The following is a 66,428-nucleotide window of genomic DNA, read 5'->3' on the forward strand; positions in this document are numbered from 1 at the left end:
TTACAATATTCAAGATAACGCTTATATCTAATATATTGAATCTTTATATTTATGTTAAACAAAATACTTTGATAAGATCGATTAACGTATCAAGAGTGTTTAGAAGGGGGGGTTGAATAAACATTCACAGTTAAAACTGGTCTTTTCTAATTTTGAGTTCAGTTTGGTGACAAACTGATTCTCGGAATCTTGTTGGTCAATGACAATCAGTTAAACTAAAGTAGTTGCGGAAAATAACTGGCTGAAAGATAGAATACGAAATTGAAATAAAGTAGGCAAGGGTTGTTTCTGGATGTTCGGAGAATTTAATTACTCCTACGTCACCCCTTCTATCTCAAGGATATGATATCCACTAAAAGACTTTGATCAAATACAAAAATTGTACTGACTCACTTCAGTTTGGACTTATCACTGTCAAAGACTGAAACTCTTAGTATTACAGAATGTTCTCAGTGCGTAACTGATCTTAGTACTATCGAATTTCAACGATTATTACAACTTGCTAGTGAGCTCAAATTGTAGCCTTAACTGCTACGAATATATCAAATAAGAGTGAGCTGAGATTTTGACAGAGTGACAGCAAGCTTTTGAATAGTGTTCGCTCCTTTTTTTTCTTTCAGCTGTTCTTCTGTCATATTTATAAGCTTCCTTTCTCCAACGGTAACTTGAGATGAATTTGAATCTTTGTATCCGTTGATTTCTACTTGATTATTCCTTGGACATTGTTTGCTTCATTTATTGTGATGCGGCGTCTTAATTGCTTTCGCCGAAATGCGTTTTTCTAAGCTGTATTGATTGAAGTGCGGCGTTGCAATCTTCTATGTCTCTTGACGGTTGATTGTTCTTTCCCGAGATATGTTCAGTTGAAGGGTGCTTAGCATACGGCTGAATATATCAACTGATCAGTTTCCAACTGATCAGTCAGTTAATCAGTTTCCAACTGATCAGTCAGTTGATTTCAGTTATTAAGTCTAGTTGCTGAGTTCAGTTTACTCGATCAGTTGGTTCGTATTTTCAGTTGATTCATATTTTGTCAAACGCCGGAATTTAGTTTCCAACAATTTCCCCCTTTATGGTGTTTGACAAAACTAAGTAAATAATAACTGAACATCTGAGCTCATTGTAGATAAAATAAGAGATTGAATTTCTTGAACTGAAAGAGATCTTGATTTAATAACAGCTGAATCTAATAATCTGATTAACTGCTTCTGCTGTTTTTCAAGATGCTCTTTAATATTTATTTTCTTCCCCCTTTTTGTCGAACAGATCCATCTTCTCAGATAATTTTCGAACGTCAGTGGAAAGAATTTTGACATCTGCGGAGATACTTGAGACATCAGTTTGTAAACAAGTCTGCAGCAATTCCATTTTTTTAGAAACAGAAGTTTCCAATCGCTCAACTCGTTGACTGATTATATCCTGAGTTGTATAGAGACTTTGAGCTAGACCTCTGTTATTCTTCATCTCAAGTACAGTAATGCCCGAGATTTTATACCGTGTTAAATTACGATTATTGATTTTTAATCGAGATAATTACGAAAGGGCTAACCGAGACACGAAATGAGATTGCGTGTGAAAATAGATGTGCGAGGACAGTAGCATCGGCGCATATGCGCGACCGGGATGCGCGCACATGCGCCAAACAGGCAGAAGACCTCGCGCATCACGCATATGCGCGGAAGATGTCGCGCATATGCGCGAAGCCTATGCGAGGAACTCCAGAGAGTCTCGCGCATATGCGCGGAGATGAGTCGCGCATATGCGCGAGGCGATGTGCAAGATACGCGCGGAGACCGAGTGTCTCGCGCATATGCGCCGATTGGGGTCGCGCATATGCGCGAGACGTGTGCTACAAACATTGAGCCACTCGTCCTTATGCATGTTACGTGTATATATATATATACATGCAACGCTTTCCTCAGAGGAAAGAAAGGAAACGAGAGCTTCCGGGGGAATTACGTTCAATTCGATTTGCGATCAATCCGTCTGTCCAAATTTGAATCCGATTACGGCACCGTGTTCCTAGCAACGACAGCTACAACAGAACGTAAGTTTTGTTACGTTTTGTTAAGATTTGAAATCATGCTATGTCCAGAATCAGATACGATTCATATATAGTGTTCTTGACATAGTAGACATCATAGAATCGAAGTCAGATTAAGAAACAGATTGATTATGGAATTTTTATGAATTTCAAAGTTAAATTGACTGAGATGTGATGTCAGATTCGTACGGTGGTTGATTGTAAATGATTGGAATTGGTATAGACTGATATAGTATTATCAGTATCGCAAGATTGTACTGTTGTACCGTCAGAATTTGATAAAATAGAGATGTTGTGATTTGATTAGAATATTGATACAGAATATTGATATTGTCATTGCCAGATTGAACATTGACAGGCTTTGAGTCGAGACTTCGATTGTATCAGAGCGACAGCAAGAAAGATATAAATAAATGTTGATTCGGGATTGCACAACTCGAGTTAGGTTTGACTTGAGTTTCCCAAAATCACATACTTTATTTTATTGCATTGATATTTGCAGATTATCAGATTGATATGTTTAGTCTATTGAATTATAGCAGAGCCAGAGTTTGAGTCTAGGGCAGATCAGCCTAGCTAGGGCAGAACCGCCGAGTCTTTGTCAGAACCGCGTAGACTCTAGACTTACGGTGTATCGATGAGCTTAGATGTAGATCGACGTCTATTGTAGACATTCGATACAGCATACCAAAGTCTAAATTAGATCGGGATCCCTAGGTTAGAAATAAGTTGAGATAAGATAATAAGTCATTGACTTAAATACAGATTCGTATTGGTTCATGTAATCAGATTGGATACATGTTTTAATGATTGTTTATGCTTTTATATATGTTTTATATGATTGCATTGATACATTGTTTATACTGGGATATTTATATCTCACCGGAGTTATCCGGCTGTTGTCTTGTCTGTATGTGTGCATGGCAACAGGTAGGGACAGGTTCAGGGTCACAAAGGTGAAGAAAGATCGAGTTAGAGTGGAGACTACGGACTTGGACTAGAGTTAGGTTTTAAACACTTGTTATATAGTTGTTAAACCTTAGTTGAGACTGATTGTATATAGTGCAAGATTTGTACTTTTAATACTGACGTGTATGTTAAGATGTATGCCATTACGTTCCGCATTTTAAAAAAAAAAATTAGACCATGTTTATTATAATTGATTAATTAGTCCCAATGACGATTGATAAGATGATTAGCGTCCGGGTCCCCACAACAGGTGGTATCAGAGCGATAGATCCTTTAGATTGAGATAGAAGAGGCTAGTGAGCGGGGTAGATTGAGGTTTTCTTTCCTGCTTTTGAATGCTAGCATGTCTTACTGCTTTAATACATGTTACTTGCTTATCTGATTTGATATAGTAATATGTTTTATTGAGAATGGATCAGCACCGATTCTAGATCAGCAGTAAGATGATCAGAGGAGGACTGAAGTTGGTTGTTGTATTTGAGTTACTAATTCTGTTGATAACCAGATATGCCTCCTAGACGAATTCCATAACAGGGAAGTACATCAAATCCTCCAATGGATGTAACACCGACTCCAATGGAAACGTTACTGAAACGATTTCAGTCATTTCGTCCGCCAACTTTTAAAGGAACAGAGAACGCTGTGGAATGCGAGAGTTGGCTTGATGATATTGAAATGCTTTTTGACTCATTAGAATATACAGATGAGAGGCGAGTTCGATTAATTGGACACCAGTTACACGATGTTGCTAAGGAATGGTGGATTACTAGAAAGAGAGCCATGGAGCATAGAGGTACGACTATTACCTGGAATATATTTAGAACTGAATTTTACCAACGATTCTTTCCAGTGTCGTACAGAAAGGACAAAGGGGCAGAGTTTGCTAATCTAAGGCAGGGACAGATGAACATAGAAGAATACGTGTCCAAGTTCTCCATCTTGTTGAAATTTGCTCCACATGTGGCTGACAGCGAGGAAGCTACTGCTGATCAGTTCATCAATGGCTTGAACCCAGAAATTTTCACATTGGTGAACACAGGGCGACCGAATAACTTTACTGACGCCCTGAACAGAGCTAAGGGAGCAGAAGCCGGTCTGATGAGACAGAAAGGGGCTTCCTTTGTGCCTCCAGCACCGAGACCACAGCAACCACCTCCCAGATTCGAGGGTGGCAGCAGCAGTGGAGGGAAGAAAGAATTTTTGAAAGCCAGGGGAAAGCAATTCAAGAAATCTGGCAGCAGTTCTTCCAGCTCCGGTGGTTCCAGACAGAGCCAGAGTTATACTGGAGTTTATTGTAAGACTTGTGGAGGAAGACATGCAACTGAGCAATGCCAGGGAGTAACTGGTAGTTGCAACATCTGTAAACAGCCGGGACACTTTGCTAAAGTGTGTCCACAGAGAGGGTCCCAAAGATCTCAGGGAGCCGAGTCATCGGGATCAGCAGCACAGACTGAGAGACGATCAGCTGTTGTTCATACATTTCAGCCAGCGCCAGCTCAGTCACAGCAGAGGCCAGGAGGTAGCCAGAGTGGTAGCCAGCATCCTAGACAGAAGGCCAGACTATTCGCTTTGACCGAGGAGCAGGCCCAGGAAGCACCAGATGACGTTGTGGCAGGTAACTGTTCTTTATGTGGTTACCCTACTTATGTATTAATGATACCGGTGCTTCACATACATTTATTTCTGAACGATTTGCGTTGAGTCATGCATTGCCTGTAGAGTCTTTAGCTAATGTAGTGTCTGTCTCTTGTCCTTTAGGGACATGTTTGATATCCGTAAATTCTGTAAAACATTGTGTACTACAGTATGACGGGCATGAGATTGAATTAGATTGCATCGTACTTGGGTTGTCAGATTTTGATTGTATTATCGGTATTGATATGTTGACCAAGTACAGAGCGACTGTGGATTGTTTCCACAAGTTAGTGAGATTCAGACCAGACATGGCTGAAGAGTGGAAATTTTACGGTAAGGGTTCTAGATCGAGAATTCCTTTAATATCCGTATTATCTATGACTCAATTATTACAGAAAGGAGCAGAGGGATTCCTTGTCTATTCAGTAGATGTAATGAAGTCGAGTCCATCATTGGCAGATCTGCGTGTAGTACGTGAGTTTGCTGACGTTTTTCCAGATGAGATCCCGGGATTACCTCCAGTTAGAGAGATAGACTTCAACATTAAATTGATGCCAGGTACAGTGCCAATTTCTAGAGCCCCGTACAGAATGGCACAAATTGAATTGAAAGAATTAAAAGATCAGCTGGAAGATTTACTGGCCAAGGGGTACATCAGACCGAGTGTTTCTCCTTGGGGTGCTCCAGTATTGTTTGTAAGAAAGAAAGACGGTTCAATGAGACTTTGTATCGATTACCGGCAACTGAACAAGGCAACGGTAAAGAATAAATATCCATTGCCTCGTATTGATGACTTATTTGATCAGTTGCAAGGTTATTCGGTATATTCCAAAATCGATTTGAGATCTGGATATCATCAGCTGAGAGTCAGAGATTCTGATATCTCCAAGACAGCATTCAGGACAAGGTATGGACACTATGAATTTATTGTCATGCCGTTTGGTCTGACGAATGCTCCAGCTGTATTTATGGGATTAATGAACCGTGTCTTTCAGAGATATCTCGATGATTTTGTGATTATTTTCATCGATGATATTTTGATCTATTCAAAGAATATGAGTGAGCATGCTGAGCATCTAAGAACTGTGTTGCGAATTTTAAGGGCTGAGAAATTATATGCTAAACTGTCGAAATGCGAGTTTTGGTTGAGACAGGTAGTATTTCTGGGGCATATTATATCCGGAGATGGGATATCTGTGGATCCCAGTAAGGTTGAAGCCGTGATTTCTTGGCCAAGACCGACGTCAGTGCCCGAAATTCGCAGTTTTATGGGTTTAGCGGGATATTACCGTCGTTTTATTAAAGATTTCTCAAGTATTGCTAAACCAATTACTCAGCTGACTCAGAAGAATGCTCCATTTGTTTGGTCTGAAGAATGCGAGACCAGTTTTCTGGAGTTGAAAAAGAGATTGACAAGTGCTCCGGTGTTGACTATCCCATCCGGTACTGGTGATTTTGTGGTTTATTGCGACGCCTCTCACAGAGGGTTGGGATGTGTTCTGATGCAGCGAGGGCATGTTATTGCTTATGCCTCAAGACAACTTAAACCACATGAGACTCGTTATCCAATCCATGATCTTGAATTGGCAGCCATTGTCTTTGCATTAAAGATATGGCGACACTATCTTTACGGTGAAAAATTTGAGATATATTCTGATCATAAGAGTTTGAAATATCTGTTTTCACAGTCTGAATTGAATATGAGGCAACGAAGATGGCTTGATTTGCTTAAAGATTTTGATTGTGAAATCAAATACTATCCAGGAAAGTCTAATGCAGCAGCTGATGCACTAAGTCGAAAGGTATGTTCTTTATCCTTGTCGACGATCGGTGTTTCAAATTTGATAGAAGACTGCTGTTTGTCTGGATTAGCATTTGAAACAAATTATAGATCGTTGAGACTTTATACGGTGCAAGTAGAACCAGAGCTGATTATGAGAATTAAAGCGGCTCAGAAAATTGATCAGAATGTACAGAGATCAATAGTGATGGTCAGAACAGGGCATAGATCGGAATATCAGGTACGTGATAACGTCTTGTATGTAAATAATCGTTTGGTTGTGCCGAATGTTTCAGATTTGAGACGACAGATATTGTCAGAAGCACACAACAGTCGATTCAGTATTCATCCTGGTGGCAGAAAGATGTATAATGATTTGAAAAGACAGTTCTGGTGGAAACAAATGAAGACTGACATTGCCGAATTTGTTTCCATATGTCTGAATTGCCAGCAGGTGAAAGCAGAAAGAAAGAAACCAGGAGGTTTATTACAGAGTTTGTCCATTCCTGAATGGAAATGGGATCACATTTCCATGGATTTTGTAACGCAGTTACCGCGTTCCTCCCGAGGTTGTGATGCGATTTGGGTCGTGATTGACAGATTGACCAAATCCGCATGTTTTATTCCGTACAAGATGATGTACAGATTTGACCAGATGGCAGAGATTTATGTCAGAGAAGTGATCAGATTGCACGGAGTGCCGAAGTCAATTGTATCAGACCGTGATCCTCGATTTACTTCGCACTTCTGGCAGAGTTTGCAGCAGGCTCTCGGTACGAAGTTACATCTGAGTACCGCATATCATCCACAGACCGACGGACAGTCAGAGCGGACTATCCAGACACTGGAGGATATGCTGAGAGCAGTAGTGCTTGATTTTAGCACTAATTGGCAAGATGCATTGCCACTTTGTGAGTTTTCGTACAACAACAGCTATCAGACGAGTATTGAGATGGCACCATTTGAAGCGTTGTACGGAAAGAAGTGTCGATCCCCTCTCTATTGGGATGATATCTCTGAAGTGCCTGAGATTGGACCTGATATGATCAGAGATATGACTGAAAAAGTGAAGCTAATTCAAAAGAAAATGAAGGCGGCACAAGACAGACAGGCCAAATATGCCAATGTTCGACGTAGACCGTTGGTATTTGAGGCAGGAGACCGAGAATTTTTAAAGATTTCACCTTTCAGAGGAGTTGTCAGATTTGGCAAGAAAGGGAAACTGTCTCCACGATATATTGGGCCTTATGAGATTCTCGAAAAGATAGGAGATCGTTCATATCGACTCGCGTTACCGCCTTCATTATCCGGGATACATGATGTCTTTCATGTATCGTTATTAAGGAAATACCTTCCTGATGCTTCACATGCTATTCAGCCAGACGAGGCCGAAATGGATGAGACGTTGAGCTATATTGAAAAACCGATTCAGATTATTGATCGTAAAGAAAAACAGCTCAGAACGAAGACCATTCCACTTGTGAAAGTTCAATGGACTCGTCATGGCACTGAAGAAGCAACCTGGGAGACTGAATCAGATATGAGACAAGAATTCCCTGAGTTGTTTCGATAATGTAAACTTTTTAGATCGTTTCTGTATATACTCCCTATCGATATAATTGAATGCCTGTGATTTCGAGGACGAAATCGTATCTTAGGGGGGGAGAAATGTAATGCCCGAGATTTTATACCGTGTTAAATTACGATTATTGATTTTTAATCGAGATAATTATGAAAGGGCTAACCGAGACACGAAATGAGATTGTGTGTGAAAATAGATGTGCGAGGACAGTAGCATCGGCGCATATGCACGACCGGGATGCGCGCACATGCGCCAAACAGGCAGAAGACCTCTAGCATATGCGCGGAAGATGTCGCGCATATGCGCGAAGCCTATGCGAGGAACTCCAAAGAGTCTCGCGCATATGCGCGGAGATGAGTCGCGCATATGCGCGAGGCGATGTGCAAGATACGCGCGGAGACCGAGTGTCTCGCGCATATGCGCCGATTGGGGTCGCGCATATGCGCGAGACGTGTGCTACAAACATTGAGCCACTCGTCCTTACGCATGTTACGTGTATATATATATATATATACATGCAACGCTTTCCTCAGAGGAAAGAAAGGAAACGAGAGCTTCCGGGGGAATTACGTTCAATTCGATTTGCGATCAATCCGTCTGTCCAAATTTGAATCCAATTACGGCACCATGTTCCTAGCAACGACAGCTACAACAGGACGTAAGTTTTGTTACGTTTTGTTAAGATTTGAAATCATGCTATGTCCAGAATCAGATACGATTCATATATAGTGTTCTTGACATAGTAGACATCATAGAATCGAAGTCAGATTAAGAAACAGATTGATTATGAAATTGTTATGAATTTCAAAGTTAAATTGACTGAGATGTGATGTCAGATTCGTACGGTGGTTGATTGTAAATGATTGGAATTGGTATAGACTGATATAGTATTATCAGTATCGCAAGATTGTACTGTTGTACAGTCAGAATTTGATAAAACAGAGATGTTGTGATTTGATTAGAATATTGATACAGAATATTGATATTGTCATTGCCAGATTGAACATTGACAGGCTTTGAGTCGAGACTTCGATTGTATCAGAGCGACAGCAAGAAAGATATAAATAAATGTTGATTCGGGATTGCACAACTCGAGTTAGGTTTGACTTGAGTTTCCCAAAATCACATACTTTATTTTATTGCATTGATATTTGCAGATTATCAGATTGATATGTTTAGTCTATTGAATTATAGCAGAGCCAGAGTTTGAGTCTAGGGCAGATCAGCCTAGCTAGGGCAGAACCGCCGAGTCTTTGTCAGAACCGCGTAGACTCTAGACTTACGGTGTATCGATGAGCTTAGATGTAGATCGACGTCTATTGTAGACATTCGATACAGCATACCAAAGTCTAAATTAGATCGGGATCCCTAGGTTAGAAATAAGTTGAGATAAGATAATAAGTCATTGACTTAAATACAGATTCGTATTGGTTCATATAATCAGATTGGATACATGTTTTAATGATTGTTTATGCTTTTATATATGTTTTATATGATTGCATTGATACATTGTTTATACTGGGATATTTATATCTCACCGGAGTTATCCGGCTGTTGTCTTGTCTGTATGTGTGCATGGCAACAGGTGGGACAGGTTGTTCAGGGTCACAGAGGTGAAGAAAGATCGAGTTAGAGTGGAGACTACGGACTTGGACTAGAGTTAGGGTTTAAACACTTGTTATATAGTTGTTAAACCTTAGTTGAGACTGATTGTATATAGTGCAAGATTTGTACTTTTAATACTGACGTGTATGTTAAGATGTATGCCATTACGTTCCGCATTTAAAAAAAAAAATTAGACCCTGTTTATTATAATTGATTAATTAGTCCCAATGACGATTGATAAGATGATTAGCGTCCGGGTCCCCACAAGTACAGTTCGGGTAAGAGACTCCATGTTTGCTTGAATGGCTTTCAGTTTTGCAGAGTCATATTCAATTGAAGAATCCAATTTGACAGTGTGAGAGAATTGTGTAGATTGAATTTTCTTGATTTCAGTAATCATCTGCTGCATATTGTGCTGCATATTCTGGATTTCTTCAAGAACAAGATCCATTTCTGTGGATTGAAGAGGAGGTGACTGATTAGATGTTCTTGGTTCATGTGAGACTTGATCAAAGACCACCATGGTCCTATCAGATAATATCGTTTCAGAGACAGTCTGTGCTGGAACATTTGTTTCAGTTACTGCTACTTGGACTGGAGGAGATGAAGATTGATGTTGATCAACAATTGGGCTTTTCTGCTGAATAAGATTTTCAGTGAAATGGTCATGAACTGCCTCCATATTTTCAGCAATCTGTTGATTTGGTGATTGAGTAGGCACCACTGTTTGCTCCTTTAGTTCAGAAACAGCAGGCTGAACTGGTGCTTCTGTTGAGATAGAAACCTCTTGAGTGATTTGATCAGTTGAGTGATCAACTTCTTCAAAAATGGGTTCATTATTAATAGATTCTGTCACTACTGCTTGAATAATTTCATCAATGTTGGCAAAATTCAACTCAGCTTCAGAGTACAGCTGATGTTCCACAGCAGATGATTGTGGCACATCCTGAATTGGTTCTTCAGTTGTAACAATCGTTTGTTCTGAGGATGGCTCTTTCTGCTGAGAGGAGGGGTCTTCTTCTTCTTCTTCAGAGGCTTCCTCAGGAAGAACTAACTCCTGATCCATTTCCCACATTTTTATCTGAGCTTGCAAGCTAGTAAGATCTGTATCTAGCTGAGTGATCACAGCTCGATCATTATAGGCAGTTGGATTGGTGGGAATGTAGTTTGCCTTTAATTTCTCAAGCAGTTGAGATAGCTTCTTAGCTCGAATTTGATCAAAAAAATAGGTTTTTCTTTCCAAATCCTGAACAATTGTGGCAGCTTTGACCATCTTGAGGACAATTGCTTCCAGTTTGATAAAGTTGTTCAGCTGGGATTTCTTTTTTAGCTGCTTAGCAAAAATTTGAGTTCTGTAGGCTGTCCAGTCATCGTAGATTTTAAGTTTTGATGCTGCAAAATTATTAACATGTTCCCAAACAAGGTCAATTTGAGTTTGAATTGAATTGGATGGCCTGGGCCCTTCAATCAATTTGCCTTTTCCTTTTTCAGTACTGAGGATGTGTGGAATTTCCAATCCAGTACGAGTAGTATCCACCAATTCTATAATCTTTATACCTTTGGGTTTGGCAGGTTCTAGAACGGTAGGACGATTGATGTGGATTAGAGGAGCTTTGATTCTAACTGTTTCCTTTGTTGCACCAGCTGAGATTTCTGGTGGAATAATCTTCAGAGGAACTGCTTTGATAGGCTGTTGGGCATCTGAAGATATCAGTCTTTCAGTAGAAATTGATTCTACTGTGGTTGGTAATTTTGTCCTTTGTGTTCTTGGTTTCTTGGCAATTTTGGGAGAGGGCGTCTTCTCAGAATCGGATTCACTAATAATCAGTTTTCTTTTAACTGTCTTCAGTTGAGCCAATGTCTTCCTTGTTTAACTGATTTGGGAGCAGCCTGTTGTGTCCCAATCTCCTTCTTGATCTTCACGAACTGATCAGGAGAGATATCTAGTTTAGTCTTGGTTGGCAGAATATTCTTCCCATTGAAAATTTTGAATTTAGATAATCGCTCCGAATCATCAGCCACCAACCCTTTGACTTTCATCAAATAGCTTAGCGGCACTGCAAATCCTTTGGGTTGCTTGGTGGAGGAAAACATGTTCTTCAAGATACTAAAAATAAGTTGCTTCCAGTTGAATTTTCTTTCAGCCATAATGATCGTAATAGCTTGAAACTTCTCCAAAGTCAGGGCAGCATACGATCCTGCCTTTGCCAATAGCCCTTTGGCTACGATATCAGCCAGCAACTGAACCTCATGCTTCAGTTCCTTCTTAGGATCGGAAACTTTGATTTTCCGTCCATCAGCAGAGAGTGCAGTTTGCATTTCTTCAATATCTGATGCTTTAACATCAGCAAGGTGTACTAATCCATCAGAGGGTAATGAAAAGATTTCTCCGAAAGAATCTTCAGAAATGGTCACCGACTGACCATTAATAGTGGCAATGATGTTTCCATCAGAGTTGATATATCCATTTGAGTAGAGGTCTTGGAGTTCTTTTGGGTAAATCTTCTGCGAGTATTGTCCCAAAAACATTCTGAGACCAGCAGATTCAATCTTCAGAAAGACGTTTTTAATTTCAGCTTCGTGAACTGATAAAACTGAGTCAAAATCAATGGCCATAGCGTTCAACATGTGAGCTGGGATTTGATTCGCCATTGATGAGAGTAAGAAAACCTGAAATTTTGCGAAATACAAGCTCTGAGTGTATGAGCTTGCTCTGAGAGATGATGTACGCGTAAGAAAGAAAGCTGAATTGAAGCGGGAAATTATTTATATGTATGTGACTGTTTAAATTCTGGACACGTGTCAGTCCATCAAAATTTTGAATAAAAACGTGTGTACGTGTGCTATAAGCGTGTGTACAATTTAAGCGATTCAAATGCTTCCACGTTTTTCAAAATGAGACTCATCATTAAATAATAGACAGTCACGTCACTTGATTTGGAATATAATATGTTTTAATTAGTTAACTTATATGAGAAGATTAGTGAAATACCCAACTGAACGATCAGTTGTAAGACTGTGTCCTTTCAGTTGAGAGTTTACTAACATTTGTCTTCTCAGTTAACCTCTTAAAACCATTATTCCCCCTTAATTAGTGCATAAAATAATTAAAGCGAATAAATTTAAAGGTCAAAAAGATTATCGTTTGCTGAAACGTTGACGACCCTTCAGCTTCCTTGATAATCTGCTATAAATAGAAGTAACACGGTTAGTTTCAGTCATATTGGTGAAAATATTCAAGACGACAGAATGGCAGATGCGAGTAGCTCGAGTGCTTCGCAATTTTCTCTGGAAGTTAGGAAGGCTGTTATAGAAGACGAAGTCTTCTACAAGAGTCTTCCCTACTGGGAAAAGTTACAGGAGCTTGCGTTCCTATATAATTCTGGAGAGGCTACCACTCCCGAACTGATGGCAGAGTTAAGAGAAGTGCGGGAGCACTTGAATATAGCTGTGTGGGTGGATATCTTCACAGATGGTCATATCTATCAGCTGATGCTTCGAAAGGAGCTGAAGATCCTTAGGCGCATAGCTGGTTCTCACAGCTTTTCCAAGACATCTACTGGACCATTATCTGCTTGGTTGAAGATGTGGATAATTGTTGTAGAAGAGAAATATAATGATGTAATCCAAGCAAATATTTATGGTTGAATGAAACATTTATTTTGGCTTAACTTTGTTTTTCTTTTTTCTGCAAATAATAAGTTTCATTAGTTATTATATATGAATTACGATCATAAACAGATGAACTGATGACTGGTTAAGCGTTAAGTAATAAATGTCAAACTGATATCAGTTGATAATGAACAACTGATAGTTAAGAAGCCTCGGTAAATGAGAAAGGCGCTTCGGTTGATTTGAGTCTCTTCAGTTTCTTCAACATTTAAATTTCATCTGTCTATAAATAAGATGATAGAATGTGAGACAATAACAGTTCAATATGTCGGATTCAAGTAACTCTGATGCATGCAGTAGTTCGCATATTCAAGTTAATGAGCAATTAAGTCCTTATTTAGAAGAATTAAAGAAGACAATGGAAGAATATATCTTGATGAAAGTGATGTCAACATGGTTCAAGATTCATGATTTGCAGAGGGTAAGTAGTAGTGGTGCTGTTCCTACTCGTGCTCAAGCAGCAACAACAAGAAAATACATTGATCATTTTGAAGTTAGGCATGTTACAGATCTGATTGATGACAAATGTCTGTTAGAAGCAATTTTATGGAAGGAATGGCATGTGGTTGAGAAGATTTCTACAACTAGGTCATTTTCTAGAATCCAAATTTATGAGTTGAATGATTGGATTAGAGAATGGCAGGATTCAGTTGGTTCTATGATATCTTCTGTAAACTGGGATCGATGGTATTCTAAATAAAGTATTATTTTCAATTTGTTGTGTTCTTATTTTCTGCAGATAATTCTATTAGTAAAGCAACATTAGTAATAATTTTAAGACAGATCAATTAAACCAAGAATATTGCGAAAGTAAGAAAACTTAGTCTCGGGTAATGGTTTGGTGAAGATGTCAGCTGCTTGTTGCTCAGTTGATATATACTCCAGTCTAATGTCCTTCTTCAAAGCATGATCTCTAATGAAGTGGTGTCTGACATCTATATGCTTTGTCCTTGAGTGAAGAACTGGATTATAGGTGATGGCAATTGTACTCGTATTGTCACAAAATATGGGCGAATTATTTGTAATTACTCCATAATCTCTCAGTTGTTGCTAGATCCAGATCAGTTGTGCACAGCAACTACCAGCAGCAAGGTATTCTGCTTCAATTGTTGAGGTAGCTATAGATGTCTGCTTCTTGCTGAACCAAGAGATCAGCATGTCTCCTAGAAACTGACAAGATCCACTTGTACTTTTACGATCAAGCTTACATCCTGCATAATCTGCATCTGAATATCCAACTAAATTGAAAGTAGAGTCTTTAGAATACCATAACCCAACATTTTGTGTACCCTTAAGATATTTCAAGATTCTTTTAGTAGCTGAGAAATGTGATTGCTTAGGATTCGCTTGAAATCTAGCACACATACACACAGCAAATACAATATCAGAGCGACTGGCAGTTAGATATAACAATGACCCTATTAAACCTCGATATAATGTCGCCTCAACTGATATTCCCCCTTGATCAGTGTCCCAATTTTACTGATGAGCTCATGGGAGTATTCGCAGCTGAACATGATTCCATGCCAAATTTCTTCAGCAGCTCCTTTGTATATTTAGTCTGACTGATGAATGTACCAGTTTCCAGTTGCTTCACTTGTAGTCCAAAAAAGAATGTCAGTTCACCCATCATGCTCATTTCAAACTTATCCTGCATTAGCTTAGCAAATTTCTCGCATAATTTGGGGTTAGTTGACCCAAATATGATATCATCAACATAAATTTGAACTAATAAAATGTGATCATTCTTAGTAAATTTGAACAAGGTCTTATCAACTGATCCAACAGAAAAATCATGATCAGTTAGGAATTTTGAAAGAGTTTCGTACCAAGCTCTGGGAGCTTGTTTAAGACCATATAAGGCTTTGTTCAAATGATATACATGATCAGGAAAGTTGTGATTTACAAAACCTGGGGGTTGTTCAACATGTACTTCCTCTTGTAGTTGACCATTTAGGAATGCACTTTTGACATCCATTAGATAGACTTTGAAGTTCTTGTATGATGCATAAGCAAGAAACATTCTGATTGCTTCCAGTCTTGCAACTGGAGCATATGTCTCATCATAGTCAATTTCTTCCTCTTGCTTATATCCTTGTGCTACTAGTCTCGCTTTATTGCGCACAACTGAACCATCCTCGTTCAGTTTATTCCTGTACACCTATTTTGTACCTATAACAGTTTTTGAAACTGTTCTTGGAACTAAGTTCCAGACATTGTTATGAGTGAACTGATTTAGCTCTTCTTGCATTGCATTTACCCAGTTAGGATCAGCAAGAGCTTCATCAGTTTTCTTTGGTTCTAGTTGTGAGACAAAAGCTAAATAGATAAATAAATTTAGCATTTAATTGCGAGTTCTTACTGGATCAGATGGATTTCCTATTACCAGCTCAGGTGGATGTGATTTTCTCCATCTGTACTCAGTATTTGTTGTATCAGCAATTTCTTCAGTTGGTAACTGAACACAGTTTTCAGTCTCAGTTGGTGCTTCGTCAACTGGTATTTGAATGTTATCATTATACTCTCTCAACTGATCATTAGGAATGGCTTCTGGTTCAGCTGATTGATCTGACACTTCTGGTTCGGGTGTTTGGAGATTGTTTTGATTAATATGATTGTCTTTTTCATCATCATCCTCCAAACTGATATCTGTAAATTGATCAACTAGCTCAACTTGATCAGTTGGCTTATTAGTTAGTTCAGTTTCATCGAAATCAACATGAGCAGATTCTTCAACATTTAGGGTTTTCTTGTTGAAGACTCTATAAGCTATACTAACTGATTAGTATCCAAGAAATATTCCCTCTGCAGATTTAGCATCAAACGCTTTTAAATAATTTTTACCATTATCAAGGATAAAACATCTGCAGCCGAATATTTTGAAATAAGTCATTATACTTTTTCTTCCATGCTAGATCTCATATGGTGTTTTCATATGATTCTTATTAATCATTGATCTGTTCTGAGTATAACACGCAGTGTTTACTGCCTCTGCCCAAAACCTTTGAGAAATACCAGAATCAGCAAGCATTGTTATAGCAGCTTCTTTAAGGGTCCGATTTCTTCTCTCAGCTACACCATTTTGCTGAGGAGTTCTGACTGCTGAGAGCTCATGCTTAATTCCAGCATTCTCTAAAAAATTTGAAAGAGTTTGATTGATGAATTCAGTTCCTCGATCTGATCTGATTCGATCAATTCCAACTGATTTTTCATTTAAAAGTCTTTTGAAGAGCTTTATCAGTTGTGAAGCAGTATGGTCTTTAGATTTGAGAAAAATAACCCAAGTAAATCTCGAAAAATCATTTACGACTACCAAGGTGTATTTCATTCCCCATAACCTCATGACTGGTATAGGACCAAAGAGATCCATGTGCAACAGTTCTAAGCATCGGGATGAAGATTTACAACCCTTGTTTTAAAAGAAGATCGTACTTGTTTACCATACTGACATGCTGAGCAAAGTTTTTCTTTTGAAAATTCTATTTTGGGCAAACCAGTTACAAGATCATGTTTACTCAGATAGGCAATGGATTTAAAATTTAGATGACTTAGTCTCTTGTGCCACAACCAGTTTTTAGATGATTTGGAAGCAATAAAACAAACTGGTGTATAAGTTTGATCATTCCAACTGACTTTATATGTGTTTCCACAACGTTTGCCAGTTAGTATGATTTCATCAGTTGAAGTTTTAACTGAACATGAGTTTTTGTCAAAATGTACTGAGAATCCACTGTCGCATAACTGACTGATGCTGATCAAGTTATACTTCAGGTTTTCTACTAATAGAACATCTTTAAAAGTAAAGTTACCATGGATAAGCTTACCCTTAACCACAGTTCTACCTTTGGAATTGTCCCCAAAACTGATATTTGGACCACTGTATTTGATCGGTTGAGATAGCACACTTGCATCTCCTATCATATGTCGCGAACATCCATTGTCCAAATACCATATTGAGTTCTTGTTTGTACCTGTTACCTGCAGTCACACACATAATATAATTTGGTACCCATATCTATTTGGGTCCTGAACTGATTAGTCCTTTAGGAACCCATACTTGGATTAGTCTAACAGACTTTCCAGTAGCTGTATTCCAAATGGTCTTTCTCGGCTTTTGTGTGCTTGTGTAGTGTACGGATGATACAATATGTGTTTTAGCTTTATTCAACTGATTGTTCAGTCTATATCTCTTCTGAACTGGCTTGCAGTTATAGTAATTGGAATAGTCATTCGAATAGTTTTTGAAAAATATCTTTGATGACTGACTTTGTGAATCAGTTGAGAATTTTTGACTATAACCAATCCCATATCTTCTAGTCTTATTCATATTCTCAATAGGTTGCTCAATCAATTTACTGGGCTCAATTTGTTCCTGTACCACTGCTGATTTGACAAAGTGAATGTATTTCCCTTTGTCTATTGTTAGCTTTGGTTGAGTATCATTTGGATACGTTTCTCCTTGAGTGTTGAACCCTAAACCAGTTTTATCAGAAACTGATTTTTGTGAATTTTGCATCTCACTTAGTGTAGTTGATGACTTGTTCCAAGACTGAATGAGCTCAATCTGTTTTGAGTTTTCAAGCATCAACTTCTGGATTAATGACTGATTTTTATTTCTCTCTGCTTTTAACTCAGCAATCTCCCTTTTTAGACTCAACCCATCAACTGATTCATCAGTTTTGGTTTTATTGTCTGTGGGATCAGTTTGCTTTGCTTTGATTTTTTCAAATGATGATGCAAGTTTTTGATACTCATTTACCATGTCATGTAGTGTTAGAATGAGTTCTTCTCGTGTAAAATCAGTTGAACTGAAATCAAATACATGTTGGCTAGATGACTCTTCTTCTGCATCATTAGCCATCAAACACTTGACTTCCTCATCATCACTGGAGCTGTATGAGCTTTCTGGTTCTGACTCCTCACTGTCAGTTTCTGCCCATTTAGATTTGTTTTCTTCAGCTAAGAGTACCTCATGTTTCTTTCTGAAGACCTTCTTATCTTCCTTGGCTCTTCTTTTGCGTTCATATGATTTTTTTCTTCTGTCAGTTGAGCCTTGACTGTCCTTCTTGGGTTTAGGACAATTAGCAATGAAGTGACCTGATTTGACACAGTTATAGTAGGCATTTGGTTCATCTTTGGAATTGTTCCTTTGGTATGGCTTCTAGAAGTTCCCTTGATTCTTTCTCATGAACCTTCCGAATTTTTTGATGAATAATGACATAGCATCATTACTCAACTCATCAGCAGATTTTTCGACTCAACTGATTTGTTCAGTTCTGACAGCAGCTAGAGCAGTTGTGGCTGCAGAGGTAGATGGTTCTCCTTCTCTAGTCTGCAGCTCAAACTCATAAGCCTGTAAATCAGCAAACAAATCATGAAGTTCAATATGATTCAGATCTTTGGACTCCCTCATTGCCATGGTCTTGACATCCCATTCCTTGGGAAGACCTCTCATTACTTTTAGTGCAATTTCTTTATTGGTATACACTTTTCCAAGTGCATTTAACTCATTGATGATACTGTTCACTCTTTCATCATATTCGTGCATTGATTCTCCTGCTTTCATTTTGATGTTATCAAACTTTTGAACAGCAACAGAAAGTTTATTTTCTTTGGTTTGATCATTTCCTTCACACGGCTGGATCAGCTTTTCCCAAATTTTTTTGGCTGTTTTACACATCTTTATTTTGCTGAAAGCTACTTTGTCCAGCGTTTTGTACAGAATGTCTTTAGCCACATTGTCAAGATTTTCTTTTCTTTAGTCTTCAGTTTTCCATTCATCTCTGGGCTTTTCTATTCTTTGTGGTGTCCCTTCTGTTATGGCAACTGCTGTATTTGCTTTTAGAACCTTCATGGGTCCATCAGTTATGACATACCACATGTCATCATCTTGTGCAGCCAAATGAGTCTGCATTCTGATTTTCCAATCAACAAATTCTTCTCTGGAGAACATGGGAATTTTGTTGAATGAAGTCATGCTGGCAAGTTTATAGATCAAAAGTATTCAAGAACAAGATTCAACTGCTCTGATACCACTTGATAGGATCGATTAACATATCAAGAGTGTTTAGAAGGGGGGGTTGAATAAACACTCACAGTTAAAACTGGTCTTTTCTAATTTTGAGTTCAGTTTGGTGACAAACTGATTCTCGGAATCTTGTTGGTCAATGACAATCAGTTAAACTAAAGTAGTTGCGGAAAATAACTGACTGAAAGATAGAATACGAAACTGAAATAAAGTAGGCAAGGGTTGTTTCTGGATGTTCGGAGAATTTAATTACTCCTACGTCACCCCTTCTATCTCAAGGATAGGATATCCACTAAAAGACTTTGATCAAATACAAGAATTGTACTGACCCACTTCAGTTTGGACTTATCACTGTCAAATACTGAAACTCTTAGTATTACAGAATGTTCTCAGTGCGTAACTGATCTTAGCACTATCGAATTTCAACGATTATTACAACTTGCTAGTGAGCTCAAATTGTAGCCTTAACTGCTACGAATATATCAAGTAAGAGTGAGATGAGATTTTGACAGAGTGACAGCAAGCTTTTGAATAGTGTTCGCTCTTTTTTTTCTTTCAGCTGTTCTTCTGTCATATTTATAAGCTTCTTTTCTCCAACGGTAACTTGAGATGAATTTGAATCTTTGTATCCGTTGATTTCTACTTGATTATTCCTTGGACATTGTTTGCTTCATTTATTGTGATGCGGCGTCTTAATTGCTTTCACCGAAATGCGTTTTTCTAAGCTGTATTGATTGAAGTGCGGCGTTGCAATCTTCTACGTCTCTTGACGGTTGATTGTTCTTTCCCGAGATATGTTCAGTTGAAGGGTGCTTAGCATACGGCTGAATATATCAACTGATCAGTTTCCAACTGATCAGTCAGTTGATTTCAGTTATTAAGTCCAGTTGCTGAGTTCAGTTTACTCGATCAGTTGGTTCGTATTTTCAGTTGATTCATATTTTGTCAAACGTCGGAATTTAGTTTCCAACATACTTTGTCACAGAAGTGATTAGAATACGTTTTATGAGAATTTTGGTTGTGATGGCATCTGGTGTGAAAGACAATTAAAAGATTCAGCCTGGAGCAATTATGCATTCAATTGTCTTTTAGGAACATAATTATTTTATTTTATTAAAAAATGGGTTGTTTTGGATATTTTATTATTTGGGTTTTCCAAAAAGATCCTTGTATAATTTTATTTTATTATTTTTCTAAAAAAATATCCTTGTATAAATAGGTGGCCAGCCAAAGAAAATATAGTATGATTGGGGGTATGGGTCCCATAAAGGACAGAATGCACATGCGTACGCACATACTCTCACATCACAAAAATTTATTCAACTTGTCTCCTTCATTTGACGACGCTCGAATCCAATTATCTATAATTTTCCAATTTATTTTGTAATAATTATAATCATGTTAGTCAAATTGCTTGATATAGAAAGTCCTATTTGTTCATTTTGAGCTGGCTGTCCCTTCCACTTGCATCCGTTATTTGTTTGTGTAATTTTTCTCCTTAATTGCCACTCACCTCCCTTTTTCTTCTGTGCAGTTCAAGGTCTTTGAATGAATAGAGGACTTGAAAAAGAGAGTCGGACATGAAGAGGCTTGTAAGTATGTTCGTTGATTCTTTTTTCGGTAATTGATGAATGTAGCTGCTTTACTTTCCTGATTATGGTTTTTTTCGCTTTATGTGATCGTGTGTGTACGAATGGATGTTCTTCCTTTCTGGGTTTCTGTTATCGTGCTATTTGCTTTATCTTTGACCCTTGCTGTGTTTTTTATATATGGTCTTTCTTCGAGTTTAGTGACTGTAGATGGAAGTGGCTTTTTATTTGGGTCAGTTTTGGTCAATTTAATTAGATCTTCGCAGTTTTTGAGTCGGATGCCAGTTTATATGTCTACATCGGCTGTAAGAGACGCTTGATTCTTGTATACTGGATCTGAAAATAATTATTCTCGTGTTCTAATTTGAGGGTATTGATAGTTATTTAGATAAAAAAATTTGAGCCGTTTCTGGGTTCTTACTTCTGACCTAGTATTTGTTTCCATTGGATCCTATATTATGCATTTTCTAAGAATTTTTTTGTTGGTTACTGCCCCCTTAAGACAAGTTGCATTTTTTGGTTTCCTTTCTGAACATGTCCATTTATGTCGGTACTTGAGCAAATACACTTGTTCAATAAGTTATGGAAGCCCTTAAATTTGATGTTCTTCAGGGTAATGTACAATGTAATGTTATTACTCATTTCATCTCAGGCAGTACTTCTTTTGCTCCTGGTATCGAGTTATGCTGTAGAGTACAATGGAGAATGTGAGACTGCCTGGCCATTAACTCCCAGACCTCACAGTGTTTCTGTTTCCGAATTTGGGGCAGTTGGAGATGGGCGAACTTTAAACACTTTAGCATTTCAGAATGCCATTTTCTATCTCAAGTCCTTTGTGGACAAGGGTGGTGCGCAGCTATATGTTCCGGAAGGCAGGTGGCTTATCGGATGCATCAATCTTACTAGCCATCTTACCCTATTCCTTGAAAAAGATGCCATCATTCTTGGTGCTCAGGTTAACACTATAATATTAAATTTTTAAAAAAAACTAATTTCTTTTATTTGGAGAGAACAAGTTTTCAGAATCTATCAGAATGTGAATTGTTCTACACTGAAGTCTTTATCTTTAAATGTTGTTTATGCAGGATTACAGTCAGTGGGGTGTCGTTGGACCACTGCCTTCTTATGGTGGAGGCCTCGAGGTACCTGGTAGGTATCGCAGCTTGATCACTGGGCAGAATTTAACTGATGTGGTTATAACAGGTTATGCTTTTTGGCCTGAATTTCCCAGTTCAATATCGTATATTGTTAATTACCATGACAGTATTCTGATTCTGATGTGATCTATTTGTGTATTGTACCATCTTTACAGGCAATAATGGAACTATTGATGGTCAGGGTTTTGTTTGGTGGGAACAAGTGAAAGAACGTTCCTCAAATCACAGTCGACCACATTTAATAGAATTAATTGGCTCCACCAATGTTTTTATATCCAACTTAACCTTCTTGAATGCACCTGCTTCAAACATACACCCAGCTTATTGCAGGTAGATTGCTTAATTTTTGTACCTGAACCATTTGTTTATTATATATATATATATATATATATATTACATTAAGCATATGACCTCTCGATTTTTTTATTCTAAAGTCTGTTTTTTCTGTTCTGTTTCTTTTATGAAGCTACTTGCGAGTCCAGAACATAACCATATATTCTCCACCTGACTCTCCATATACTAGCGGAATAGTTCCAGGTTCGTCGATATCCAGACCCTTTTAGTAAATCATGCGCATTAACTGGTTCAGGGTTTGATGTAAAATAGTGTTACTTCAGATTCTTCCAAGCATATTTGCATTGAGAACTGCAACATTAGCATGGGATATGATGCAATTGCTCTTAAAAGTGGTTGGGATGAGTATGGCATTGCATATGGCAAACCAACCACCAAAGTTCACATTCGAGAGGTTCACCTGACAGCTTCTTCGGGATCGGGAATAGCATTTGGCAGTGAAATGTCTGGTGGCATTTCGAATATTCTAGTCGAGCACATTCATATACTTGATTCATTATCCGGCATTCAGCTAAAGACAGCGAGAGGAAGGGGTGGCTATATCAAAAACATAAAAATATCAGATGTTTTCATGGAAAATTTGAAGGAAGGAATCGAAGCTACAGGTCATTATGATTCTCATCCAGATAAAAATTTTGATCCGGATGCTCTTCCAGTGGTTAGTGAAATCTCAGTTAAGGACGTAGTTGGCGTAAATGTTACTACAGTCGGTAATTTTTCAGGAATTGATGAATTTCCTTTCACTTGTATATGTCTGTCAAATGTTTCATTTTCATTCACTTCCGATGATCCATCTTTACGGTGGTTGTGCTCCAATGTCATTGGTTCATCTATTAATGTATCACCTGAACCTTGTTCTGAACTCCAAAGCCCGTTTTCCAATTCATCCTCAGATTGTTTCTTCTTGCACTCATATCTGACTAGTCAAGTTGCAGACTTGTAACAGGACCTGTCGAATCATAAACTATTCATTTGTTAATCTGTAATTAGACAACACTTCTGCCAGCTATGCCGTATTATCTTCTGAGAATAAGCAAGACGGCCAAAAACCAAGAAGGTCAGATCAGATTCTATTCTATGTACAGAGTCGGTTTCTTCATTCATGTGTAAGAAAAGTTTTGGTAGAATATAACGACTCAGTTACATGTGCTTCACTTGTTCTGTGTTTATTAGTTATTACATTTACATTGTAAATTCTTGAACTGAAGAGTGCTTCAAGATTGATTGATTCTTAATTGTGATGAAAAAGGGATTATGTGTTGTTGGAATTTGCATTAAACTGTAAGCTTTCATTTTATTATTCCGTTTTGAATCTGTTTCTTCGAGTTGGCATCACTTATTTGTCTTACTAATATTCCAAATGCTGTACTAAAACATTGCATGCCGTCCACCACAAAATGAGGGAATAACTAGGTGATTGATAATAAAGGACCCCATTCAATATTTTAAACTGGTGATGATTGATTAGTTGTTTTTTTTTTTAAATTAAGCGCATAAATTTCACTAACTTTGGTAATCTCTGAATGCTGCTAATTAGTCGTTTCTGCAGAATTCAGTGGCCGACCATAGGAAACATTCATTTTTTGTGATGTAAAGATTTGTGCGTTCCGCAGAAACAGAGAATGTCCTAAAAAGTAGAATGATTGATTCTTTTCCTTGCACCCAAATGCCATCAACCTGGATTGTTGCTGAGTTTTTGAAATATCTTCTCTGTGGGATATTGATCAGGTGTCGTCGTTGGTATGTTCTAAAGTTTTTTCATGTGCTGTATTCGTGTCAAGTTTTAAAAAATCAAAAGACAACTTAAAATCAAAGTTTATTTTGTCGTCACTTTAAATTTAATTCCATTAATGGTGAGCACAAATTGTCTTCGGAGTCCATTGCATAAAGTGTCATCCCTCAGTATGTATTGGAAAGTGAAATCCCACTCAAAGCTAATTTTTTTAGTAGAAGATATGGCGAAAACAAACAAGCACTAGGCATCTTGGTTGTGCATTACTTGTTTATAAAACATATAAGATGGAAAAAGTAAACAAAATCATGAACATAATATATAGCTGGTGACTTTATTGATGCGTGGTCATGGATGTAAGCACGAGTGGGAAATTTTAGGCGTTTATGAATGACAGAGCATGATATAATAAAACAGTAAGGACAAAAAATGCAAGAAAAATTAATGAGGTTTCCAAGAGAAAAGAGTGCAGAATTGTCTTGCTTTATTGCATGTCATCTAAACTCCATACTTCACAAGACAGAAGTAAAATTCACAGCCTTTTCTCAAGTAGCAAAAGTAAAAACTGGCACACTTTCTTGAAATCCAGTAATTAAATAAGAAGCATCGCCTATGTTCACAAAAAAAAAGAAAAAAATCATCAAAAGTAAACGACCACATTATACAAGGATAGTGAGCAAATGAAATAATTGCTGTGGTATATGCACAAAAAAATGACGCAATAAAGAAAAATATGTAGAAATCAATAAGAAACTATAAGTATACTTCACAGTGAAGTAAAAGTAAAAAAATGAAAGATTGGAGGTAAGACAGAAGAAAGACCAGCAGTGACTCTTTACTTTCTAATTCCTGTCTTACGGTGTGTTTCAAGAGTCTGCCTTCCATTCCTGGGAAGATAATGGCCTTGACCAGCTCCATTAACAGTTTTTCTAGATGGTGATGGGCCTGATTTTGGTATCATGGTCCTGAGAGTCAAGAAAATGAAAATCATCACAATTTTTTTTGTTAAAATCAGTTCTTAACAGAGAACGGTGGATAAGTATCAAGTATGCGAGATGTCAATATGATTATCATTACCTGATTTCTGGATTTATGACTTGTTTTTTATCAGGTTTCTGAACTCTTGAATCAATGCCATTACTGAAGTTACCAAGTTTAGAATGATTGAACTGCCAGAGAAAATCTGGCTCAGATGAGTCACTTGTTGCAGCGTCAACCTCTTCCAAATCATTGGCAGTACTGACAACACACTGGTTTTTGGAAGAGGATAGATCAAGTTGTTTCCCAGGGTAATATTTGGAAGAATCTGATATATATTTCTGATACAAGACATCAGACATGTTGGCACTGTTAGCTTCCAAACGCCCAATCGTGTCCTCAGCTCCATTATTAGGATCTAGCCTGTTTACCATGAGTTTGTCCACCCACTCGCCAGATCCCAATTCTCTATCATCCTCCCCATTGTTTTGGTGAGGGATGCAGATTGGAGGCCAGGGAGGGGAATTTCCGAGTAGTTCATCTAGGTCCATGCTTTGCCTTTTTTGCCTCGGTGCAGAATTGCCCTGGGCCTGTCCATTCTGCAGATTTTGATTGTTAAAACCAGAATAACTTATTTTTGAAAAAGAGTATTCTTCAAAATGCATTCTCTGAGCGCCAGATGCTCTATTAGCATTTCATGGAGATTTTTTCTGTTAGTACCAACCTTGAGATTGTAAAAGTGAGAATACTAACAAAATTTTATTCGTTTAGTTACCTCCATATTGCCCACATCTTCCATTGGTCTCCGAAGGCCATTTGGCGACTGCATGCTAACAAAGTTAGGTTGAAAGGATGATGGCTGCATGCCACATGGAATGCCAGGTAGCTTTTGCTGCATTGAAAATGGTTCTCCTTCTTTCCTTGCCAAGGCAACTTTCAAACTGGAAATCTATCACAATAATATTGTTTGAGAAAACTCAAGAAGCTAACACAAGGGAAAGAATGCAGATAATTAGAGTAACAACCTGTTCCTTTAACTCTTTAACATCTGCAGAATTTTTATTCACTCTAGCGGCACCAAGCTCAACAGTGGCAACACGCTCGGCAAATTTAAGTGTACTAACGGTCTCTCCGACAGCATCAGGTTCAGGACTTACGTGAACAAACATTAGAGTCTTTGCTTGCCCTCCTATATATAGAATGATGATATTAACCGAAGAGGAGAAAAGTGAAAAATTGTAAGATTGATGGGTTTATACTTAGTACTTACCAAGTGAATCTTGGAGCAATTGAGTGAGTTTGCTGTTTCTATAGGGGACATGCACATTCTTCTGGGCAAGAGAGGAAATCACATCACCTAACGCAGAAAGAGATTTATTAATATGTTGTGCCTCCTTGAGTCTATCGCCGGTTACTTCAGATTTATCAACTCTCTCGCTGCCAGCCAAATCAACTAGATGCATGCAACCGCGCAGAATAGTTCCAGAAGTCAAATCTTTTCCTTGAACATGAACCGTTAAACAGCTGCAATAGTATAATGTTAGATTAAAACTCACTTCAATAACATAATTTAGGTTTCAATTAGTCACCTGTGAGAACGACTGCTACGGTCGTTGAGTGCAGTTGCACCAACTGCACGATTTCTTTGTCCAATGGTCATCAGATCAATAACATCAAATTTTGATGAGACACGAACTAAGCTGGCATCTGGCACACTAAGTCCAGTCTGAGAATTGTTACGAATTTCTAATGTATGCTTAGTTGAGGAATCCTTTTATAGTGAGGTTGAGAAAGTCTCTCAAGATAAAACTTCTGAAAGTGTACATCACCACCACAATATTGAAACTCTAGTCCATGACTTTCTTGCATTAAATAAAGTTTAAAAATTCTTTCAATCACAATATCAAATAAAAGGTTTGAAAAGGATATCTTTTGCTTAGGCTTTCGGTAAGTAGATCTCTAACTTGCTCATTGTATATCTCAATCATCTGAACAGACACGTCATAACAGAAAGTATCCTTTCTTTGTTCTGCGAGTAGGAACAAATCATTTAAAGCCCTGTAATTCACTCCTTGACTATGCTCTGTGAGATCCTTAGGTCCACTCTGTTAAAATATAAGAAATAGTCATTAGTATTGAATTTTGAGCAAAAACAGGCTGCAGCAACTCATTATTTTAACAAATAAGTAGCTTTCATCTCTTACCATAGTATATGTTTTTCCAGACCCAGTTTGTCCATAGGCGAAAATGCAAACATTGTAACCATCAAGTACTGATCTTATTAGTTGTTGTGTGTCTGAAAAAACTTCCTCTGTAAAACAGAAAGAAAATTGTGATGATGTTCATTAGTTCTTAAAATGGCACTTAAATCAAGTGTTACAATAAACCGACTTGCGAACCTTGAGTCGCAGATGGACCAAATACTTTGTTAAAGTGGAAAGATTTTCGCCCTTTCCCATTCTTTGCTAAAGTGTTCACTGTAATACTTCCTTCTTCAATTTGTTCCACACTACTCAACGAGTTGAATTGGCCCGGCAAAAAAGGTCTCACACGACAATATACTCTAATACTTCCTGATAGATTTTGAATTTTCAACATTAGCATACAGATAAATTCAGAAGGACAAGACTTGGACAAAATCACTATACCCTTTAGATCCTGGACTTGATTATAGAGCTTCCGGTTTTCCTCAACTACTCTATGATAACCAGAAGCAGCTTGAGCTAACCCATTAATATGGAATCCTTTAAATCAAATGTAAACACCGATTAAGACTGAGATCACACAAAATGAAAAATCTCAGAAAAGATAAATAAACCTCCTCTGTTCTCTCATCCTTATATTCTCCCAAAAAAATATAAACAAATCAAGGAATTCCAAATTCTCACCAAGATTTTGCATTTCTTCATGGAATTTCATTTGCATAAACTGCATACCAGCTTTTGTAGCAGAAAGATTTTGCCTTAGCATCTAGAGAGAGAGAAAATGAACATGACAAGCTCTTATATTGGAAAAAAAGATAAGCAGACGATAATAAGAGGTATGTCAACTTCCATAATTCTTTACCTTAACGTCTTTTTGCTGCTGGTCAACAATCACTTTCTGCTTTGCAAATTTACTTTCAGATTCCTCATCATGAATTTTGTTCATTTGTATCATAGCGTCTTTCTTTAGTGATGTTGGTATCTTCTGTTCCATCTTTTGATTTAAATAGTACAAAAGTTGTATCAGTAGAGCAAAAATACAAGAAAACTTTTATGGGAGAAAGGATAACAAATTACCTTCATACTGGACGGAATACTTTTTAGTAAAGATTTATCGCCATATGAAATATTGGAGTCTTTGAGGTTAACCTTCTTCTAGTAGAAACAAGAGAGAGAGAGAGAGAGAGAGAGAGAGAGAGAATAAGATCCTCTAAGGCAATATCTGGGTGTTTCAAGATGCACCAATTTCAAATGAATTATCAGAAATGTGAATAAATATTTATATAGTAAATTAAGTGTAAGTCATAACAATGTGTAAGTGACTAAGGCACCATAAAGAAAATAAGCCTATACCAATTCGACTTGTCCTGCAATATGATCCTCAAACTCCTCCACAACCTTACTTAATATGGATTCAACTAGCTGCAAATAGATAAGGTACTAATAAAATTACAAATGATAGCCACTATATCTCAAAATCCAAAAATAAAAAATAAAATAGGAATTAAAAATTATATAAACAAGTAATCGCAAATAACAGGATAATTTTTCCAATTACATAAAACACGAGAAACCAAACATGATGACCGAAAGTGTCCAACTTTTTGGAACCTCAAAATGGAAATACAATTTTAGGAAGTGGAATATATTACAGTTCACCATAAACTTGCATATTCACTCACATTTGGAACTTCTTCAGGCTTCTTATCCAATAAAATTGCTCGAACGAGAAGTCCCAAGGAAGAACTAGGCTGTAAGTTAAAAACAGAGAAAACAAGAAAATCAAGTTTATTTACTCGGAATAAAATGTCCTCTTCAAAAACAGTGTACTTACCATTTTATTTAATTCTGCATCACTACACACGCCATTCAAGGATTTCTCATTTGCGGACATGCACCTTGATAGAGAGCTTGTGAATGGCTCAGAGTTTTTGCGAACAAGTTGCTTTCCAGATGCAGTGGATTTAACATTTCCACCAAACTTCCAAACACCATTTCCTCCTGTCCGTTTCCATTCACTATAGGACTTCAGTGCCAACACACAGTTCACGATTCTTGACGATTTTCCGCCCTGAAAATTCCGAAAAATCTCATATTCTCAATATCACATCTTCTGAATTATTAATTCTATCTTACTAACTCAAATTCGAATTTGTTAGCAGGTTATTATGGACACATGATCCTTGCTTCTTCTAGTTCAATAAGGAAGTAACTGCTGTCCCTTTTCCTTTATATTTGTTAGAAATTCAACTCTAGCATCCAAAGTTACCTGCTCAAGATCAGAGGCCTCAAAAGTAGGCATCCCCATCTCTTGCACAGCTACAAGAAAGTTCCTTAAGTTTTCAAAATACTGGTAAGCAGACAATGCAGCACCATCTGGTATAAGAGCAGAGTCACATGGACTTTCAACAACCTGTAATTAAATTATCAAGATTGATTCTTTATGATAATTAAAGGATGCTGTAATGCATATGAAGAGGGGTGTGATATGGTGATATGTATATACACACACACATATATAAACGTGTATATGTGTGCGTGCATGGAAAGCTAATTGTAATGACCTTTTGCACTGCTCCAGGCTGAATTTTATTTAGTGCTGTGCAGAGAAGTATTCCACTTCTTAAACCAAGCCTAAATTCTTCTTCTGAAGGTTCCGAGGGTAAATCTTTTGCACCCACTACTCCAACCACTTTTCGTAGCCATGCAGCTGCTTCATATCTTCTTATTGCTGCACAGACAGAGATTTATTACCTAAGGTTGATCCATTATTAAACAAAACAAAAAAAAAAAACATTGATGTGATAATTATCTTTAAATATTTAAACTTTATAATGGAAGACACTGAGAAGTCAGGTTTACTCTACAAATCACCATTCGAGACAAACGAATCTAAAGATTATACAAATTATCGTACTTTCACAAAACGGGGAAAGAAAAAAGAACAGTCCAAGGCACAATCACAAATTTACTCCGTGTTCAGACGACATAGCATGTAACATTTTGGATTTGATCCAGAAACAGAAAATTAAACTTCATCAAGGTCTCAAGTTCACGCAAATTACAGATGCTACATGATTTCCTGTCAAAAAAGCAGAATTTCACCAGAAAAATAATTGGAAAGAAACAACAAAATCCCCCCAAAAAATTGAAAAGTTACCAGCTTCTTCTGCTCTGCGAGCATCCAAATCGAGACCACGAGATCGGTTTCCATGCTGTTGCAGAACATCTTCCACTACTGACGCCACAGAGAAAGAGAATGCACCTTCAGTCGAGGCCGCCATCCCACCAAATTGAATTATATTCCTCGAATGCCAACTTGATAAATTCTTCAACAATTTTAGTAACCAAAAAAGGAGGGGTTAATGGATATTGAAGCAACTTTTTTCTCCCTCTACAGCGAGGAGTTTTTGGCCATGGCTTCTTCGCCTTTTTCCTCTCTCTACAAACTGGAAAAGGCTGAGTAGTGTTGAGTGTATGCCACTGCTACTTTTTCAAATATGTCTTCCTTCGCGTAAAGCCACCACGGGCCTTGATCCGAACCTCCTGCTTCGGTGGGGACTTTTTCTCTCTTTTTTTTGTACTGATTTGGAAAATTACTATAATTGTAGTTTTTATGACTAATACTTCCCATTCTTCAACATTTTGAAACGGATATCTTATTCGACTGTCCGTCTCACAAGAAACTTTTTTACAATCCTTAGTAATACTTTTGATCTCTAAGTTTTATTTAAAAAAAAAACAAGACAAAAACTTGTGTGAGACGGTCTCACGGTTTGTATTTTGTGAGAAAGATCTCTTATTTGGATCATCCATGAAAAAATATTACTGTTTATGCTAACAGTATTATTTTTTTTATTGTGAATATCGGTAGGGTTGATGCGTCTCACAGATAAAGATCCGTGAGACCGTTTCACAAGAGACCTACTCAAACAACAATTAATCCTATATTTTATCGTTGATTTCTAATTAATCCTATATTTTATCGTCGATTTTTAAATAAGTTCGTGACATGAATCAATTTATGGAATATAATTTAACATTCTCCAGATTCATAACTAAAAATAAGTGTATTGATATAATTAAGTATTAATAATATGGAATTAAAAATATATAAATATTTTTTCTCATTACAATTAGATTCTTTTTTGTTTGGTATTACGTATATCTATGTTAATGTACGTAATCTTGTGTACGAGTAAATATAGTATATATCATATATAGTAAGAAAATTAATGCAAAAAGTATAGTTAAAGGATTATATTCTGTAAGCTTTCAATTTCTATTCTAAAAATAGTTAAATTCTTTATTTTAAATAGTTTTAAAATTTTTATACACGTGCATAAATATTTTTGAAAAATAATAAAATTTAATACATAAAAAATTATATTTATGAACATATTTTGATAATTTTTCCAAAAAATGTATTTCATAAGCTTATATATATATATTTTTTCTACTATGTTGAATAATATAAGAAAATAATATATTCATATTGTAAATAAGAGTTTATTTGTCGTCTTTATCTTTGCAATAATATTTTTTTATTTCAAATTTTTTTAAGCCAATCAAGGGGAAGGTATGTTACACAATCATGTCCCTTTGTACTTATGGTTTTATATTGAAATATTTAAGGACCTAAATAGATATTTTATTTGTAGCCACTTTTTTAAAAAAAAAAAAAGTGAATGGGAAACTAATATATATAATTACAATTTGATGTTTTTACTTGTGTTATCTTACTAATTTAAACTCTATGATATGCTTATATTTCAGGGATTCTTTGTGATACTCGTCTCGATAACTTAGAAATCATTTCGAGTTTAAATATTAGGTCAGTTTTTCTAGATTCCAATAATAATCGACAAAAAAGGTATGATTTGTATTGAATTGATTTTTCAGTTATGACCAATATATGTAGAGTGGGTCTCTTGTGAGGTCTCACAAATCTTTATCTGTGAAACGGGTCAACTCTACTGATATTCACAATTAAAAAGTAATACTCTTAGCATAAAAAAGTAATATTTTTTCATGAATGACTCAAATAAAAGATCCGTCTCACAAAATACGACATGTGAGACATCTCACACAAATTTTTGCAATATATGTATGGACATGTCGAGGAATCAAATCCAATTCAATGAAGAAAAACATTCGCTTCGAGTTAAAAAGGAAGGGAAAAAACACTTAATAATTACTACTGATGTATGTGTAATCACGGAATTTCAGACTAGCTTACATAAATCATTAACAAATTACGATTTAATTAAGTTAAACATACATACTAAAATGGCTTACAATAATATTTGGATTTTTTCTCATTCAAGATAGACCACAATTACTACGTAATAATTGTGAAATATAATTTTTTGTCATTAAAACAATTAATTAGCCGGAATATATAATATACTATATTGCCTGATGGAGCAATTGCCAACTTAGCTGTCAGAAACAACCTTTTTTGATCTATTTTTTAAACATTAATTCACGGATTTTATTTATTTTTTCTCAAAAATTACAATTATTTTTTTTTAAAAAAAAAGTGAAGGAATTGCAGGCAGCAAGTCCTTTTCAAATGATGGGTTCCATAAAATTAAAAAAAAAAAAAAAAAAAAAAAAAAAAAAAGAACACAAAGTCTCAATTTTTGTTTCATTTTACTTTCTTAGAATCAAAGTATTACTATTCTGGGTAAAGTTCAACTTAACCGCTAAGGGGTAAATGTTGGTGTCAATTTATTAATATGGCCCCCAGCCTGCCATAAATATTAATTGAATTGAATAGAGAAGAGGACACAACGAACCACCAAAATTAAAAAAAAAAAATCAAAGGGTATTCTCGTCCAAGGATTTTCAACCAACGTTCAAAATTTTCAAATATGTGGTTCGGCCCCGAAGCTCAGGTCAGTTGGTATGCTCTGCACTTTGGACCTTCTTTTGTTTTTGTTATATCCAGATGCTGTGATAGTATTAGTTAGTTACCGAATGAATGTTGCATGTATCGAATATATGTTTATTTGTGGTTTGAAAATATATAATTTGGGTTTCAAATTACTCTTGTTTATAGCCAATCCAACAAATTTAAAGATGTTGAACACTGCTAATTGGACGATGATCCAAACATAAACTTCATGGGATGCTATCCTCTTATAAAATTTTATACTTGTAATGATGTATGGTAGGAATGGAACAGGTTCCCCCTGGCCTACTCGCACATCATGAAAGCAGCATTCGCCTTCTCTTATTCTTATATATATATATATATATATATATAATGAATGATCTTTAGGGGGGCTTTAACTTTTACAGCCCATCAAACTATGATGGACACAAACGAATCATTTAATTATACCTTAATTTGCTGCTAAACTATCTTTATGTCTTCTTATCCATCCATCCCACTTGGTCTTTCTTTTTTTCATTTAGTGCTCCGAATTAATTCGTTGGATCCCCTATAATACTCCAATACATACATCTTTTACAATAGAGGTGTCGCAAAACACTGAAACTTTTGTGCAAAGACCCGGAGTCGTAGGGTTGTCCCTTTCCTTACAAATGCACAAGTGTGGGATAAGTTTCCAGGTTCTTCTCAACCTAACGCACTGAATATCTTTTTTCAGTAAAGAGGGACCAGTTGAAAAATAATCTTAATCAAAACTATTCTTCACGCTCTTCATAACTTTTTCTTTGATCCATAATTATATTTGATGTGCAATACAACTAGATTGACATTACAATTTATAAAGATTTATTGATGAAGGGACATATAATTGTTTATTCAAGGGATTCAAAAATTAATTTAGCCGAAAGAGCGACACAAGAAATGTTATTTTATAGTATGTCATGAACACCATTATTCTAAACTTTCAGATATTATTATTATGCAAAATAGACCAACAAAAAATGACTGTAAATGGCATAACATGGAATCATTTACCAAGTCTGTCGACAAATTAAAAGAAATCTTAACTCTCATATCATTGAAGTCCAAATATTTGCTCTCAGAACTGTTGGAATATAGAATCAATCAAGAAAAAAGCTTATAACTTACGAGCTAAAACGACGGTCGTCGTTAATGCTTGAATTCAACTTGGAGACCTGTGATTTCGCAATGATTGATGGTCTGGAGGGAATACATCAACAAGGAAGCGGTGAATCATTTCAAAACTGGTGAAGGTGATTACAGCTGCTGGTGTGGTTCTGAGGAGGTTGGTAGCACAACCTCGATAAAAACCAGGTATTCCATCTTGCTGGAAGACTTTCTTAATGCAGTCAACAACACCAGAATACCGCTTTTCAGAGTGGTGCCCTTGCTCCTGAAGCCTCGATCGCACGACCTGCATTCAGTAGAGATGGTTCATTTCAGGAATTTCTTCAAGATTCAAAGATGTGCCAGTTAATTCTCATAAAGTTGAAAGCAAATATTTGATCCACACCTCATGTGGATACGTCAAGGTGGAAGCGAATATTTTAGAAACTGATGAAGCCACTGCGACGTTGCTTGCGCCAAGTTTATCCATCGTCGTGTTATCTACCATCATCAGAATAAATTAACGAATAGAAATATGAACAGGGCGTTTTGAAGAGAGAATTTGGGACTCTTAAGTACCACGATCAGCCAAGTAATATTTTATCTTCTCATATGTTGGAAATTGAATTGCAACATGACTAATACCAGCCAAAGCCGGCACAAGGCCACTGCACACCAAACGTTCACGACATTATGAAGTGAATTATATTTGGTAAATTAATAAAACAGAATCATCCATGAGATTCTGTGAAATGATTAACTAACCTGTATAATCCTCGAATACCCTCTTCATGTGCAATTCTTCTCAAGGCAGACAGCGTGCTCCTATATAGCACCACACCTCCTCTCATTTCTTGTGTCTGCAGAAGCGAAATTAGTAATGATTAAACCCAATCTAGTTGTGATATAGACATTGACGCTATTGACACCAAAGAGCTGTATTTTTTACTTAGGAGGATAGTGTTAACAATGTTTGAAGTTTGAACCTATAACAGTCTTGGATTTTAATTCATCATTAGATAAGTTTCAGTAAAAAACTAGTAAAGAATTCAAATGTAAATTACCACACAAAAGAATTACAAAATTCATTGGAATGGATTTTTTAAATTCAATAAATTCTCATGTTTATAAATTTAAAAGAAACAAATTAAATTGAACTAACCAATTCAAATTCCAATAAGTTCCGCAAAGGAGGCCATCACTATGGCCACAATGCCGAACCGAACATTTCATATTTCATTCACCAATTCTAATTCCAACATACTTCATACACGTACACAACATGTTTCTATATAAAACAGGAGCTCGATGGTCATTCAATAAAACAAAACATAAAATAAGTCTCTATAATTTCCTTGGTTCAGGCCAGAAGGCACAATTGGGTCAGCTTAGTTCCACATGCTAACCATATTACAAGCAAATATTCCACATCAAAAAGGATGGGATGTCACAAATAGCATACCTGAAATCTTGTCTTAACAACCCAGAGAGGATTTGTTGCAATTGTAGTCACAGCTCCAGCACCAGAAGCAGCCAACATATTAGCACCAACTGAGAGATGATGATTTACATCTATAATTCCAGAAACATATAGTTAAGGTACACCGAACACTTAACAACACCACACAAGGAGAAAAAAAATTGATATCCATTATAGAAGTAGCATGATATAAAATAAAAATCAATGATGAACTCACCATCAGAACCAAGAAAACTTTTTAGTTGCTCATAAATTGCGAAGTACACCTGGGAGAAATCAACGGAAACGCCATTTATAATTATTATTGATCACCTTCTTGGACAGGAGAGATATTTACTGCCTAATTTTACAAAGAACCATGCTAACAGCAACCATAGTAAAAAACAGAACAAAAATTAATGACTTACTGCCCAATTTGGCAGCAATGCAAGCACCGTGGGAGAGAGTCCACGGTACATACCACGAAAGCCCTCCTTTTGAAATATTTGTTCCAAACTTCCAACTATAAGACTACCTGGCCGATAATAAACAACAATCACCATCATTAAATCTCCTGTGAAACTATTCTTAAAGACAGACTCAACCAGTCTCAAAAGAAAGCATGAAATAAATAAGAAGACAAACATTCCTGGCGACCAAAACTAAAAACTAGACGGAAGAGTACTCACACTTAATATTATCAAGTACTTGATATTCTCAAGCTTAAAATAACAATATTATAAGCATATTCAAATCAAAATTTCAGGTCAGATCCAAAAGTCAATATTTACAAAAGAAAATAAAAAAATTAACAATAATTTTTCTAACCTTTGACATTAGCATTAGAAAGCTGCGGCAGTCCATGGACCTGAAACCTAGTCTTGATAACATCTAAAGGACACACAAAAGTAGCTGCAATCACTCCTGCACCATTATTGAACTCAATCTCATCAGATTATCGCCAATTACTTCATTGTGTCACTTTTATTATAAAAAGTAAAAGAGATGTTAGACACAAGGTTGTAAATGGCGGGAGGATGTGGCCGGGCGGTCAGTGACCGCCTACCGCCTAGGCGGTGCCTAGGTGGTTGCAGTAATGTTTTTTTATAGATAATCATACATAATCATGCAATATAGATAATCATAGATCGTCATTTTTTTATGTAAAATGTGCAATTAAATAATGTTTAAGCACAAAGAAGCTTCATACAATATAATATCATCTAGATAGTATGTAATTAATAAAGATTCATCATCATGTTAATGCTATTATGCTAACAACGTAATATAATTATTTTTACCAAAAAAACTAAGTTTAAATTTCAAAGTTTCAATCAATTATCCATCATTAGAACAAATAGTAGACTAAACATAACTAATTTTCCTAATCATCTACATATGCACCATCTATTACATTCATGATCCTCTCATCATCGGACTTAAAATTGTTGATTAGGTTTTTAAAATTGTTGACTACAACTTAAAAATCTTGACTACACACATGCTCGCCGCCTCGCCCTGACTCGACCCGCCTCCCCAATGCCATATAGCTTGGGCCGTCTATAACACCCGCCTCATACATAGGCGGTGCGGTCGAGGGCCGCCTACGTAACGTAAAAACATGGCACACCTACAAGTTTTCCCTACTGGGAAATCGAAGATTGGCAAAAAGAAATACACAGAATTCGATAAAATTAATATCAGGAAAATATGTGGCAGCAAGTTGAAACTTATGAAGTTCGTATTAAAAAAAGCTCTTTTTAAAAAAAAAAAAAAACTTTTACCAAGCACATGCACACTGTTGGAAGTTGAAGAGGGATAAATTAAAAAAGAAGGTACTTGAAGAAACTTTACCAGCTGCAGCACCGGCACCAGCATTGCAAAGAAGGCCCTTGGGACTAGGGCCGTGAGCATGTATGGCCATGGGGAAATCTAGAGTAATCAGAAAATTTTAAAACAGTAAAAGCAAAATCAACTCCTTGATTGGCGGCGATGTCGGGGTCCTCTCTTAAGAGAACGATCGGCGAGGACACCCGTAGCATGGCCAATCAGTACAACTCAAATAGATCAAATCAACCGACCCCTTTCTCGACGGTGAAAACAACTCTTCTTCACAAAAAAATTCAACCCCACCCCCAATAGCTCAACAAAAATCTAGGGTTTATTGACGGAAAAAATCAATAGAAGGACCAAGCAAGATGTTGTTGAACATGAAATGTTAGGGTTATCGATCCCCCTCCCTCCTTTGGGGATTGGATCAAGCGTCAGAATCAGAATCAGGAAGAAGATGAGACGGAACCGTGTGAAGATAAAATACGAAGAAAGGATAAAAATTATTTACGATGGATTCGGTCATTCGCTACACTGTCACTTCAAACTTCAAACTCTTATTAAATATCCATCCATCGTTTTGTCTGTTTTACATCAATCAATAATAAAAATATGTGCCAAATCAAAATCAAAATCAAAATCAAAATCTCTCTCCATCCAAGGTTGTAGTTTGATCATTATTTCAATTATAGAATAAAGTTGATATTGTATTGATATAATCATAATTCTTCATGGAACATTTTTTTTTTCAAAGATATAATTTAATTTGAGTAGATGTTTTATCACACCATCTTACATATTTTTTATTCGTAATACATGTTTACTTTTTTCATATTAAAAAACATAATATTTTTGACATAAAAATTAATATTTTTTTATGAATAACTCAAATATAATATTCGTCTCACAAATCACTTGAATTTTGTGTTTAATTTAATTTTACTTGGTTACAAACTGAAAAATAACAAGCACGAATTTCATAGTCCAAAAAAAAAATAATTTGACTCACCGATAAGTATAAGTTTGTTTCTAGGACTTCAATTCTTGCACATTATGCATGTGTACTTCTATAAGAAGAATAAAAAACATGTATTTAAAATTTGACGAGGATGGCATAAAGTCAGAACAAACCAAAGGTCTCCAAACGTGATTACATGGTTGATTCTTTCGTATTAAACATCAATACATCGATGCACGCATTGTGTGCTTGTATAATATTTTTTATAATTTTTTTGATTTATATTTAAATGAGGATAGTAAAGAAAGTGGAAAGAAAACTTCCGTAATGGAAAGATGAAATGCTTTCCTTATGTATTAAATTAATATGGCCCTACACTATTTATATACAACTGTTAAGTGTAAATAAAAGAACACAGAGTAAGAGTTTGTTACACTAAATTCTATCCAAAGATGATTCTAGAAATACTACACATGTGTGAGTTCACATGTGTTGCTGATGTAGGCCACCTTTGCTGATGTGGGTCTTTATTACTTAACTTCCCCCCGCAACGTCAGCGTGGGATTGAGTAAAACGCTGAGCTTGTTACGAAAGCGAGTAAAGGAGACGGCTGAGAGAGGCTTTGTAAGAACATCAGCGATTTGATCACACGAGGGAACATATCGAACTGTCATTTGATTGGAAATAACCTTTTCTCTTAGAAAGAAGTCAAGCTCAAAGTGTTTAGTTCTAGAATGCAATACCGGATTTGCACTGAGAGCTATAGTACTGAGATTGTCACACCAAATAACTTGGATGTTAGTTGAACCAATGTGAAGTTCTCACAGAATTGATTTAAGCCAAAGGAGTTCAGCTGTTGCATTGGCTAAGCTTCGGTACTCAGCTTCCGTACTCGAGCGAGAAACAACAGTTTGCTTTTTAGAATGCCATGAGATAGGAGAGTTGCCAAGAAACCAACAAAAACCAGAAGTAGAACGCCTATCATCAATGTCATTTCCCCAATCGGCATCAGAATATCCTGTCAATGTAAGCCTAGAGTTGGCAGTGAGATGAAGTCCATAATGCAGTGTGCCCATTGAGATAACGAAGTATTCTTTTGACAGCCACCCAGTGCAAGTGAAGTGGATGATGCATAAACTGACTCACTTTATTCACACTATAAGCGATATCCGGTCTTGTGAATGTTAAGTATTGAAGTGCACCAACAGTGTTGCGATAAAGAGTGACATCTTCAAAAGGATCGCCTTCTCGAGTTGATAGTTTGAGAGAAGAAATCATAGGAGTAGGAAGGGACTTGGCCTTGTCCATCTTAGTCTTCGAAAGTAGATCTTGAATATACTTTGCTTGCGAAAGAAACAAAGTATCCCGAGTAGGCCGAGAGACTTCTATACCAAGAAAATATGAGAGATCACCAAGGTGTTTTAATGAGAACTCAGAGTTCAGGTGATGAATAAGGGCTTGAATCTCTGTAGCATTGCTTCCTGTTATGACAATGTCATCCACGTAAACCAAAATATAAATAGTTGAGTGTGAGTGAAATCGAACAAATAAAGAAGATTCAGCCTTGGAAGCATGAAAACCAATGTGTTGTAGAGTGGTTTTGAGTCTGTCAAACCAGGCACGAGGTGTTTGTTTTAACCCATAGATGGCCTTATGCAATCTGCAAACTAGCATGGTACTTCCCTGTCGTTGTTCAAAACCAGGGGGTTGCTGCATATGAATGGTTTCATGAAGGTTACCATGAAGAAACGCATTATTGACATCCAATTGTTGGATGATCCAGCCTTTTGTTAAAGAAATTGTGAGGACCAATCGAATTGTAGTTGGTTTTACAACATGACTGAAAGTGTCAGAGTAATCTAGGCCAGCAGTTTGAGAGTATCCCTTAGCAACAAGACGGGCTTTGTAGCGAGCTATGGAGCCATCTGGATGTTTCTTGAGCTTGTACACCCATTTGCAGCCAATAATGGGAGTGTTCAATGGAGGAGAGACCAAAGACCAGGTGTTGTTTTTGAGTAAAGCATGATACTCATCTTTCATTGCCCGTTTCCACTCATTATGAAGCAAAGCATCTTGAAATTTAGTGGGTTCAGTAGTAGGAAGATGAAGAGCATGGTATAGCTTGGGTTTAAAAACTCCAGCCTTGGATCGAGTGACCATAGAGTGAGTATTCTCTGGTATATGATCTGATGTACTACCTGCGTCACATATAGGAGCAGAGACAGATGGAGAAGAAGATAAAGAAGGAAGGGAAACATGAGTATCTGGCAAAGTAGTGACTATAGGATGGGACGGACTGGACTCAAGCGGAGTTGGCATATGAGGAGCAAGAAAAGGAATATGAGGAGGGAAAAGAGAAGAGGGAGGTGTACTGATAGATGCAGAGGATGTAGCTAACGGACGGTGAGAAAAAGGAAATGAGTTTTCATCAAACTTAACATGTCTGGAGATATAAAGACAGCCATCTTCGCTGAGGCATTTATATCCTTTATGTTTCGTGCTGTAGCCAAGGAATGTACATGCCTTGGAGCGAAAGGCTAGCTTGTGAGAATTATATACGCGGAGATAAGGAAAACATAGGCAACCAAAGACACGGAGAAAAGAATAATCAGGAGTAAGTTGAAATAACCTTTGAAGAGGGATTTGTTTATGCAGAATGGAGGTAGGCAGCCTATTAATTAAGTAAACGGCTGTGGAGAAGGCATCATCCCAGTAAGTAAGAGGTATCTGTGCATGAGCAAGTAAAGAAAGACCAGTGTCGACAATGTTCCTATGTTTTCGTTCCACAACTCCATTTTGTTGGGAAGTATATGGACATGTTACACGATGTTCGATTCCAAATTTTTGAAAGAAAGGAACCAATGATCAATATTCCCCACCCCAATCTGTTTGAAGAGCTTTGATCTTGTGGTTGCATTGCAACTCAACATTAGTTTTTAAACCTTTGAAAGATCTGAAAAACCTCGGATTTGTGTTTAAGAAAGAAAATTCAGGTATATCTACTAAATACATCAACAAAACTAACATAATATCGAAACCCATTATTGGAAATATCGTGAGCTGGACCTCAAACATCAGAGAAGACAAGTTCAAGTGGTTTAGAGTAGACTGTGTGAGATTTTGGAAATGGCAACTTATGATTCTTTCCCAACTCACAGGCAGAGCAAAGAGCAATATTGTCATTTCTTTGAAAAGAGACATTACAATTGGTTAAAACTTGCTCAACAGTAGGAAACATGGGATGACCTAGCCTATAAAGCTAATGTGGATGATGCCACTTGAGGAGGATGATGTGCCGACTGCACTTGATTTAAAGGAGAAATGAGATTGAGGCAGGATGCTTGTGGGGATGTAGAACGATCAAGTTTGCCAAGATGAAATCTGTATAGTCCTTCATGTAGGGTGCCTTTGAGAAGCTGAACCTTGGTTGCTAGATCCTTCACAACACAGAATTGTGGGTGAAATTCAAAGAAGACATTGTTGTCTTGAGCAAATTTGCTTACACTAACAAGGTTTTCGGTGAGATGAGGAACACAAAGCAAATTATTAAGATGATATGTGCGAGAGTTGTTATGTGAGGAAGAGTGAAAACGTGATGCTTCTATATGTGAAATAGTTAAACCAGATCCATTACCCATATAAACTTTACCTTCGCCTGTGAACTCAGATCCAATAGTGAGATTACCAAGATCATTTGTGACATGATGAGATGCTCCAGATTCAGGGAACAACCAATCTTCATTGAGCATATCTGGTTGCTTCATGACTACTGCAGCAGAAGGAGGACCTCGATTGAGTTGGGTAGCAGGTTGGAAGGGAGGACCTGAGTTTCTGTGTTGTGGAACAAAGTCTTTATCAAAACGATAATAGCATTTTTCAGCAACATGTCTAGAGTACCCACAGATTTGACATGTTGGGCGATTGTTGTTGTTGTTCCAGCTTTTTCTTCCACCTCTAAAGAAGCGACCACGTCCACGTCCACGAGGAGTGAAACTTTGAGTTGGAGTATCACGGCCCTTTGATTGAGAAAAAGTGGTAGCATTGATGTTAGGAGTGCTTCCATCAGTGTTGGTTGTGTAAGACTCAATTCGTGCCTCATGTGCCATTAGTAAAGCACTAACGTCTGCGGTTGAAAGGGCATCAACTCTGGAGGTAATATGTACCACAACAACTTCATTTTCCACTCCAACTCCTCCCAAGATGTATAACACATGATCATCATCAGAAATGGAATGACCACACACAGCTAGTAAATCAACATAGCCTTTCATTTTGCTAAGGAAGTCTTTCATGCTAAGACTTCCCTTCTTCAGTGTTTGTAATTGCAACTTGTACTGCATTACACGAGCCTTGGATCTGGTGGCAAAGAGATGTGTGATTCGCGACCAGAGTTGAGCTGTGGTTGTACAACCGATCATCTGGGCTTGAATACCTTCGGCCATTGAACCAAGTAAAAAGGAGAATAGAAGCTGGTCTTGCCGACACCACAAGATGTAGAGTGGATTAATTGTTTAAGCCATATCCTCTGTAATCAAAAATTTTTGCGGAGAGGGTGTTTCTTCTGTAAGCAAATATTCCAGACCCAGACCATTAATTCCCGAAGAAATTTGAAGCTGCCAAAGAAAAATATTATCATCACCAAGTTTTACGTGGGTGATCTGATTTGCTGGGTTAACGAGCACAAGATTGGAGGTGGTGCCCAAATTGTTATGGGAGATGTTGCTGGAATTATTTAGTGAGGTAGCTTCCGCCATTTTTGGTAGCTCTGATACCAAGTAAGGAAAGTGGAAAGAAAACTTCCGTAATGGAAAGATGAAATGCTTTCCTTATGTATTAAATTAATATGGCCCTACACTATTTATATACAACTGTTAAGGGTAAATAAAAGAATACAGAGTAAGAGTTTGTTACACTAAATTCTATCCAAAGATGATTCTAGAAATACTACACATGTGTGAGTTCACATGTGTTGCTGATGTAGGCCACCTTTGCTGATGTGGGTCTTTATTACTTAGCTATGATCAAAATATAATTATAAGAAATAATGAGGGACTAAAAATAAATTGAAAAATAAAAAAATGACCTCAATAAGAATTGAATCTATAACCTAAATCCCAAAAAACAATGACTTCTATCCGCTGAACTATATATAACTTGCATTAAATTTTTAACATTTTATTAATATATATAATTATTAAAACAGACCATGACTACCAAAGTTAGTTATTTTACGTGTCTCAAATTTAATAAGATAATAATATAGATAGTATAGATAACATGATATTTAATTGTTTGGTTAGATTAGACAGATCATACCAGCAAAAAGCAATCATTATTTTTAACATCATTCTCCGTACATTTATCTGAAAGAAAATTAATCAAAAGATTTGAAGAGTGAATAATGAACGATGTTATCAATCAATCATCAATCAATTATATAAAAAAGATAATATATTAGTCGATTATTTATTGTGTGCGCTGAGCATGTATGATACATCATCTATTGGACTTACATTCGTCTATCCCATCGAGTCCCATTGACACATAGACGCATGAAAAATCAGATGTTGTTCATACTAAACTCTAATCAGATGTTAAGACAAGTCTTAGTAACCCCTCCTTGTGCATTAATATATTTATGTGTTTGGTCCGTTGAATGAAGGATGGATTAATTAGTTATCTCTGATTATCACATATTTGGTATAAAATTTGTATATTCTGAATTATCTCATTGATCTTCATCGGGCCCGCACTGTACATACATTCGGTGGGATGCTTAATCACACCGGGGCCGTGTGATTATGTACTCATCCCAATAATAATGATGTTTTGTTCCCATTGTACCCTCGAATATAATATATATAATTTTGTTTCTAAACAATACGTTATTTTTGAAAATGGTATAATAACAAATTGACGATGAAAAATATGATAAATTAATTATAATGAGAAAATAAGTTTTTCTAAATATTAAAAAATATTCTAAAAAATATATTAAAAATAGATATTTATTTAAAAATCCATTAAAAAATGCACAATTTAACTGATTATAATTAGAATTCGTAAATCAGGTTGAGAATTCCAAATTTTATGTTTTAAAATTTTTTCTAATAAATATATAATTATTAAAACATAAAATACTATGTTATGATCGTTAATATATATTTATTGTTTGTTATCGTCGAAACTAAGAAATATAATATAATATATAAGAATATAATAATAAATATAGTAATATTAAAATGAAAAACTATTAACAAAAATAATGGTTAGTAAGAGTTAAATTAATAATAACATATAAAATTATATTAATTATAAAATAGTAATTATCAATTTATTTTTGAAATTCTTTTTATTAATATGGTCAATATATTTAAAATTAATATATAAGACTTATTTTTTATTTTTTTTACTGTACTTACTATCGATATTATTAATATTTTTTAAAATTATCTACTTATTTATTTCTTATTACTATTATTATTTATTTATTACATTTAGTTAGATAATTATATTATATATAGTTAGGATACTTTAGTCATTTCATGCTAATACACAAAATTAATCTAAAATGTTAAAGTTATATCAAACATCATATATTTTATCCCATCATATTATTTTTCCATGTATTTCATTTAATAATCCATTTAATTACTAATCATTTATTTATCAAATCACAGGTATCAAACAGAGGTATTCTTTCCCAGTGACATAAAACAACACACGTCCACATTATTTTTAATATAATTTACAACAGTTTCCTGTATGATAGTTGCTAAAAATAAATGGAAAATTTTTTTAATGGACATGTAAGTTTGTCTTTTGCGATTTTCATATTCTGTGTAATCAGATTTCAATTTTAGCTCTGCTATATTTGTTTTGACAGTTTGAATATTTTTTTCGACTTGACACTAACGTGACCAAATGCAGTGTCGATATGACTTTGATATATAATATCACATGAACACTTCAGATGAAAAATGACTTAAATTGTTAAAAAAAAATACGACAAAAACTCAAATTTAATAACATAAATGATCACAATTGCAAATGTTACAAAATTACAAGACCAAAAATACAATTTTTCCAAAATAAATTTATCATTTAAAACAAAGAATAACTCTTCGAGTTCTAAAATTACACGACATCTACAACATAAGATGACTTGATAAAAAATATAATCAAATATCCATGAAATTTCAAATATGGCTTCTAAAAATAAACTTCTAGAAATTATTTTCAAAAAATACCGCAAACATAATCAATTGTCACCTCACATTTATGAAATAGATGCATAAAGATTGATTACTACACTAAAAATCTTAGAGAGGATAACATAAAACACAAATAAAATATTATTTATCTAACACTAACTACATAGTCATTCACATCATCGATATTTATATATGCGTGTGCAAAACATAAGCTAACGTCGTTTGTGTAGCCAGTAACTTGCTCCATCGGCTTTTACTGTCAATACTGAACCATTCATAAGTCGTCAAGAATTGTGGATAACACTAATCCTTGTATGAAATCACATCTGACCCTCCCATCATTCATGTCTGTGGACACAGATGGCTGAATTCTGCAACAAAGATGGTTGGGAAGGGTGACAAGAAAGTTTGAAGCAACCATGATATATAGATAAATGGAATTTGAAGCAGCACTATAAAAATTTTAGTTGACACTTTCACTTGATAAATTGCTAACAAATTATCTCGATTCGTCTGGAAAAAAGGCTAGTCCCCACACTCCAATTTGAACTGAGAGCAATATAATGTAAATCTGTCACAAAGCCATGGCTAGGTACCTTTCTGAAGAATCATTATCAGAGCTTTTCTTTGCTAATAAGTTCGTCTCAGTTGAAGAACAGGATTGAGCTGTTTGAGGTCGATAATCAATGTGTGGATTATTGACAAATGACAACAGCATAGAATCAGCTTCCGCTTCAGACGATGAAACGACACGAGGAGACTCCTTAATAAAACATAAATGTTTCTCTTGTAACTCTTTCCTTAACAAGAAAACTGCTGTATAAGAGCGGCCACTGCCATGTTTCTTATTACAGAGAGCGTACGAATAGGTCAAGGAAAATAGTAAACACACATCACGGTCACGATAACTATAGCAATATTTTATGCACCAATAAACAACATATGTACAACGATGATAAGTATAAGTCTCACTCTTAAATAGTTTGGCAGCTCCATCATTCACCAATTGCATACCACTAATATAATGCTTACTCAATAACAACATAAATATAAATTTGGCGACCTTAATCACAATATAAAATAGCTCTTCAATGAAAGGATTTTCCAAAGGATATCTTTAAAACATTCTCGTGCTGCACGATTACATGTGAGGCCATGTTTATGGTCACCTTCGAAGCACATACAGGACAGATCTGCATAAGATGTAACTATGATTAAAATACAAAATAGTTTGAAAGGAATTTCATATTAGCAATATTCTCACTAAACAATCCTATGGTTGATCAAGGGGAGAAAGCCTCCATAAGAAAAGTTCAGCTCAAAACCTCAAATAGACATTAATTCTCACTCCCACAATTTATACTTACTTCACTAGATTCTCTAATATTGCGTATTTATGTTACGATTCCGCATACAGTGAAAAACAATAAAGGTTGAAAAGGGAAATACCCCGGGTTTCACCTCCAATCGGTGGTCGGCGTCAATGTGGCAGCACAATCCAAGAACATCAAAATCCTCGGAGCAAAATGGACAAGCCAATTCATCTGATTTTCCTTCGTTGACTTCCTCATCATCGTAATCCCCTTCCGTCTCTTGCTCCTCACGGTTGTTATCTAAAAATGAAAAAAAAATTAATCAGGAAAACGAAGAAGATGTGCTAGAACCAGCAGACAACAGACGAGTGAAAGCAAACAGACCAAAATCATGTCCAGCATAAGACGAAAGAGCAGTGAGCAAATCATCATAAAATCGATCACCCATTTGGTATTTTAATCAATCAAATAGAGACGCTTCAATCGGGAAGAAACGAGAGGGAGTTTTGAGCATGTAATGAATGGTAGGGTTTTGGATTTCTATAGGCAAGGCGAAATTGCGAGACAAGGAACCCGATCTTGGGTCCGAATACCCGTGGACCGCTGCGTAGTTATAGTCAACTACCGCTACTTTCACCACCGACTCTGACCATTTCAATATTCATGTAAGTGGAATTACTTACAAATATAAATTATATATTCAATTTGCTTACTTGCATTAGAAGATTTACAAAAAAAAAATATTCAAAGTTGGACCTCTAGATTTTTCTCTCAGTGAGGTCGTGAAGTGATGATTAAATCAATTTTGCAAGCGTCTTGTTTCATTGGATGGAATTGGGCAGGTTTATGCAAACCAAAGTGTGTTGGGAGAATGGGTTTTCGAAATTTGATAGCTTTTAGCGAACAGTGTGAAGAATTATGCACGGTCCTAATTCTATCATGACTCAACTACCAGATATTTTACGCGTTTGGATGTTATGGAGACAGAATTAGGGTCTAATCCATCTTTTGTATGGCGATCTATCTTGTGGAGCCGTGATTTTATCAGACTTGGTTTGTATTGGCGAGTTGGAGATGGTAAATCCATCTCTGAAAAGTTTGATCCCTGGGGGTTACCGGTTTTAAAAGTTATCACAATTCTGTTGCAAATCATTCAATAAAAGTGAACTATTTGATAACGAATGATGGTAATTGGAATGAACTTGAGGTGAGACAATCATTCTTATCTCTTGAAGCAGAGACCATTTTGGATATCTCTTTAAATTGTAGGGGTTGTGTGGATGTAAAACTTTGGCAGGGGAGTTCGAATGGGACTTGTTCAGTTAAGTTTGGTTACTTCTTGGATGTGAAGAGTATGGCCACTCCTCAATTCCAATCTACTCATCCGAGTCAAGAGTCACTACAAAAAACCGTTTATTTAGCGATGATTTTGTAAAAACCGCTGCAAATTTAATCTTTAAGCATGTTTCTCCCAATTGAATATGTCCTTTGTGCAAGTTGTTTTCAGCAACACCACCTCATTGTTTGTTTTTCGGTAATATGGTTCGTTCTATTTGGAAGAATTACATATTCTGGCCCCATTTATGTAAGTTGCAAATGGCCTCTTCTATTGATTGTGGTTTGATGCTTGCCAATGTGATGATACAAGAGGAGAAAGATTTGTTTGAGATTATGGTTTGGGTAGTGTGGGTGGAGATTTTCAAAAGAACACATGTCTCGACTAGTGTGCAAAGAATTATTTGGATTGATTGGCAATCAAATTTCTGAATTATTTAGGAATGTTGCTCGTGCGTGCTCTAATTTGAATCAGCCCTGTCAGAACAACTCAGCCTTGGGCTGGAAAGCACGATATCTGCACAACTTTGCCTGGATGTGGATGCAGATTTTGTTGAAGAATACTTGCTTGAATAAATATTTGTGAAAAATAGAACGTAAACATCGCCACATCCTCAATGTCGCACAATCACTATGCTTTTAGCCAAATATACCAATTGAGTTTTGGGGGGAGTGTGTCTTGATAGTTGCGTACTTGATTAATTGTACTCCTTCTATTCTGTTAGAAGGAAAAAGAAAACTTATAAAATGTTATTTGGTGTTGCTCCTTCATATAAGAATGTCTGAGTTTTTGGTTTCTTGGCTTATGCTTATAATCAGAAATGTAGTGGTGATAAATTCGCTAGTCGAAGTAGGAAATGCGTCTTTGTCGAATACCCATTGGGGAAGAAAGGATTGAGCTTGTATGATCTTGATGCTAAGTAGTTTTTGTTTCGAGAGACATTTTATTCTTGGAAAAAGTGTTCCCTTACGAGAATAAGGTTGAACATGACAAATTCGACAACAATAGGACTGATGGTTATTTTGGTTAAGAAGAAATGCCCTCAGGGACGACATAATAAGAAAATGATTCTAGTGGACATTGAGAAATAACAGGATGACAGGTTGATGTTGCCCAAACTATCCAAATAACAGGAGTTAGGGGGGGCACTAATGAAGGTGTCGTCAACAAAATTGAAGAACCATTGGGGCCTGGTCACAGATAGCGACAAGAATCTACTCTCTTGCACGATTATGTCTTGCACACAGTTCAGAAGTCCACTTCATCCTCGAGCTCCTCTCCATCGCTAACTTGACACATGCATTCCTCAGGTAGTCACTATCTCATTAAACATTACGTAAGCTGTGATAAATTCTCTATGGCATATCGTGCTTTCTTGGCAGTTGTAACTGTGGGTGTGGAAGCAAGTTAGTTTGGTACAGCAGTGCAAGATGAGAAATGGAGAGATGTAATGCTGAAAGCAATACAAACTTTGGAGGACAATGTCACATGGATTGTAGTGCCCTTGCCAATGGAAAAAGAGCCATCAATTGTAAGTGGGTGTACGAGATCAAATTCAATGCCAATGACACTATCGAGCGCTACAAGGCCCGACGAAAACTTGAAGGGATCGACTATCATGAGACGTTTGCGTCAGTGGCAAAAATGGTTACAATCTGTACTTTTCTGGCCGTGGCAGCGGCTAAAGATTGGAAAATTCATCAAATGGATTTACATAATGCCTTCTTATATGGAGATTTGAATGAAGAAGTTTACATGAGTATGCCTTCAGGTTTCAATTAGGGGAAACCAGGCATGGTCTGCCATTTGAATAAGTCGTTGTACGGATTACGACGGGCTCCTCAGTGATGGTTCGCAAAAATTGACTGCTGCTTTCAAGCATTATGGGTTCAACCAATCCTACTACAACTACTATCTTTTCACTTCCATAAGGGATAAGATCCAAGTCAATGTTCTCGTGTAAGTCGATGACCTTATTGTTTTAGGAAATGATCATGAAGTCGTTCGAAGTTTCAAAAAATATTTCAGCACATGCTTCCATATGAAGGACTTGGGAACGTTAAAATATTTCTTAGGGATCGAAGTGGCTAGAAAATTCTGAAGTTATCTTCTTATGTCAATGTAAATACACATTAGATATTATATTTGAATTCAGATTACTTGGTGCAAAGCCTGCCTCTATCCCACTCGAGTGAAATCATAACTTGGCATTGGCCAGTGGAGCTTCTCTCGCCAATCCTGAATCTTACAGATGGTTGGTGGGACGGCTTATTTATCTCTTGGTTGTACGTCCTAATTTAGCCTACTGTGTTCATGTGTTAGCTCAATTCATGCAACATCCACAATATAGCATTGGGAAGATGTGTTTTCGTGTTGTGCGTTAATTGAAAGGGAAGCCTGGGCAAGGAATTATGTTGCGCTCTGACAATGATTTGCGTTTGTATGCTTGGTGCGACTCTGATTGGGTTGGTTGCCCGCTCACGTGTCATTCTCTAACTGGATGTTTCATTCTTCTTGGGAATTCACCAATCTCTTGGAAGACTAAGAAACAACATACAATATCACGATCTTCGGCTGATGCGGAGTATCGTTCCATGGCTACTATTGTAAGGTATAGAAATTCGAATGACATAACTTGACTGCATGGGAATCTAGGGTGCTATTAAAATGTTATCTAATTATTTTTAAATGAATGTTTATGACGTGATTATGTGCTTTTATTTCACGAATTACTAGATTACATTTATTTGAGCTTTTAGCAATATTTTGGGCCTAGACTCCTACACATTTTTATTTTTTAAACCTAAGCTCAAAAACCCTAATGTTTATTATTCAAAAAAGTTGCCCGCCCCTCAACCTTAGCACACCCACCTCCTCCAGCAGCTTCTCCACGAGTCCAACATACCTTTTGTTCGGTTTTTGTGAGAAAAAACGCAGCCAAGGTCTTCCCCGTCCCTCTGGTATACGTTCTGTGCGTTGTTATCGATATTTTCAAGCGTATATATGCAAAGGAACGCCCGATTCATTTTTTCTTGTATTTCACACCATGTTACATGTCTTTGATTGATTATGCATGATATTTAAAGGATCTAATGATTTATACTTGATTGGGATCGGAAAAATACATGAAACTTTGGATTTACTTGCATGCTTCTCATGTTTTGATCATGTTTTGTAAGGGGATACCTGGATCGAGTTGTAGGGTAAAACTATCGCTGATATCCTCGCCGTCGGGTACCGCTGTTATATATAGATGGATCCATCAACCTAGAGCTGATACGTAAGTCACAACTAATTATCTGAATTCATTAAAGGAAAAATGATCATGTATACGATGACACGATATGACATGATTTGATATGAATATGTTTACGTTTATGTTCATGCTTTTGAAGATCATGAAAATTATTTTGCTTATAGTACTTTTCAGTATTTCATGATATGTATATGTAATTGTTATAACGGTTCATGTGTGTTAAGTTTTTAGACTCACCAGGTGTGATTAATGCAGGTGAGCAGTTTGTTGATGAGGAGATTGGAGGTGCCGAGAACTGAGTGGACTAGGGCTGGTGGTGCACTGGAAGCCCGAGGACCTTGCATTTCTTCCGCATTTAATGAGGGTTATAGTTAAACAATGTTTCAAAACGTTTTGGATTTTCATACTTTGAGGTTTGGTAGGTTTTTAGTATTATGATGTGGTTGTTTTACTTTAAACACTAAATGTTCTGTTGGTCGTACCTTTTAGATTTTTAAAATGCATTTCTTTTATTCGGTATTTGGATCATTGGTAAAACGAGTGGATGAATTTTTATATATATGTATGTATATTTCGACCAAGGCCTTTATTTTTTTTTTAAAAAAAACTCAGTAATATTTTAGCAGTAGATGTTATAGTTGGTATCAGAGCAATGTTTCTTGTAGAGGGTTCTGCTAACGCCAGCTTCAGAAGCTCAAAAGCCTCAAGTCTGTAAGATTACATTCTTTAAATGTTTTGAATGTTTTAATGTCATCACCTGCATGTTTTATATTTTACAGTACATGTTTATCTGTTTATCTGTTTTGATGTTACATGCTTTAAAAGCTAGATTGAATTGCATTTTAGTTACGTTTAGAATTTGGACTGTATTCAGATATTATGCCTCTCAGAAGAGCTCCCAGTACTGACAGACAGGATGGAAACCCTGGAGGTGACATAGCTTTTCCACCACCACCACCACCCATAGGAGACCCTGCTACTTGAGTTCTGGAGGATATAGCATGACCGATGGAGCAGGCTCAGCAGGCTCCTAGACCCCAGATGGACGTTTATGAGCAGTTCATGAGGCTCAATCCGAAGTAGTTTGGGGACACGATTGACCTGTTTGTGGCCGAGGGTTGGATTCGATTGCTGGAGATGCACTTCCAGTACTTGGACATGAGATATGTGAACCGGGTAAGATGTGCTACATATATGCTGAGAGATGATGCATCTCTATGGTGGGAGGGAGCAGCACATGGGGTGAATCTGACTACTCTCACATGGAACCAGTTCAAGGATATGTTCTACAATAAGTATTTTCTTGCAGACGTCAGGCGGCATCTGACCCGATAAATCATGAGTCTCTGACAGGGGGACTTGACGGTTGCTGAGTTTATTAGGAAGTTTGACCGGGGCTGTCACTTCGTGCCCCTTATTGCGAGGGATGCAGCAGAGAAGCTGATGCAATTCATGGATTGCCTCAGACCTACCATTCGCCGGGATGTTATTCTGATGAGACTGGCTAGTTATGATTCTGCCACTGCTTGTGCCTTACAGGCCGAGCAGGCTTTGAGAGACATTGATATAGAATTGCAGAGGAAGAGGAAGCAGACTCAGCCGAGTTCTCAGCCGAATAAGAAGCACTTTTCAGAACCTCCCAGGAATCAGAGGCAGCAGAAGCCCCGAGGACAGTTCAAGAAAACAGGACAGCAGAAACCACCGAAGACTCCGGGTGCTTCCAAGCCAAAAGAGAGGCAACCCTGCAAGCAATGCAACCGGTTCTACTACGGTAAATTCATGTGAGTAACGTTAAAATGTTTTATCTGCAAGGAGGTGGGCCACAAAGCTGCAGACTGCCCAAGGGATAAGGGGCCTACTAAAGGCAGGGCTTATGTTATGCATGCAAAGAAGGCGGAAGCAGAGGCAGACTCGACATTGATCATTGGTAACGTATTTGCTTAACATTTTTTTTAAATTTTCCTTAATTACATGAAATGTTAAGTGGGTTATTAGAACTACTTTTAGAACCAAGAACTTAGAATAAAATATGTTGAATGCTCTAATTAAATGGATTTAATGGTTGAATTGATTTAATTTTATAACTGTGAGGGTTAAATTGCAACAATCGAAATTTTTAGGGACTCGATTGCTAATTTTCAAAAATTTTAAGGGGTGAAAATGATTAACCCGAGAAACGTAGGGACTTAAATGGTAATTTTCGAAATCTTGGTTGGTTAAAATGTGTAATTTTGAGAATTACTAGGGATTTAATTGGGAATTTTTGATAATTATGGGTTTATTGATATAATTTCTTGAATTTATTTAGCTTGAACGGATTTGATGGTATACTTTGTCGTATGAAGGATATTTATTGCAGGTGTAGCCACCAACGCACTGCTAGATTCAGGAGCTACGCATTCATTTATATCCGAAACCTTTATCAAGTGACAGGGAATTATAACAGAGGCCATGGATTTGGGTTTTAGAGTTTCGATTCATTCCTATGATCAGATGTTCACTTCAAGGATAGTGAAGAATTTGGAGCTTCGTTTGCAGAAGAATGATGTTCAGGCAGATCTGATTGTGCTACCGATGCCTGAGTTTGACATCATTTTGGGCATGGATTGGATTTCGTCACATGGAGCTTCGATAGATTTTCGGGAAAGGTCAGTGTCTGTTCGATCGCCCAGTGAGAAATCTTTCATTTTTGAGGCAGCTTGGAACAAGCAGATGCCGCACATCATTTTGGTATCTGTGCGAGGAAACTTATGAAGAGAGGCTGCCAAGCATTTCTGGCGGGTATTGTGTCAGTTCTGAGCCAGTCGGTCAGAGACTATAGGATCTTAAGATTGTCAAAAATTTTCCTAGCGTCTTTCCCGAGGACGTTTCTGGCATTCCATCAGACAGAGAGCTGAATTTTTCTATTGAGCTTTTGCCGGGAACAATGCCAATTTCTAAGGCAGTTTATTGTCTACCACCTGCAGAGATAAAAGAGTTGAAAGATCAAATTCAGGACTTGCTGGACAAGGGTTTTATCCGCCCGATTTTTTCTCCATGGGGCACATTGGTGCTATTTATGAAGAAAAAGGACGACAGTATGGGACTCTGCATTGATTACAGAGAGTTGAAAAGAGTCACCGTCAAGAATAAGTATACTCTGCCTAGGATCGAAGATTTATTTGATAAGCTTCAGGGAGCATGAAGGATCGTGTGCTGGGCACCTTGAGGTGCTTTGAACACAATAAATCAATGAGCTGCATAGCTCGTGTTCTAAGAATTATACACCGATGAATTAAAACGAGTTTGGTTACAAACCAAGCGGAAAACACTCGAAGTAATCATTCGTTAAGAAACACTGATATATTTTATATCATGTGTAAGTGAATAACTCAAAATATAGGGAATCAGTTGTGACATATATCAGTTCATTTATGATAAAAACTGAACTGACGGGTGCTCTAACTGATCAAATCAGTTTGAGAACAGTAGTTAAACAATTAAATACACAAGATATGTTTATGGATGTTCGGAGACTTCAACTGCTCCTACGTCACCTCTTCTACCTCCTCGGGTAGGATACACTAGAATACTTTGATTAATTACAACAAGTATATAAACCACCAAGCTTAGGACTTACCCAACTGCCTAACTGAACTCCTAGACTATACTAAAGGCAACACCTTCGAGCCAACACTTGTTTAACGTCTATGTGTTAAAGACTACATACACAAGTTTATTGTCTTTGTGCAAGACTGTATTTTGGTGGTGGAGTGTGTGTGTGTGAGAAATGAACAATGAACACTATCAGAAAGTTTTCTCACACACTGAGGGAATTGTGCTTCTGAACTAAGCTTGATAACACGATGAAGTGTTCTCTCTGGGCAAATTTCTTCTAGTAAGCTGATATGCAATATGTGTGCCATTCCTATTGTTTTTCCACACACTTCTTCTTCTTATTGTTTTTGTTGGTCTTCACTGATCTTCTATTTATAGGCGGATAACTGATCGTATAGTGAGACTCAACAATGGTATCCGTTGTAGCTTGAATGTGTTCCTTGAGATACGTGTCTCGACTTTCCCGAAATGTATGTTGGAACATTTTCTATTTAAGCTTTGCTGCAACGTCCATTATTGTAGCTTTGATCATACATATGCTTTTGTACCCTTGTGCGTAGCTGGATCCATTTAGGTAAGCTTGTCTTGATCTGCAACAACAACCAAAGTTTGCAAAAGCACTTGTTTAAACATCGTAAACAATATCATGAAATCATAGTATTTGAAACAAGCATAAAGTTCTTAAAAACATAGGCAGCCCTCGGGTTCAGCCTCCTGCGCAGACAATGCCGGCTCATTGGTCCCCACCCCTCGTCTCCTCATACTCGTCCTCACCTGCATCGATCAAGTCTAGTGAGTCTAAAGACTCAAGATGTATAAACTGGAGATAACAAGTAATACGTAATAAAACCACATGCAACTTAAAAGTAGAACGTACATACATAAACTTGAACGTAATAACATAGACATAGACGTGTCATCATCATAAAACTTTTCATAAACATACTTGCATCATACATACTGGAACATGCATAACATTATCATTTTGCGTAGAGATATGTTTCAAAGCAAGTGACCTATACATAAATGTGCCTTATCAGACTAAACCACAGTACTAGGCCGACAGGGAAAATCCACTACCACATACATGAGATCCCCGGTCATGCTTTACAGGGTAGATTGGTCCCTGGTCATGCTTTACTGCTTCCCAATCCTGATCTAAACCCGGTCATGTTTTACTGGGGTGGAGAGGTCCTCGGCCACGTTCACCGGCTTCCAAACCCATTCATAATTGGTCACAAAATATTTAGCATACCTCAAAAATAAAATATTTTCTCATTTTGCACGTCGAACATACTTACATGGCGTTGAGGGATTCGTTGGATCTCGCTTGGGGCCACTGCTGCACATACTAACATGAATTCAAGCTCTTAACTTTCATAAGACATATTAGTCATGCTCACACCCAAAGTGACAAATTTCCTTATGACATTCCAAATCCTTTGGGACTTGACCTCGCTTAATTATCGTACTAAAACATGACATCGAACCCCAAAATAATCTCTATATGAAGCGTGATCATTTCTCAAGCAATGGAAGACACAACAAACTCAACCTACAGAAATAACAAAGGCACTGACCCCGTGTCAGGGTCCGGCTTCGGGTCCGTGTAGACTCTGAAATTTCACACTTTGAAAGAAACAAGGGCACAAACCCCGTGTCAGGGTCCGGCTCCAGGTCTGTGTAGACTCTGAAAATGGTAAACCAACGGAAATCACTACACTTGTGGCGTAATCCTCCTAACTCAATCACATGGACCGTGAAACAATACATCGAGACTCATCCTAGGACGCTATGGCACTGACTCGACTCCATAAAAATGTCCCAAACGTCCCCACAGAAATGACGCACCACACGCCACGCAATCAAACCCATAAACTCAAATTTTTGACATCAAATGCTTCTTATGACTTCTAATGCAACTAAGGACTATCGACATGAAACGAAGCATCAAAACTCATCCCAACATCATACTCCATATAACTAAATGCAGGAGCGATCACCCAACGGTTCCCAACGAAGCTTGCAACAATTAAACTTCAAGAACACGTCAAGAACACATTTGCATAAAAATGTAGTTTGAGCAGTCCCACGAAAACAATCATAACTCAATCGTTTCTTGTCCAAAAATTTCGAATTTACTGTCAAATCGAAGGTATTGAAAAGTACTACGTTTTATATGTTGAAAATTTTTCCCAAAAAGTCAACCAAATTTTTGCAGAAATCAAAATTACAGCAGAATTCGGGTTTCCAGATCTAAAATCGTTTCAAAATCGATCCAACTAATTTTTGCTCAAACTTTGCACAATGATAGGCTCATAATAGTTAGTATTTTTATTTTTATATTTTCCATTATTCCAACCTCCGATATGTTTAATTGATACATTTTTGTGTAATTTTATTGTAGGAGGAACTTTCGCGGTCTTGGAGCAAATTTGAGTTAAAAAAGTGATGTTTATCACATTTGAAGTTTCCAAGATAGATTTTGAAAGTGAATGATCAAACCAGAAGAAGTCCTAGAATAAGCCTTGTGACGATATTTCAGCTGCCAAAAATTGCAAGGAGGGAAAATCTAGATAAAATATTATCTATTATTTTATATTTTAAGATTTAAGGTTAATTAAGAGATTAGTGGGCTTTTTAGCTTTATTTTTTTTGGACCCAAATCATATTTTATTCAAGTAACAAGAAAAGAAGAGGCGGCTCTCCATCATTCTCACGAAAAAAAGGGGCGCAGCCTTGAAAAAAGATTTATCCAACCATTCCACCCTCATCACACGTACGCAGCAAGAAGGCGCTGGAATTTTCTTCATCTCTTAATTAGTTTGCACTCTTTCTTTTCTATTTTATTTAATTTTCATGGAGATTGTAACTCAAACTATGTTTGGCTAATTTTCTTAGTCTGATTCAAGGGATAGTCTACTATTTTAATTTTATCACTGTGAGGTTTTTGCAATTTAATTTATTATTTTTGTTTGCCCAAGTATTCGTTGATTTATAATTTAATTATATGAATGTTATACGTCAATTAATCTGACAATTTAATTTGATGTATGATTTTCTAATGCTAACCTTGAATTCAGTGATCCGTAGTTGTCATGAACGATTGGTACGTGAGTAGCAATAGGTTAGATGTGATGTGCTATCATAATATGTGTAATCTAAATAAATCGGTGAAACTCGATCTATCAATTGTAGCTATCTCAGGTTGTTAGATTTTAGGATTAACTGTTTTCACGAAACTGAAATGCTATCTTTAATTAATATGGAACTCTATCGTGCCCAGTTGATTATTGGTAAGTTTTGACTGGATGCTGGGTTCGGTCAATTAATTTAGGACAACACAAGAATTTCAGCGGCTATCCCTATTATTCTAATGTTAATGGCTTGAAATAACATGAATAAATGATTGGTTAACCGATGAACAGTGAGATAATTAAATAGTAAAATCCCCTTGAATCAGTATTTTTCTCGTATTAAATTCTTCAATTTATTCTCGTCGATTAATTTTCAAATTCTAGATTCAGTATTCTTTCTTGCTTGGTAATTTTAGTTTAGATTATTTTATTTAGTAATTATCAAAACAAATCCCTCTTTTTTATTTTTAGTATCAAAAGAAATAAATCTACCTGTTCCATGTGGATTCGACTCTACTCACCATTACACTCGTTTTTATTTAAAAGAGTAGGAATTAATTTGGTGGTCTACGACAGCACACCAAATTTTGGCGCCGTTGCCGGGGATCGGTGCAAGGATAATTTCTTTTGATTTTTTTATTATTTTTTATGCCTCGTTCTTCTCGTACAGGTGAACTTGAATACAATCCGGAAATCGAGAAGACAACTAAGAGATTGAGAAAAGAAGCAAGATTAAGGCGCGAAAAGCAACCATCATCATCATCTCCTGATTTGAACGCATCATTGGACTGCAACGATATAGAAAAAGAATCGGACATTGATCTTGAGGTTGAAAGAAGTGAAAGTGACAAAGAAGAAATGGCAGGACAAGCTCAAAGAACACTTAGGGAGTTAGCTAATCCTAATGTTATTCAACAACCATTATGCGTTCAATTCCCTACTACAGATGCTACTTTTGAATTAAAATCTGGCTTGATTCATTTATTACCTACTTTTCGTGGTCTTGCAGGTGAAGATCTCCATAAACATCTGAAAGAGTTTCATATTATTTGCACAGCCATGAAACCGCAAGGGATCACAGAGGAACAAATTTCACTGCGAGCTTTTCCATTCTCTTTAGCCGACAAGGCTAAGGTTTGGCTTTACTATTTGCCTTCTGGATCCATAACAACTTGGGACAATATGAAACAACAATTTTTGGAGAAGTTCTTCCCCGCTTCACGAGCAGCAAATATTCGTAAAGACATTTGTGGGATCAGACAGCTGCATGAGAAAACTTTGTATGAGTATTGGGAGAGATTCAAGCAGTTGTGTGCCAGTTGTCCACAACACCAGATTCCATAACATCTACTAGTTCAATATTTTTATGAGGGACTCTCGCTCTTTGATAGGAACATGATTGATGTTGCAAGTGGAGGTGCACTGGTGAACAAAACGCCTCAAGAGGCACGGGCTCTAATCTCCAACATGGCTGCCAATGCACAACAATTCAGTACTAGGCAAGACAATCCTCCACGACAAGTCAATGAGGTAAGTGTTACTCCTATCGATCAAAAGTTAGATTCTTTGACATCTCTTTTGGAAAAGTTGGTTGCAGGACAGGTGCAACAGGTAAAAGCTTGTGGTGTATGTGCTATGGTGGGACATCCTACAGATATGTGTCCATCACTACAAGAGGAACCCACGCAACAAGCCAATGCGATTGGTGGATTTCCTGGGCAGCCCCCGCGTCGATATGACCCATATTCTAATAGCTACAATCCATGATGGAGGGATCATCCAAATTTCAGCTATAAGAATCAAGGAGGCCAACAGGGATATCCACAACAAAATTGGAACAAACAACACGCACCAGAACAAACATCTAACTCAGGTATGTCGCTAGACGAAATTGTAAAGGTCTTAGCTGAAAACACTCAAAAATTTCAACAGGAAACGAGGGCCAGCATTCAGAATCTAGGAAACCAAATCACTCAGATCGCTACATCAAGTCAGCAAGTTGGAAGCTCAGAATCTGGAAAACTACCGTCGCAAACGGTGGTTAATCTAGAAGAAAATGCAAGTGCCATGGTATTAAGGAGTGGGAAGGAGATTGACCAAAAGAACACTTCACCAACAAATGATACTGAAGAAAAAGGCACAACTGAAGAGATCGAAGGAGAATCTGAGAAACAACCAAAGGTAAATTCTAAGCCTTTCTCATCTACTATATCTAATGCGGTTGTTCCTCCATTTCCTTCCAGGTTGGAAAAATCCAAAAAATTGGACTACGAGAAAGAAGTGTTGGAAACCTTTAGAAAGGTGGAGATCAACATTCCTCTTATAGATGCCATCAAACAAATCCCAAGGTATGCTAAATTTTTAAAAGATTTGTGCACTAACAAGAGGAGGTTGAAAAGTGATGAAAAAGTAAGCGTGGGGGAAAGCGTGTCCGCGGATATTAAGAAGTCATTGCCAAACAAATTCAAGGATCCAGGTATGTTTACAATGCCTTGTGTTATTGGAAATCTGAAAATTGAGCGTGCCATGCTAGATTTAGGTGCATCCATTAATGTCATGCCCTATTCAATATATTGTGCTCTGAATTTGGGTCCTTTAAAAGAAACTAGAGTGGTGATTCAATTAGCTGACCGCTATAATGCTTACCCTGAAGGAGTTGTGGAGGATGTTCTGGTGCAGGTTAAAGAATTGATATTTCATGCAGATTTCTACATATTGCGAATGGAAGAAGGCTCCACTGTGATTTCAGCTCCAATTCTATTGGAGAGACCTTTCATGAAAACAGCTAGAACCAAGATAGATGTGGAAGAGGGTACTCTTTCCGTCGAATTCGAACGGGGAGATTGTGAAATTTAGTATTTTTTATGCTATGAAATACCCAAATGAAACCACTCTATATGTTCAATCGATATTGTTGATTCAATTGTGCAGGAATGTTTTGAGGAGACATATGAGATTGACAGTTTTCACATGCAGGCACAATTGGAGGTGGAAGGAGAGATAGATGAAGCTTGGGAAATTTCGGAAACCGATGAGGAATCACACACTGTGGTTCCAAATTTAGAAACTGAAATATTAATCCTCACAAGAAATTGCTACTCTCTGTTTTGCAGGCACCCAAATTGGAATTGAAAGATTTATCAGTTCATTTGAAGTATATCTATTTGGGAGACAATGAAACTTTGCCTGTGATCATCTCGAAGAGGTTAACTGAAGAGCAAGAAGAGAGATTAACCATAATTCTCAGAGAACATAAGACTGCAATTGGCTGGACATTGGTGGACATCAAATGCATAAACACTTCAATTTGCATGCATAGAATTCGTTTAGAGGATGATGCCAAATCGGTAAGAGAATTCCAAAGAAAACTGAATCCGGTAATGAAAGAGATTCTCAAGGTTTTAGATGAAGGTATAATATATCCTATTTCGGATAGTAAATGGGTGAGTCCGATCCACGTCGTACCAAAGAAAACAGGTATCACTGTGGTAAGAAATCAAAATGATGAGTTGGTACCGACAAGAGTGCAAAACGGTTGGCGTATGGTTATTGACTTTCGAAAACTTAATTTAGCTACTAGAAATGATCATTTTCCTTTGCCTTTTATTGATCAAACATTGGAAAGACTGCTAGCTGGAAAAACTTATTTTTGTTTTCTTGATGGATTTTCAGGTTATTACCAGATAATCATTGCTCAGGTGGATCAGGAGAAGAACACTTTACATGTCCTTTTGGAACATTTGCCTACAGACGTATGCCTTTTGGACTTTGTAATGCTCCAGGTACGTTTCAAAGGTGCAAGCTTAGTATTTTTTCAGAGTACATTGAGAATTGTATTGAGGTATTTATGGATGATTTCACGGTCTATGGGGACTCATTTGACAATTGTTTGAGTCACTTGTCCAATATTTTGAAAAGGTGCATGGAAACAAATCTGATTTTGAATTATGAAAAGTGTCATTTTATGGTGACCGAAGGCATTGTGTTAGGACATGTGGTTTCCTCTAGGGGTATTGAGGTTGATATAGCAAAGGTTGATTTAATCACAAATTTACCCTACCCCACTAACGTCAAGGGAATCCGAGGTTTTCATGGACATGCAGGTTTTTACCGCAGGTTTATTAAGGATTTCTCAAAAATTTCTCTACCGATGTCCAAGTTGCTCCAAAAAGATGTACCTTTCGAGTTTGGCGAAGATTGCAAGGAGGCTTTAACAAGCTAAAAAACATGTTGACCATAGCGCCTATTATCCAACCACTTGACTGGAATTTTCCCTTTGAAATCATGTGTGATGCGAGCAATTATGATGTGGGGACTTTTCTAGGCCAGAAAGTTGATAAGAAGAGTCACGTCATATAACTATGCTTCAAGAACATTGGACTCTGCGCAGTGCAATTACACCACTACGGAAAAGGAGCTTTTAGCAATTGTTTTTGCTTTAGAAAAATTTCGATCATATTTGCTAGGCTGTAAAGTAATTGTGTTTTCTGATCATGCAGCATTGAAATATCTGTTGACAAAAAAAGAGTCAAAACCGAGGTTGATAAGGTGGATACTCTTACTCCAAGAATTCGACATCGAGATCAAGGATCGGAAAGGAATTGAGAATCCAGTAACTGATCATCTGAGTAGGTTGGTGAATGAAGATAATGTTTTGCCTGTTTCCGAATTTTTTCCTGATGATCAGCTATTTCAAGTGAAAGGTATGAATCCCTGGTATGCAGACATAGTTAATTACTTGGTCACCGGAATTTTACCTAATGATCTTAGCAAATCTCGTAAAGTGAAAATTCGTTGTGAGACAAAGTATTATGTGTGGGATGAACCCCATTTATGGAAATTTTGTGCTGATCAAGTTATTAGGAGGTGTGTACCTGAAATTGAACATAAGTCGATCTTGAGTTTCTGTCATAATTATGCATGTGGTGGCCATTTTGGACCAAAACGGACTGCTAGGAAAATTTTGGATTGTGGTTTATATTGGGAGACACTTTTTAAGGATGCCTATTTGTTTTGTAAAAACTGTGAACAATGTCAAAGAACGGGATCTTTGTCCCATAGAAATGAAATGCCCCAAAACCCAATTCTTGTATGTGATATTTTTGATATTTGGGGCATGGATTTCATGGGACCATTCCCTTCATCAGGAGGTTATCTTTACATATTGTTGGCAGTTGATTATGTTTCGAAGTGGGTGGAAGCAAAACCTACTAGGACTAACGATTCCAAGGTTGTTGCAGGTTTTATCAAATCTAACATTTTCAGCAGGTTTGGTATCCCAAGAGTGCTAATCAGTGATCAAGGAACCCATTTTTGTAATCGAACAATTGAAGCTTTGTTGAAAAAATATGGGGTGCATCATAGAGTTGCCACAGCCTATCATCCACAAACAAAGGGACAAGCCGAAGTTTCTAATCAAGAGATCAAGTCTATCCTATCAAAAACAATCAATCCGGGAAGGAAAGATTGGAGTCTCCGTTTAGGTGATGCACTTTGGGCTTATCGGACCGCATATAAAACACCAATAGGGATGTCTCTTTTGCGTGTTTTCTTAAATGCTCGCAAGCGCACGACGTCAAGTTATAGTAAAATGAATTTTTAAGTACGAGTGTCGATCCTACGAGGAGTGTAAATAAAATATATATCAATGCTTATAATTATAATAGTCTCGACTTTATCTAGAAAATTCAGAAAGAACGTTTGGTTTATGTAAATGACTTGATTGCAAGAAAGTAATTAAACTAATCACCGAATGGATAAATATCAATGAGAGAAAATATCTAGAGGAATGATTTCACTAAATTTCTACAATAATTCTTCCTGGTTGTATTTAAATTCCCGAATTCCTATTATTTAATGGCCAATAACACTTACGTATTTTATTCCCCCTTTCCCAAGTGACGAATAAATTGTACCAATCAAAAACTTGTTGCGTGTTTTCTTAATTGCTCGCAAGCGCACGACGTCAAGTTATAGTAAAATGTATTTTTGAGTGCAAGTGTCGGATCGCACAAGGAGTGTAAATAAAATATATATCAATGCTTGTAATTATAATAGTCTCGACTTTATCTAGAAAATTCAGAAAGAATGTTTGGTTTATGTAAATGACTTGATTGCAAGAAAGTAATTAAACTAATCACCAAATGGGTAAATATCAATGAGAGAAAATATCTAGAGGAATGATTTCACTAAGTTTCTACAATAATTCTTCCTGGTTGTATTTAAATTCCTGAATTCCTATTACTTACTGGCCAAGAACACTTACGTATTTTTCCCCCTTTCCCAAGTGGCGAATAAATTGTACCAATCAAACTTCGATTCAATTATTCCTAATAAAATCTACGTTTAATTGGTAAAGGCAAACAATGTTCTTACCTAAGCCTCGCTAAAGTTATACGCCTTCCGAACGATATAAACATTCAACGATGCGTCTCTAATGATCTATAATCCTAGTCCCTCTCCCGAGTTGTAGAATTAATCAGACTACATACAATTTATGGCCAGTAAATTGCAGTGAAATAATACATAGAGAACACAATTAAACAAAACGGAATTCAATCATAAAAATATCCACGTCAAATCATCGTATAGACAAAGCTACGTCAACCTCTAGAATGGAAATTTAGTTCATCAGTGAAATCCAAGAGAACACAAGACATATTCATAGTTCTAGACATCGCTACACTATATCAATGCTTGTAATTATAATAGTCCCGACTTTATCTAGAAAATTCAGAAAGAATGTTTGGTTTATGTAAATGACTTGATTGCAAGAAAGTAATTAAACTAATCACCGAATGGATAAATATCAATGAGAGAAAATATCTAGAGGAATGATTTTGTGAGGCCCGGGGCCGAAAAGGGCGGGGGGTGATCGCTGGTGCCATCTGTTGCACGGACAATGAGCGGCTCCTGACAGGCTTCTAGGTGGAGGGAACATGAATGAACCGACCCACACGGGAATGAGAGGGATTCCGAGACTGTTCAATGTAATGGACTGTACAGTTGAAGAGGGCTTAAAAGATTTGATTTGTACTACTCATATCACGAAGGTGCATCTTTTTTTCGGTAGCTCATCACATAAGAACTCCAAAGTTAAGCGTACTTGACTTGGGGCAATTTTGGGATGGGTGACCTCGTGGGAAGTTTCCCATGGTGCGTGTGAGTGAGGACATAAGCACGCTGGAAAGACTCGTCTTGATACAGTGAGGACAGTCGTCGAATCTAGGGCGTTACAGATTTCACTAAGTTTCTACAATAATTCTTCCTGGTTGTATTTAAATTCCTGAATTCCTATTACTTACTGGCCAAGAACACTTACGTATTTTATTCCTCTTTTCCCAAGTGACGAATAAATTTTACCAATCAAACTTTGATTCAATTATTCCTAATAAAATCTACGTTTAATTGGTAAAGGCAAACAATGTTCTTACCTAAGCCTCGCTAAAGTTATACGCCTTCCGAACGATATAAACATTCAACGATGCGTCTCTAATGATTTATAATCCTAGTCCCTCTCCCGAGTTGTAGAATTAATCAGAAAACATACAATTTATGGCCAGTAAATTGCAGTGAAATAATACATAGAGAACACAATTAAACAAAACGGAATTCAATCATAAAAATATCCACGTCAAATCATCGTATAGACAAAGCTACGTCAACCTCTAGAATGGAAATTTGAGTTCATCATGAAATCCAAGAGAACACAAGACATATTCATAGTTCTAGACATCGCTACACTATAAAATAAAGAAGCGAAGGAAAAGATAACAAATCCGAAGTGTCGTCTCCGTCCCCAGATCCGTCGTTCTTCGTATTTGTGATTGTTCTTCGCGCTCCGAATCTTCGTCTCGTGTTTGCTTGTGCATTTCCTCGTGATTTTCTCCAATGACGGCTGCCCCTCTCCCCTTTTTTTTCTGACCTAGCGGCGCGCGTTTTATAAAGCTTTCTGAAATGCCGTGCGCGTGGT

General features: G+C 36.8%; 4 protein-coding genes across 6 annotated transcripts; 1 reads left to right on the plus strand and 3 right to left on the minus strand.

Moving 5' to 3' along the window:
• The first annotated feature begins 20,653 nt into the window (after window positions 1–20,653).
• LOC142556624 (putative polygalacturonase) lies at window positions 20,654–23,712 on the plus strand. 3 transcript variants are annotated; one of them, XM_075668100.1, is made up of 6 exons: window positions 20,654–20,935; window positions 21,561–21,859; window positions 21,990–22,107; window positions 22,217–22,391; window positions 22,528–22,598; window positions 22,679–23,712. In XM_075668100.1, exons 1-6 carry the CDS (start codon window positions 20,896–20,898, stop codon window positions 23,356–23,358), a joined length of 1,383 nt encoding a protein of 460 aa, XP_075524215.1. In that variant the 5' UTR covers window positions 20,654–20,895; the 3' UTR covers window positions 23,359–23,712. The 3 variants fall into 3 exon arrangements, with proteins under 3 accessions (XP_075524215.1, XP_075524217.1, XP_075524216.1); XM_075668102.1 differs by having other exon boundaries at window positions 20,655–20,911; XM_075668101.1 differs by having other exon boundaries at window positions 20,656–20,907; window positions 21,557–21,859.
• Window positions 23,713–24,608: 896 nt separating this feature from the next.
• Window positions 24,609–30,840, minus strand: LOC142556522 (kinesin-like protein KIN-14I). The gene is made up of 19 exons (XM_075667981.1): window positions 30,490–30,840; window positions 29,894–30,060; window positions 29,599–29,742; window positions 29,164–29,400; window positions 29,012–29,080; window positions 28,683–28,751; window positions 28,407–28,484; window positions 28,192–28,323; window positions 28,014–28,095; window positions 27,774–27,869; window positions 27,525–27,698; window positions 27,330–27,436; window positions 27,053–27,230; window positions 26,715–26,874; window positions 26,396–26,649; window positions 26,151–26,314; window positions 25,901–26,074; window positions 25,225–25,724; window positions 24,609–25,112 (listed from the first exon to the last, which is right to left on the minus strand). The coding sequence occupies exons 1-19, from the start codon at window positions 30,611–30,613 to the stop codon at window positions 24,983–24,985; spliced, it is 3,039 nt and encodes a 1,012-aa protein (XP_075524096.1). The 5' UTR covers window positions 30,614–30,840; the 3' UTR covers window positions 24,609–24,982.
• Window positions 30,841–34,197: 3,357 nt separating this feature from the next.
• LOC142556523 (nicotinamide adenine dinucleotide transporter 1, chloroplastic) lies at window positions 34,198–38,195 on the minus strand. Its single transcript, XM_075667982.1, has 9 exons — window positions 37,670–38,195; window positions 36,644–36,739; window positions 36,244–36,350; window positions 36,054–36,102; window positions 35,819–35,928; window positions 35,122–35,216; window positions 34,936–35,024; window positions 34,763–34,857; window positions 34,198–34,663 (listed from the first exon to the last, which is right to left on the minus strand). Exons 1-9 carry the CDS (start codon window positions 37,737–37,739, stop codon window positions 34,412–34,414), a joined length of 963 nt encoding a protein of 320 aa, XP_075524097.1. The 5' UTR covers window positions 37,740–38,195; the 3' UTR covers window positions 34,198–34,411.
• Window positions 38,196–45,789: 7,594 nt separating this feature from the next.
• LOC142556422 (protein DEHYDRATION-INDUCED 19 homolog 7-like) lies at window positions 45,790–47,732 on the minus strand. The gene is made up of 5 exons (XM_075667884.1): window positions 47,515–47,732; window positions 47,267–47,430; window positions 46,933–47,010; window positions 46,414–46,676; window positions 45,790–46,188 (listed from the first exon to the last, which is right to left on the minus strand). The coding sequence occupies exons 1-5, from the start codon at window positions 47,576–47,578 to the stop codon at window positions 46,092–46,094; spliced, it is 666 nt and encodes a 221-aa protein (XP_075523999.1). The 5' UTR covers window positions 47,579–47,732; the 3' UTR covers window positions 45,790–46,091.
• Window positions 47,733–66,428: the final 18,696 nt, after the last annotated feature.

Source organism: Primulina tabacum, chromosome 9 (genome assembly GCF_025594145.1).
Source record: "Primulina tabacum isolate GXHZ01 chromosome 9, ASM2559414v2, whole genome shotgun sequence".
Lineage (NCBI taxonomy): Eukaryota > Viridiplantae > Streptophyta > Magnoliopsida > Lamiales > Gesneriaceae > Primulina > Primulina tabacum.

Coding starts and splice junctions, on each gene's coding strand:
- LOC142556422 (XM_075667884.1), bottom strand. CDS start 47,578: ATGGGTGATCGATTTTATGATGATTTGCTCACTGCTCTTTCGTCTTAT. Junction 47,011..47,266: donor GATTGGAGGTGAAACCCGGG/GTATTTCCCTTT, acceptor CATCTTATGCAG/ATCTGTCCTGTATGTGCTTC. Junction 46,189..46,413: donor GATAATGATTCTTCAGAAAG/GTACCTAGCCAT, acceptor TCTTTGTTGCAG/AATTCAGCCATCTGTGTCCA.
- LOC142556624 (XM_075668100.1), top strand. CDS start 20,896: ATGAAGAGGCTTGTAAGTATGTTCGTTGATTCTTTTTTCG. Junction 22,108..22,216: donor AACTGATGTGGTTATAACAG/GTTATGCTTTTT, acceptor CCATCTTTACAG/GCAATAATGGAACTATTGAT. Junction 22,599..22,678: donor TACTAGCGGAATAGTTCCAG/GTTCGTCGATAT, acceptor GTGTTACTTCAG/ATTCTTCCAAGCATATTTGC.
- LOC142556522 (XM_075667981.1), bottom strand. CDS start 30,613: ATGGCGGCCTCGACTGAAGGTGCATTCTCTTTCTCTGTGGCGTCAGTA. Junction 29,401..29,598: donor AGGCCTCTGATCTTGAGCAG/GTAACTTTGGAT, acceptor CGGAATTTTCAG/GGCGGAAAATCGTCAAGAAT. Junction 28,752..29,011: donor AGCCTGAAGAAGTTCCAAAT/GTGAGTGAATAT, acceptor ATCTATTTGCAG/CTAGTTGAATCCATATTAAG.
- LOC142556523 (XM_075667982.1), bottom strand. CDS start 37,739: ATGGCCATACATGCTCACGGCCCTAGTCCCAAGGGCCTTCTTTGCAAT. Junction 36,740..37,669: donor TGGTGCCGGTGCTGCAGCTG/GTAAAGTTTCTT, acceptor ATAATGGTGCAG/GAGTGATTGCAGCTACTTTT. Junction 36,103..36,243: donor CATTGCTGCCAAATTGGGCA/GTAAGTCATTAA, acceptor GATTTCTCCCAG/GTGTACTTCGCAATTTATGA.